Source organism: Oncorhynchus mykiss, chromosome 21 (genome assembly GCF_013265735.2).
Source record: "Oncorhynchus mykiss isolate Arlee chromosome 21, USDA_OmykA_1.1, whole genome shotgun sequence".
In the NCBI taxonomy this organism is placed as follows: Eukaryota; Metazoa; Chordata; class Actinopteri; order Salmoniformes; family Salmonidae; genus Oncorhynchus; species Oncorhynchus mykiss.
This window is the reverse complement of record NC_048585.1, coordinates 19723446-19790586: the sequence shown is the minus strand read 5'-3', so window position 1 is coordinate 19790586 and position 67141 is coordinate 19723446. Positions and strand designations below refer to the sequence as shown.

The 67141-nt window shown below is 42.9% G+C and overlaps 2 protein-coding genes, 1 long non-coding RNA gene and 1 gene segment (V, D, J or C); 1 reads left to right on the top strand and 3 right to left on the bottom strand.

Moving 5' to 3' along the window:
• Nucleotides 1-6401: 6401 nt before the first annotated feature.
• On the bottom strand, nt 6402-26925 carry LOC110499918 (globoside alpha-1,3-N-acetylgalactosaminyltransferase 1-like). Its single transcript, XM_021576981.2, has 7 exons — nt 26696-26925; nt 21694-21729; nt 21322-21363; nt 21103-21180; nt 20937-20969; nt 20638-20772; nt 6402-7377 (listed from the first exon to the last, which is right to left on the bottom strand). Exons 1-7 carry the CDS (start codon nt 26758-26760, stop codon nt 6675-6677), a joined length of 1092 nt encoding a protein of 363 aa, XP_021432656.1. The 5' UTR covers nt 26761-26925; the 3' UTR covers nt 6402-6674.
• A 2368-nt stretch (nt 26926-29293) lies between these two features.
• LOC110499934 lies at nt 29294-34678 on the bottom strand. 3 transcript variants are annotated; one of them, XR_002470045.2, is made up of 7 exons: nt 34230-34678; nt 33957-34026; nt 33271-33831; nt 32977-33085; nt 32109-32230; nt 31728-31980; nt 29294-31041 (listed from the first exon to the last, which is right to left on the bottom strand). It is a non-coding gene; the product is annotated as an uncharacterized LOC110499934 (long non-coding RNA). The 3 variants fall into 3 exon arrangements; XR_005038550.1 differs by having other exon boundaries at nt 32977-33831; XR_005038551.1 differs by having other exon boundaries at nt 32977-33831; nt 34444-34678.
• Nucleotides 34679-38282: 3604 nt separating this feature from the next.
• On the bottom strand, nt 38283-48463 carry LOC110499917 (zinc finger protein 239). 2 transcript variants are annotated; one of them, XM_021576977.2, is made up of 8 exons: nt 48279-48463; nt 46368-46570; nt 44753-44854; nt 44541-44636; nt 44139-44270; nt 43871-43991; nt 43422-43679; nt 38283-41117 (listed from the first exon to the last, which is right to left on the bottom strand). In XM_021576977.2, the coding sequence occupies exons 1-8, from the start codon at nt 48295-48297 to the stop codon at nt 40225-40227; spliced, it is 1824 nt and encodes a 607-aa protein (XP_021432652.2). In that variant the 5' UTR covers nt 48298-48463; the 3' UTR covers nt 38283-40224. The 2 variants fall into 2 exon arrangements, with proteins under 2 accessions (XP_021432652.2, XP_021432654.2); XM_021576979.2 differs by having other exon boundaries at nt 44139-44249; nt 48279-48462.
• A 10100-nt stretch (nt 48464-58563) lies between these two features.
• On the top strand, nt 58564-60584 carry LOC118936386. The segment is given in 2 exon segments: nt 58564-58760; nt 60109-60584. Coding segments are annotated over 2 exon segments (333 nt in total).
• The last annotated feature ends 6557 nt before the right edge of the window (nt 60585-67141 follow it).

Below are 67141 nucleotides of genomic sequence, written 5' to 3'. Positions count from 1 at the left end.
TAGAAAGTTTCAGAATTTTTGTGAAACATCACAGCACAGTTTAAAAATAGATGGCAAATAGATATAAAAAAAATATGGTGTTAAGAGATAAATGGGAGGGGTTGAGTGGAGCTGAAGGGTGGGATTAAACACAACAAGATAACTAGTGTAAAATATTCTGCGTCCGTAAAATGTATATAGGTTCAGAACTTTTGTGAAACAGCACAGTTAAAAATATAGGGCAAAATATTAAAAAATGAGCTTCAGAGATAGATGGGAGGGGTTGATGGTAGCTGAAGCATGGGATTAAAAACAAACTATTGTAAAATACATTGTGTCTGTAAAATGTATGCAGTATGTAAAAACTGGAAGTAGAAGCCTAAATGTTGTTGTCCATTAGTTTACTCCAATAAGGAGAGCGGGTTAGGGGAAAAAAGGAAAATATATTCAAACATTTTTTTTTTTTTAATATATGAAATATATTTTGCATAATCAAAAATGTTGTATTTTGATTATGGAAAATACATTTCACAGCGATTTACATGGTACAATTATTCTCTACACTATACTTGCTTGTTTTGTCACATAATGTAACGGTTGTCGTATGACGGAGAAGGTGAGGACCAAGGAGCAGCGTGGTATGTGTCCATATTTATTAAAATGAACACGGAAATAACAAAAAATACCAAAGAGAAACGACCGAAAAACAGTTTTGGCTGGTGCAGACACGCAACAGAAAACAATCACCCACGAAACACAATAGAAAACAGGCTACCTAAATATGGTTCTCAATCAGGGACAACGACTGACAGCTGCCTCTGATTGAGAACCATACCAGGCCAAACACTGAAATAGCAAATCATAGAAAAACTAACATAGGCAACTCACCCAACTCACGCCCTGACCATACTAAAACAAAGACATAACAAAATAACTAAGGTCAGAACATGACACATAAACTGAAATTAGGCAAACTATTATCATTTTTGCAACATGGAAATGGCAAAGCGATTTCGGCATTGTGCATCTTTAACATCAATAACGGATCATAGCTTTCACCTGGATTCACAAGGTCAGTCTATGTCATTGAAAGAGCAGGTGTTCATAATGTTTTGTACACTCAGTGAATATTAACCCTGGATTGCTGCTGCTATGTATTGGCCAATGAGGCTTTGAAGCTTCTGCATTCCTCCATAGGAATTAATGGAATTCTACAATATTTAAATTAAACGTTTCAAGGACAAAATTACATTTTGTATTTTGTTGTTGTAGTGGGGACGTTAACATTTGAATAAATAAAAATATATATACACTACCGGTGGTTGAGAGAATGCCAAGTGTACAAAGCTGTCATCAAGGCAAAGGGTGGCTATTTGAAGAATCTCAAATATTTGTTTAACACTTTTTGCTAGCTACATGATTCCATATGTGTTATTTCATAGTTTTGATGTCTTCACTATTACTCTATAATGTCGAAAATAGTAAAAATAAAGAAAATCCCTTGAATGAGTAGGTGTTCTAAAACTTTTGACCAGTAGTGTAGTTTAAGGAAGATGTTTGAATTAGTTGGCCCATCAGCCAGATAGGACAAGTTCGACCCGGACGGAACGATGGGGTACATTTGTTCGGCTGCCCAGATAGGATAAGTTCGGCCGGGCCAGATAGCATAAGTTCGATAGGACAAGTCAGTCAGATAGGACAAGTTCGGACGGCCGGACAGACAGGACAAATTGGTCAGTTAAGACAAGTTTGGCCAGATAGGATAAGTTTGGATGGCCAGTCAGATAGGACAAATTCAGCCTGGATGGCCAGATAGGACATGTTGGCCAGATAGGTCAAGTTCGTCGGAAGGACAGATAGGATTAGTCCGTCTGGCCGGAAAGATAGGACAAGTTCGGCCGGCTGGACAGACAGGTCAAGTTGGCCGCATTGGATAAGTTCGGCCGGCTGCCAAGATAGTATAAGGTCAAGTCGACCAGATAGGGCAAGTTGACCGGACGGCCAGATAGGATCAGTTCAGCCGCCTCGCCAGATAGTATAAGTTTGGCCGGCTGCCCAGATATTATAAGTTTGGCCGGCTGCCCAGATAGTATAAGTTTGGCCGGCTGCCCAGATAGTATAAGTTTGGCCGGCTGCCCAGATAGTATAAGTTTGGCCGGCTGCCCAGATAGTATAAGTTTGGCCGGCTGCCCAGATAGTATAAGTTTGGCCGGCTGCCCAGATAGTATAAGTTTGGCCGGCTGCCCAGATAGTATAAGTTTGGCCGGCTGCCCAGATAGTATAAGTTTGGCCGGCTGCCCAGATAGTATAAGTTTGGCCGGCTGCCCAGATAGTATAAGTTTGGCCGGCTGCCCAGATAGGATAAGTTTAGCCAGGAGGCCAGATAAGATACGTTTGGCCGAGCGGCCAGATAGTACAAGTTGGACAGATAAGATAAGATTGTAAGGCCTTACAGATTCAGTCCAGATTTTGTATTTAGACTCATTACATCCAATTTTTATGGTATCAATAAAAAAATTGTTGTTGCTCATTTCAAATATGGCCACACTGTACTTATAGATGCACGTTAGCACATATGCTAATGCTAAAAATATTTGTAAAAATCTTCTTCTCATGAACCATAAATCAGATTGACTCCAGATTTGGTATACATACACAATGAATTAACCTCTATTGAATTATTAGTAGAGAATTATTAGTTGCTGTATTCAATGGCGCCACGCTACACCACTAGATGGCACCATACCACACCAGGTCCATAAACACTGACCTGATGGACATGGGGCCATGAAATATGTTATGTAAACCTTATGCACAGTGCCCTTCCATAATTATTGGGACAGTAAATATTTTTTCTTCTTTTGGCTCTATACTCCAAAAGGTTGGATTTAAAATAAAAAATAATACCGTGCAGACTGTCAGCTTTAATTTGGTATTTTCATTCATATCGGGTGAATCGTTTACAAATTACAGCACTTTTTCTGCATAGTCCCCCCATTTTAGGGGAGTATTGGGACAAATTCACTTACATGTATATTCAATTATTAAAATGTTAAGTATTTGCGTTCCCATATTCATAGCACACAATGACTACATCAAGCTTGTGACTCTGTTGGACACATTTGCTCTTTGTTTTGGTTGTGTTTGAGATAGTTTTGTGCCCAATAGAAATTAATGGTAAATAATGTATTGTGTCATTTCGGAATCACTTTATTGTAAATAAGAATAAGAATAGAATATGTTTCTAAACACTTCTACATTAATGGGGATGGCACCATGTTTACGGATGATCCTGAGTGAATCGTGAATAATGATAAGTGAGAAAGTTACAGATGCACAAATATCATACTCCAAGTCATACTAACCTCTCACCATTACAATAACAAGGGAGGTTAGTGTCTTTTTGGGGGGGTATGTTATTTGTGCGTATGTAAGTTATCCACAACTGTATGCAACTGTATGTACCTGCGTGCACCTGTGTTGGTCATAATGATATTCATATTAAAACAAGTCTGACGTAGATTTCTCCATGTCTTTCATTTCCAATCACTTTGTGCCAATATAGAGCACTGCAGTCACACTAATTTAAATGAATGAATTACCCTTTTCATTCACTGTAAGTAAATTCAGATTTTTAACAACAATTCTATGAAACTGGAAGAGGGTGAATGTTTTCATAAACTCCTGTCTTAAGAGCAGCCAATAACCCAGAAAAAGAGAACATACATACATACATACATATGACCACTCCCAGACGGACAACCTGTTCTGTCTCAATGTGAGACAATGAAGACTGGCAGGAGCTTATGGCAACTCACCAGAAGCTGGTTGAAATGAACATTGAGTCACCATTAGTTACTTTTCACAGTGGTGGAGACACTGTGAAAAGACCAGTTATGGACCAGTTATACTGGTCCAGATAAATGTGTCAACGACCATAAGCTCCTGCCAATCTCCATTGTTACGGCTGTGAGAAGAAACAAATGGTGAATGGACCCAAGGGAGATGCCACAGCAAGTGTTTGTGCAGGTCACAAGTAATACAGAGGGAAAAGGATAATATAAATCAATACATGCTCTCAAATTCATACATTGACCATCGATGAGATCAAAATGATAGTTTTAACCATGTTTTGAGACAATACAGTGCTGTTGTTTTTACGATTACATTGTTTACAAAAGATGGAGAACAACAAGCTTATATTTTGGATTATGTTGCGGTACAGACGTTGAATTAAGGCAGGTCTCTGCAACCCTATTTCCGGAGAGCTACCCTCCTGTAGGTTTTCGCTCCAACCCCAGTTGTAACTAACCTGATTCAGCTTATCAACCAGCTAATTATTAGAATCAGGTGTGCTAGATTAGGGTTGGAGTGAAAACATACAGGACGATAGCTCTCCAGGAACAGGGTTAGAGACCACTAAACTAAGGTCATGAGGCATTTATACTGTAAGTTTTATTCTGCAAGAAGCAATGGCTATATATCATTAATTAAAAAGTAAAAAAATGTGTGCACCAATCACATATTCCCCCTTTAATAATAATAATAAATATATATATATATATATATATATATATATATATTTATTATTATTATTAAAGGGGGAATATGTGATTGGTGCATACATTTTTTGACTTTTTAATTAATGATATATAGCCATTGCTTCTTGCAGAATAAAACTTACAGTATAAATGCCTCATGACCTTAGTTTAGTGGTCTCTAACCCTGTTCCTGGAGAGCTATCGTCCTGTATGTTATATATATATATATATATTTATACACACACACACAAACACACACACACAGTGGGGAGAACAAGTATTTGATACACTGCCGATTTTGCAGGTTTTCCTACTTACAAAGCATGTAGAGGTCTGTAATTTTTATCATAGGTACACATCTACTGTGAGAGACGGAATCTAAAACAAAAATCCAGAAAATCAGATTGTATGATTTTTAAGTAATTCATGAGCATTTTATATTTGATACAGAAACCTTTGTTTGCATTTACAGAGATCATACGTTTCCTGTAGTTCTTGACCAGGTTTGCAAACACTGCAGCAGGAATTTTGGCCCACTCCTCCCTACAGACCTTCTCCAGATCCTTCAGGTTTCGGGGCTGTTGCTGGGCAATACGGACTTTCAGCTCCCTTCAAAGATTTTCTATTGGGTTCAGGTCTGGAGACTAGCTAGGCCACTCCAGGACCTTGAGATGCTTCTTACGGAGCCACTCCTTAGTTGCCCTGGCTGTGTGTTTCGGGTTGTTGTCATGTTGGAAGACCCAGCCACGACCCATCTTCAATGCTCTTACTGAGGGAAGGAGGTTGTTGGCCAAGATCTCGCAATACATGGCCCCATCCATCCTCCCCTCAATATGGTGCAGTCGTCATGTCCCCTTTGCAGAAAATCATCCCCAAAGAATGATGTTTCCACCTCCATGCTTCACAGTTGGGATGGTGTTCTTGGGGTTGTACTCATCGTTCTTCTTCCTCCAAACACAGCGAGTGGAGTTTAGACCAAAAAGCTCTATTTTTGTCTCATCAGACCACATGACCTTCTCCCATTCCTCCTCTGGATCATCCATATGGTCATTGGAAAACTTCAGACGGGCCTGGACATGCGCTGGCTTGAGCAGGGGGACCTTGCGTGCGCTGCAGGATTTTAATCCATGACGGCGTAGTGTGTTACTAATGGTTTTCTTTGAGACTGTGGTCCCAGCTCTCTTCAGGTCATTGACCAGGTCCTGCCGTGTAGTTCTGGGCCGATCCCTCACCTTCCTCATGATCATTGATGCCCCACGAGGTAAGATCTTGCATGGAGCCCCAGACCGAGGGTGATTGACCGTCATCTTGAACTTCTTCCATTTTCTAATAATTGCGCCAACAGTTGTTGCCTTCTCACCAAGCTGCTTGCCTATTGTCCTGTAGCCCATCCCAGCCTTATGCAGGTCTACAATTTATCCCTGATGCCCTTACACATCTCTCTGGTCTTGGCCATTGTGGAGAGGTTGGAGTCTGTTTGATTGAGTGTGTGGACAGGTGTCTTTTGTACAGGTAACAAGTTCAAACAGGTGCAGTTAATACAGGTAATGAGTGGAGAACAGGAAGGCTTCTTAAAGAAAAACTAACAGGTCTGTGAGAGCCGGAATTCTTACTGGTTGGTAGGTGATCAAATACTTATGTCATGCAACAAAATGCAAATTAATTACTTAAAAATCATACAATGTGATTTTCCTGATTTTTGTTTTAGATTCCGTCTCTCACAGTTGAAGTGTACCTATGATAAAAATTACAGACCTCTACATGTTTTGTAAGTGGGAAACCTGCAAAATCGTTAGTGTATCAAATACTTGTTCTCCCCACTGTATATATATATATATATATATATATATAAAACGAATAATGACACAAATAACACAAATATCACAAATATTATGTATTATCAGTATTAATTGCACATTCATTTCACAAACTCACCCTCTATCCACACTTCTGCTCCTTTGACAAACATTTCTACATGGAAACAGCCCTTCATGTCTATAATACATCTTTAGCGGTAAAGGATATAAACTAATTGAGAGAAAAGCGGAACAACATAAGCTTGTTTACTGATCCAGCCACCTTCAATGTATACAAATAGCAGTATCCTCCTCCCTGGCCTAGATCCTGAATCTTGGTGCGACAGTGGCCACAGCATTACTTTCTTTTCTTCACGTTGGGCCGAACCTCTGCATAGTTCTTGTTGACCTGAGAGAAGCGGATTATTTGCACCTCGTTGTTCTTGGCCTTGAAGTCCTGCCACAGGTATTCCGGAGACAGAATCTTAGTGGGCTTGTTGTAAAGGAGATATCTGTTCAGGTGGCTTTCCTCCTGCCATGCCGCCTCGATGGAGTTGGCGGCATCGGCCTCCAGCTGCTCGCGGCAGTACTTTGTCAGCTTGTGCACGTCCCTCACATAGCCAGCGATGGTGGCGCCTCCATAGTAGTAGTCTCCTTCCCCCGCGGGGATGTAGGCCCGTGAGGCAGGACGGCGTTCGTAAGGGTAGTGCTCGTGGGTCTGCTCATAGTAACCTGGGTGAATAGTGGCCACCAGCCTGCTCAATGTTTCTGCCCCCCACCGTCCGTGGAACTTCGTGTCCACATCCAAGCAAAAGATGTAGTCCGCCTCCTTGCCTATCTGGTTCTCGATGGCGGTCTGGATCATCTCCATCCTCCTGGAGGAGATCTCCTGCCAGCGGTTGGAGCCAGGGACTGGGATGATGGTTACATTTCTACCGGGAGCGAGGACCACCGCTGGCACATCTTCCCTCCGGTCAGTGAAGATGTAGTAGTGCACTTTGAAATCCACCATGAAATGCTTCTCGGCAGTCTCTAGGAAGTCACGCAGGAAGCGCACATACCTAAAATACAAGGAGAACCAAGTAAGTTTTAGTTGCCCGTCTCATATGGCAAGAGGATAACTAAATTTTCTGTAATTATGACATAATGTACAGTCGTGGCCAAAAGTTTTGAGAATGACACAAATATTTATTTTCACATAGTCTGCTGCCTCAGTTTGTATGATGGCAATGTGCATATACTCCAGAATGTTATGAAGAGTCCCTCTTTGCCATGCAAATGAACTGAATCCCCCAAAAAACATTTCCACTGCATTTCAGCCCTGCCACAAAAGGACCAGCTGACATCATGTCAGTGATTCTCCCGTTAAAACAGGTGTGAGTGTTGACAAGGACAAGGCTGGAGATCACTCTGTCATGCTGATTGAGTTTGAATAACAGGCTGGAAGCTTCAAAAGGAGGGTGGTGCTTGGAATAATTGTTCTTCCTCTGTCAATCATGGCTACCTGAAAAGAAACACGTGCCATCATCATTGCTTTGCACAGAAAGGGCTTCACAGGCAAGGATATTGCTGCCAGCAAGATTGCACCTAAATCAACCATTTATCGGATCATCAAGAACTTCAAGGAGAGCAGTTCAATTGTTGTGAAGAAGGCTTCAGGGCGCCTAAGAAAGTCCAGCAAGCGCCAGGACCGTCTCCTAAAGTTGATTCAGCTGCGGGATCGGGGCACCACCAGTACAGAGCTTGCTCAGGAATGGCAGCAGGCAGGTGTGAGTGCATCTGCACGCACAGTGAGGCAAAGGCTTTTGGAGGATGGCCTGGTGTCAAGAAGGGCAGCAAAGAAGACTTCTCTCCAGGAAAAACATCAGGGACAGACTGATATTCTGCAAAAGGTACAGGGATTGGACTGCTGAGGTCTGGGGTAAAGTCATTTTCTCTGATGAAAATTATTCTTTGGGCCATCCGGAAAAAAGCTTGTCCGGAGAAGACAAGGTGAGCGCTACTATCAGTCCTGTGTCATGCCAACAGTAAAGCATCCTGAGACCATTCATGTGTGGGGTTGCTTCTCAGCCAAGGGAGTGGGCTCACTCACAATTTTGCCTAAGAACACAGCCATGAATAAAGAATGGTACCAACACATCCTCCGAGAGCAACTTCTCCCAACTATCCAGGAACAGTTTGGTGACGGACAATGCCTTTTCCAGCATGATGGAGCACCCTGCCATAAGGCAAAAGTGATAACTAAGTGGCTTGAGGAACAAAACATCAATATTTTGGGTCCATTGTTACGGTGCGTGAATGAGGACCCAAAAGCTAATTAACTTAAACAGAGCTTCTTTAATTACCAAACATAGGTAGGCTCAGACGGACCGGCAGATTCCGACAGGACAAGACAAGGTTACAGCAAACATGACGACAGTCTGGTTCAGGCATGAAACACAACAAACAAGAATCCGACAAGGACAGGAACAAAAACAGAGAGAGATATAGGGACCTAATCAGAGGGAAAAAGGGAACAGGTGGGAAACGGGGTGACGAGGTGGTTAGGAGGAGACAAGGCACAGCTGGTGGAAATTGGGGGAGAAAAGGTAACCTAACAACGACCAGCAGAGGGAGACAGGGTGAAGGGAAAGGACAGAGACAAGACACAACATGACAGTACATGACAGTACCCCCCCACTCACCGAGCGCCTCCTGGCGCACTCGAGGAGGAAACCTGGCGGCAACGGAGGAAATCCTCGATCAGCGCACGGTCCAGCACGTCCCGAGAGGGAACCCAACTCCTCTCCTCAGGACCGTACCCCTCCCAATCTACGAGGTACTGGTGACCACGGCCCCGAGGACACATGTCCAAAATTCTACGGACCCTGTAGATGGGTGCGCCCTCGACAAGGATGGGGGGGGGGGGGGGAAGACGAGCGGGGGCGCGAAGGACGGGCTTGATGCAGGAGACATGGAAGACCGGGTGGACGCGACGAAGGTATCGCGGAAGAAGAAGTCGAACTGCGACAGGATTAATGACCCGAGAAATACGGAACGGACCAATGAACCGCGGGGTCAACTTGCGAGAAGCCGTCTTAAGGGGAAGGTTCTGAGTGGAGAGCCAAACTCTCTGACCGCGACAATATCTAGGACTCTTAGTTCTACGCTTATTAGCAGCCCTCACAGTCTGCGTCCTATAACGGCAAAGTGCAGACCTGACCCTCTTCCAGGTGCGCTCGCAACGTTGGACAAAAGCCTGAGCGGAGGGGACGCTGGACTCGGCGAACTGAGATGAGAACAGCGGAGGCTGGTACCCGAGGCTACTCTGAAAAGGAGATAGCCCGGTCGCAGACGAAGGAAGCGAGTTGTGGGCGTATTCTGCCCAGGGGAGCTGTTCTGACCAAGACGCAGGGTTGCGAAAAGAAAGACTGCGTAAGATGCGACCAATAGTCTGATTGGCCCATTCTGCTTGACCGTTAGACTGGGGGTGAAAGCCGGAAGAGAGACTGACGGAAGCCCCAATCAAACGGCAAAACTCCCTCCAAAATTGAGACGTGAATTGCGGACCTCTGTCCGAAACGACGTCTGACGGAAGGCCATGAATTCTGAAAACATTCTCGATGATGATTTGTGCCGTCTCTTTAGCAGAAGGAAGCTTAGCAAGGGGAATGAAATGAGCCGCCTTAGAGAACCTATCGACAACCGTAAGAATAACAGTCTTCCCCGCTGACGAAGGCAGTCCGGTGACAAAATCTAAGGCGATGTGAGACCACGGTCGAGAGGGAATAGGAAGCGGCCTGAGACGGCCGGCAGGAGGAGAGTTACCGGACTTAGTCTGCGCGCAGACCGAACAAGCAGCCACGAAACGACGCGTGTCATGCTCCCGGGTGGGCCACCAAAAACGCTGGCGAATGGAAGCAAGCGTACCCCGAACGCCAGGGTGGCCGGCTAACTTGGCAGAGTGAGCCCACTGAAGAACGGCCAGACGAGTAGGAACGGGAACGAAAAGAAGGTTCCTAGGACAAGCGCGCGGCGACGGAGTGTGAGTGAGCGCTTGTTTTACCTGCCTCTCAATTCCCCAGACAGTCAACCCGACAACACGCCCCTCAGGGAGAATCCCCTCGGGGTCAGTGGAGGCTACTGAAGAACTGAAGAGACGAGACAAAGCATCAGGCTTGGTGTTCTTAGAGCCCGGACGATAAGAAATCACGAACTCGAAACGAGCGAAAAACAGCGCCCAACGCGCCTGACGCGCATTAAGTCGTTTGGCAGAACGGATGTACTCAAGGTTCCTATGGTCAGTCCAAACGACAAAAGGAACGGTCGCCCCCTCCAACCACTGTCGCCATTCGCCTAGGGCTAACCGGATGGCGAGCAGTTCGCGGTTACCCACATCATAGTTACGTTCCGACGGCGACAGGCGATGAGAAAAATACGCGCATGGGTGGACCTTGTCGTCAGAGAGGGAGCGCTGAGAAAGAATGGCTCCCACGCCCACCTCTGACGCGTCAACCTCGACAACGAACTGTCTAGAGACGTCAGGTGTAACAAGGATAGGAGCGGATGTAAAACGATTCCTGAGGAGATCAAAAGCTCCCTGGGCGGAAACGGACCACTCAAAGCACGTCTTGACAGAAGTAAGGGCTGTGAGAGGAGCTGCCACCTGACCGAAATTACGGATGAAACGACGATAGAAGTTCGCGAAGCCGAGAAAGCGCTGCAGCTCGACGCGTGACTTAGGGACGGGCCAATCAATGACAGCTTGGACTTTAGCGGGATCCATCTTAATGCCTTCAGCGGAAATAACAGAACCGAGAAATGTGACGGAGGAGGCATGAAAAGTGCACTTCTCAGCCTTCACAAAAAGACAATTCTCTAAAAGGCGCTGGAGGACACGTCGAACGTGCTGAACATGAATCTGGAGTGACGGTGAAAAAATCAGGATATCGTCAAGGTAAACGAAAACAAAGATGTTCAGCATGTCTCTCAGGACATCATTGACTAATGCCTGAAAGACAGCTGGAGCGTTAGCGAGGCCGAAAGGAAGAACCCGGTATTCAAAGTGCCCTAACGGAGTGTTAAACGCCGTCTTCCACTCGTCCCCCTCCCTGATGCGCACGAGATGGTAAGCGTTACGAAGGTCCAACTTAGTGAAAAACCTGGCTCCCTGCAGGATCTCGAAGGCTGAAGACATAAGAGGAAGCGGATAACGATTCTTCACTGTTATGTCATTCAGCCCTCGATAATCTATGCAGGGACGCAGAGACCCGTCCTTCTTCTTGACAAAAAAAAACCCCGCTCCGGCGGGAGAGGAGGAGGGGACTATGGTACCGGCGTCAAGAGCTACAGACAAATAATCTTCGAGAGCCTTACGTTCGGGAGCCGACAGAGAGTATAGTCTACCCCGGGGGGGGGTGGTTCCCGGAAGGAGATCAATACTACAATCATACGACCGGTGTGGAGGAAGAGAGGTGGCCCTGGACCGACTGAACACCGTGCGCAGATCGTGATATTCCTCCGGCACCCCTGTCAAATCACCAGGCTCCTCCTGTGAAGAAGAGACAGAGGAAACAGGAGGGATAGCAGACATTAAACATTTCACATGACAAGAGACGTTCCAGGAGAGGATAGAATTACTAGACCAATTAATGGAAGGATTATGACAAACTAGCCAGGGATGGCCCAAAACAACAGGTGTAAAAGGTGAACGAAAAATTAAAAAAGAAATGGTTTCACTATGATTACCAGAAACAGTGAGGGTTAAAGGTAGCGTCTCACGCTGAATCCTGGGGAGAGGACTACCATCCAGGGCGAACAAGGCCGTGGGCTCCTTTAACTGTCTAAGAGGAATGTCATGTTCCCGAGCCCAGGTCTCGTCCATAAAACAGCCCTCCGCCCCAGAGTCTATTAAGGCACTGCAGGAAGCTGACGAACCGGTCCAGCGTAGATGGACCGACAAGGTAGTGCAGGATCTTGAAGGAGAGACAGGAGTAGTAGCGCTCACCAGTAGCCCTCCGCTTACTGACGAGCTCTGGCCTTTTACTGGACATGAAGTGACAAAATGACCAGCGGAACCGCAATAGAGACAGAGGCGGTTGGTGATTCTCCGTTCCCTCTCCTTAGTCGAGATGCGGATACCTCCCAGCTGCATGGGCTCAGCACCCGAGCCGGCAGAGGAAGATGGTAGTGATGCGGAGAGGGGGGCGACGGAGAGCGCGAGCTCCTTTCCACGAGCTCGGTGACGAAGATCAACCCGTCGCTCAATGCGAATAGCGAGTTCAATCAAGGAATCCACGCTGGAAGGAACCTCCCGGGAGAGAATCTCATCCTTTACCTCTGCGCGGAGACCCTCCAGAAGACGAGCGAGCAAGGCCGGCTCGTTCCAGCCACTGGAGACAGCAAGAGTGCGAAACTCAATAGAGTAGTCTGTTATGGATCGATTGCCTTGACATAGGGAAGACAGGGCCCTGGAAGCCTCCTCCCCAAAAACAGATCGATCAAAAACCCGTATCATCTCCTCCTTAAAGTCCTGATACTGGTTAGTACACTCAGCCCTTGCCTCCCAGATTGCCGTGCCCCACTCACGAGCCCGTCCAATAAGGAGAGATATGACGTAGGCGACACGAGCAGTGTTCCTGGAGTAAGTGTTGGGCTGGAGAGAAAACACAATATCACACTGGGTGAGGAACGAGCGGCATTCAGTGGGCTCCCCAGAGTAACACGGCGGGTTATTGATTCTGGGCTCCGGAGATTCGAAAGCCCTGGAAGTGGCCGGTGGATCGAGGCGGAGATGGTGAACCTGTTCTGTGAGGTTGGAGACTTGGGTGGCCAGGGTCTCAACGGCATGTCGAGCAGCAGACACTTCCTGCTCGTGTCTGCCTAGCATCGCTCCCTGGATCCCGACGGCTGAGTGGAGAGGATCCGAAGTCGCTGGGTCCATTCTTGGTCGGATTCTTCTGTTACGGTGCGTGAATGAGGACCCAAAAGCGAATTAACTTAAACAGAGCTTCTTTAATTACCAAACATAGGTAGGCTCAGACGGACCGGCAGATTCCGACAGGACAAGACAAGGTTACAGCAAACATGACGACAGTCTGGTTCAGGCATGAAACACAACAAACAAGAATCCGACAAGGACAGGAACAAAAACAGAGAGAGATATAGGGACCTAATCAGAGGGAAAAAGGGAACAGGTGGGAAACGGGGTGACGAGGTGGTTAGGAGGAGACAAGGCACAGCTGGTGGAAATTGGGGGAGAAAAGGTAACCTAACAACGACCAGCAGAGGGAGACAGGGTGAAGGGAAAGGACAGAGACAAGACACAACATGACAGTACATGACATCCATGGCCAGGAAACTCCCCAGACCTTAATACCATTGAGAATTTGTGGTCAATCCTCAAGAGGCGGGTGGACAAACAAAACCCCACAAATTCTGACAAACTCCAAGCATTGATTATGCAAGAATGGGCTGCCATCAGTCAGGATGTGGCCCAGAAGTTAATTGACAGCATGCCAGGGCGGATCACAGAGGTCTTGAAAAAGAAGGGTCAACACTGCAAATATTGACTCTTTGCATCAACTTCATGCAATTGTCAATAAAAGCCTTTAACACTTATGAAATGCTTGTAATTATACTTCAGCATTCCATAGTAACATCTGACAAAAATATCTAAAGAAACTGAAGCAGCAAACTTTGTGGAAATAAATATTTGTGTCATTCTTTTGGCCACGACTGTCACGAGTCCGACCGAGGGTGTTTCCCTTTCCCGGGCAGGTGGCGCTCGGCGGTCGTCGTCACCGGCCTATTAGTTGCCACTGATTGTTTTTCCTTCCCCTCCTTGTATGTTGAGTGGTAGCACCTGTGAATGTGTAATTAGTTTGTCTTTATTAGACAGCCGGCCCGCCTGGTTGTTGTGCGGGATTATTTCATTGTAAACCTTCGGCTCTGTGGTATAGGCACGTTGTGTCCCATTTGTACATTTTGATTCCCTGTGTTTTGGGAACGTAACGTTTTTGTGAGCACCCTGTGGTGCATTGGTGCGATTAAAGGACGCGCAGCATTGAACTCTCTGTCTCCTGCATTTGACTCCACACCCACGACACCCGGAGCATTACAGAATCCCGCACCTATCAAATTGATGGAGTCAGCAGGAGCAGCAGCCAACCCTCTCCCATCGATGGAGGAACGGGTTCTCCACCACACCACCGTCCTTCATCGGATCGGATCCGCGATGGATCAAGTGATGGAGAGAATGGACAGATGGGAGAGGAGTGGGCTCCTCTCTCCACCTTCGGCACCCACGGTTCCGGACTCCCCATCTCCCGACTCCAGCACCCTCCGTCTGACGCTACCGAGGGCTTATGATGGAGCGGCGGCGGGTTGCCAGGGGTTTCTGCTCCAGCTGGAGCTATACCTGGCCACCGTCAGACCCACTCCCTCAGGAGAAGAGAGGGTGAGTGTCCTCATCTCCTGCCTCACGGGTCGTGCCCTGGAATGGGCGAACGCGGTCTGGAATGGTCCAGACTCAGCGCGGGAGCACTACCCAGAGTTTTCCCGTCGCTTCCGCGCCGTGTTTGATCACCCTCTAGACGGCCGAGCGGCGGGAGAACGACTATTTCACCTCAGGCAGGAGAGGAGGAGCGCCCAGGATTACGCGCTGGAGTTCCGGACCTTGGCAGCCGGATCTGGGTGGAACGACAGGGCTCTCATGGACCACTACAGGTGTAGTCTCCGAGAGGATGTCCGCCGGGAGTTAGCGTGTCGGGACACCACTCTGTCACTGGATCAGCTGATTGACATGTCCATTCGACTGGATAATCTGCTGGCTGCCCGCGGGCGTTCAGAGAGGGTCCTGTGCGTTCCACCACCCAGCCCCTCCGCTCCCATTCCGATGGAGTTGGGAGGGGCTGCGCCGAGGGGTACCGGAGGAGGAGGCCTTCCCTGCACCAACTGTGGTCGGAGAGGACACACGTCTGATCGGTGCTGGGGGGGTCCGTCTGGGAGTAGAGATGGCAGGCGGAACGCTTCTCGGTCACCCCAGGTGAGTCAGCATCAAACTCACCCAGAACCCCCTGTTGGCCACATGTTTGTCTTAACTTTTTTCCTTCGCTTTTTTCCCTCTTCCCAGCATAGGGCGCTCGTCGATTCAGGCGCAGCTGGGAACTTTATGGATCGCGGACTCGCCCTTAAGTTAGGGGTTCCGCTGGTGCCGATAGATTCTCCTTTCCCCGTGCACTCCCTAGATAGCCGGCCATTAGGGTCAGGGATGGTCAGGGAGACCACGGTCCCACTGGACATGGTGACGCAGGGGAATCATAGGGAGCGTATCAGTTTCTTTATTATTGACTCGCCTGCGTTTCCAGTGGTGCTGGGGACTCCCTGGCTGGCCCGGCACAATCCTAAAATTTCGTGGAAACAGGGGGTTCTCCAGGGGTGGTCAGAGGAGTGTTCTGGAAGGTGTTTGGGAGTTTCCATCGGTGCCACGTCGGTGGAGAGTCCAGACCAGGGTTCCACGGTGTGCATTCCCCCCGAGTATGCCGATTTGGCAATCGCTTTCAGTAAAGTGAAAGCGACTAAATTACCACCTTATCGACCGGGAAGGGATTGTACGATAGATCTCCAGGTAGACGCTGCGCTTCCCAAGAGTCACGTGTACCCGCTGTCCCAGGAGGAGACGTTGGCAATGGAGACATATGTCACGGAGGCGCTGGGACAGGGGTACATTCGGTCCTCCATTTCACCCGTCTCCTCAAGTTTCTTTTTTGTGAGGAAAAAGGAGGGAGGCTTGCGTCCGTGTATCGATTATAGAGGTCTAAACGCCATCACAGTGGGGTATAGTTACCCTCTACCTCTCATCGCTACGGCGGTGGAATCGTTCCACGGAGCGCAGTTCTTCACAAAACTGGATCTCAGGAGCGCGTATAGTTTGGTGCGTATTCGGAAGGGAGACGAGTGGAAAACCGCATTTAGTACTACATCAGGCCACTATGAGTACCTCGTCATGCCGTATGGGTTAAAGAATGCTCCAGCCGTTTTCCAATCCTTTGTAGACGAGATTCTCAGGGACCTGTGCGGGCAGGGAGTGGTGGCTTATATCGATGACATTCTGATCTACTCGGCCACTCACACCGTGCATGTGTCTCTGGTGCGCAAGGTGCTTGGTAGACTGCTGGAGCATGACCTATACGTCAAGGCTGAGAAATGCGTGTTCTCTAAACGAGCCGTCTCTTTTCTGGGATATCGCATTTCCACCTCGGGGGTAGTGATGGAGGGTGACCGCATTAGGGCCGTGCGTAATTGGCCGACTCCGACCACGGTAAAGGAGGTGCAGCGTTTTCTGGGTTTTGCCAACTACTACCGGAGGTTTATCCGGGGTTTTGGCCAGGTAGCGGCTCCCATCACCTCACTGCTGAAGGGGGGCCCGGTGCGTTTGCAGTGGTCAGCAGAGGCGGACGGAGCATTCAACAAGTTGAAGGCGCTGTTTACTGATGCGCCCGTGTTGGCGCATCCGGACCCCTCTCTAGCATTCATAGTGGAGGTGGACGCGTCCGAGGCTGGGGTGGGTGCCGTGCTATCACAGCGCTCGGGTACGCCACCAAAACTCCGACCCTGCGCTTTCTTCTCAAGGAAGCTCAGCCCAGCGGAGCGTAACTATGATGTGGGGGACCGGGAGTTGCTAGCGGTGGTTAGAGCTCTGAAGGTGTGGAGACACTGGCTTGAGGGGGCTAAACACCCCTTTCTCATCTGGACCGACCACCAGAATCTGGAGTATATTCGGGCAGCTAGGAGACTTAACCCACGTCAGGCAAGGTGGGCCATGTTCTTCACCCGGTTCCGATTTACTTTGTCTTATAGACCGGGCTCCCAGAACGTGAAGGCTGACGCACTGTCCCGCCTTTATGACACGGAGGATGGGTCCACCGAACCTACTCCCATCCTTCCCGCATCGAAGCTGGTAGCCCCAGTGGTATGGGAGGTGGACTCGGACATCGAGCGGGCGTTACGGGCTGAACCCGCGCCTTCTCAGTGTCCAGCGGGGCGAAGGTACGTGCCGCTTGGTGTTCGGGACAAACTGATTCGGTGGGCTCACGTTCTACCCTCCTCGGGTCACCCTGGGGTGACGAGGACAGTGGGGAGCCTTCAGGGGAGGTATTGGTGGCCTACGTTGGCTAAGGACGTTAAGGGTTATGTCTCCTCCTGTTCAGTGTGCGCTCAGAGTAAGGCTCCTAGGCACCTTCCTAGAGGGAAGCTACAACCCCTCCCTGTTCCACAGCGGCCATGGTCACATCTGTCCATAGATTTCCTAACCGATCTCCCGCCGTCTCAGGGGAACACCACGGTTCTGGTGATTGTGGATCGGTTCTCTAAGTCCTGCCGTCTCCTCCCGTTGCCCGGTATCCCTACAGTCCTACAGACTGCGGAGGCGTTATTCACCCATGTCTTCCGGCACTACGGGGTGCCGGAGGACATCGTTTCTGATCGGGGCCCCCAATTCACGTCCCGGGTATGGAGAGCGTTCATGGAACGTTTGGGGGTCTCTGTCAGCCTGACCTCCGGTTATCACCCCGAGAGTAATGGGCAGGTGGAGAGAGTGAACCAGGAGGTGGGTAGGTTTCTGCGGTCGTATTGTCAGGATCGGCCAGGGGAGTGGGCACGATACATTCCCTGGGCTGAAATGGCTCAGAACTCACTACGCCACTCCTCTACTAACGTGTCCCCTTTTCAGTGTGTGTTGGGGTACCAGCCGGTCCTGGCACCATGGCATCCGAGCCAGACCGAGGCTCCTGCGGTGGAGGAATGGGTACAGCGCTCCAAGGAGACCTGGAGGGCCGTCCAGGAATCTCTACGACAAGCGAGTGGACGGCAGAAGAGGAGTGCTGACCGCCACCGCAGTGAGGCCCCCGTGTTTGTACCGGGGGACAGGGTCTGGCTCTCGACCCGAAACCTACCTCTCCGCTTGCCCTGCCGGAAGCTGGGTCCGCAGTGTGTAGGGCCCTTTAAAGTCCTGAGGAGGATAAACGAGGTGTGTTATCGATTACAACTCCCTTCCTATTATCGTATTAACCCCTCGTTTCATGTGTCTCTCCTCAGGCCGGTGGTAGCTGGTCCCCTGCAGGACAGTGAGGTACCGGAGGTCCCTCCCCCCCCGCTGGACATCGAGGGGTCCCCGGCGTACACGATCCGGGCCATTCTGGACTCAAGACGCCGGGTGAGGGGCCTGCAGTACCTCGTGGACTGGGAGGGGTACGGTCCGGAGGAGAGGTGCTGGGTACCGGTGGGGGACATCTTGGATCCCTCCATGTTGAGGGATTTCCATCGCCTCCATCCGGATCGCCCTGCGCCTCGTCCTCCGGGGCGACCTCGAGGCCGGTGTCGGCGCGCTGCGGGAGCCACGCGTCAGGGGGGGGGTACTGTCACGAGTCCGACCGAGGGTGTTTCCCTTTCCCGGGCAGGTGGCGCTCGGCGGTCGTCGTCACCGGCCTATTAGCTGCCACTGATTGTTTTTCCTTCCCCTCCTTGTATGTTGAGTGGTAGCACCTGTGAATGTGTAATTAGTTTGTCTTTATTAGACAGCCGGCCCGCCTGGTTGTTGTGCGGGATTATTTCATTGTAAACCTTCGGCTCTGTGGTATAGGCACGTTGTGTCCCATTTGTACATTTTGATTCCCTGTGTTTTGGGAACGTAACGTTTTTGTGAGCACCCTGTGGTGCATTGGTGCGATTAAAGGACGCGCAGCATTGAACTCTCTGTCTCCTGCATTTGACTCCACACCCACGACACCCGGAGCATTACAACGACTGTATAATCTAAATCAAGATATTTTCCAACTTTGAGGTAGGCCTGCTGAGACTGAGACTCACTAGTTTGGGAAAAGGGTGTAGTGGAGACTAAGGCACTCAAAGGTTGGCAGTCAAAGTGTGGAACTTAACAGCGAGGAACATTTAAGAACAAAATGTGTGGGTTGTACATTTTTTAAACATTTCTTCTCAGGTAACCAGAGCAAGTGCAAACTAAGTTTAAACCTATTTTTACCGGTCACTCTTGTACATGTCCAGGTGACATGTATTTTTATGTACCCAGGAGGTAGAGAAAGGTAAAGAGAAGTGATGGTCTAGCAGGGGCCATGCTCTATGTGTAGGCTACTGTGAGTGTGAGTGAGTGACACAGGGAACAGGGAGGAGGGAGGGAGAGACGAGAGACAGCAACCAACCAAGCCGACAGGCGCTATAGTAGACTAATAGCTGCCATAGCTAGGATATTTATCATCCAATATGATTACGTAGTACCCGTTTTGACAGCATCAGGCCAAGCTCTACCACTCAGATAACTTAAAAAATATGGCTGCAGGAAGATGTTTTTCAATTTATCAGGGGGTGTTGCAGCACCCTCAGCACCCCTTCTGCCCGTGACTATACCTAAACAACATTAACATAGAAAAACAGTTCTGTAGCAATGTGGTTTGTGCAATAGGCTATAGGCCCAATACATTATCATCACTGCATATGGGCTATGCTTGAATTGCCATTCCAATGCTGTTCTTCTCAGACCATTTTGAAATTATATTTCAAAATTGTAGGTACATGATCACACTGGTAATATATAATTTGTTATATTACTTGAGGCACAGCTGAGAGAGCATAATCATTTGTTTTTTATTTTATTTTACTGGATTGATAGTCTGCATCTGATGGGGCCATTCTGAGGGGAGGGAGGGAGAGAGCAGCAGTGAAGCTGTCTCTCATCCGACTCATCATCCCTCCGCTCTCCCTCGCTCTGCTGACAAAAAGGGGACATTCTTCCAGCTGATGGCGAAACTCAAGTTGCACTGCATTATTTCTGCCTCATGCACCAATTCATGTTGTTACTCATGGTAGCCTAGTGGTTAAGTAGTTGAAAGGTTGCATGTTCAAATCCCTGAGCAGACTGGGTGGAAAATATGTCGATGTGCCCTTGAGTCTCTCTCTAGTCATGACTTTACAGGTTTCGAAATTTCACAGTATCAACTTTGCTGTGTGCTTGAGGCTTCTTTATACAGCCTAAGGCTCGAGGAAACCATAAAGACACGGTGATATGAGGTATCTGATTGGCCAGCGGTAGACCTATACGTGCACTTGATCTTCTCTCTGGGCCTGCCGGATATGCGGAGTTCTACCTTCAGACACATGAAATGGTTCAACATGGGAACACAACGAGAAAAAAATAGGAATGCAAGGCTTTATCATTGTTTTTCTTTACAGAAATGTTTGATGACTGACTACGAATGTTATTCTACATTTGAGGCTCAGTGCTACCAGACATGCTGGTAGGGACGGCTGACGTGTGTGAGACTACTTACTTGCCAACCGCAAAGACAGTTGTGGCAATGCTGAGGTGCATAGGCTTGTAAATGCTGTCAACAATCAAGGGATTAAAGGTGCCTTCCCAGACAATTGGTGCCAACCAAGGGGTAACAGTTACCACATTGGTGCGCCTGAAAAAACAAAAGACATGTTAAAAGCTTGTGAACGCCCAGAGATATTCAATGCATCTTAAAGCAACTCTTTCATAGTGACTACATTTCCTGTACTTCCAAATGCACCTTCTCCTACTGATACTATGTCTACTACTAACAATAATACATTCATAATAACTTACCCCTTTAACACACTGGGCTGCTTATACAGGAGTCTGAAAAGACCATGCAAACAATGACATTGTAAAATAGCGTACTGCATTCAAAATGGCTGCAGTTGGTGAGTTTTGCAAAGAGGTGGTATCGGGTGAGATTATTATATTAGAGTAGACCAAAGAAGAGTCTCACCCCTGTGGGGACAGCATGTCCCGGGTCCTACAACTACAGTTTTCCCGCCTGAAATTGACAGGGTCCTGCTGACACAACCTTCAGAGGGGGTTCAATGTTAATACTGTGTTAATACTGAATGATAGCATCGGGAGAGGTTGTGGAGGGTTAGGGGTTCACAAAAAAAGTATACAAAAATAAGTTGTTTGTTTATTTGTTCAGTAACACAAATGGTCTTACCCCAAAACTTCTAGAATTCTGACATCCTTATTTTTCACCTCACTGTTGAAGAAAAAAATTAACATTTTAGGTGACTTATGTCAAATCAAACAGAAAAGAAGTACAAAATGTAATTATTTCCATATTTACAATGGTACTGTAATCAGAAAATGTGATCTCAAATGAGATCTTAATCTGTGGTCCTGACTCTCATTGTCATGAGCCCCCTGGGCTTTTTTTAAGAAAGCTACATTTCAGCAACCACCTATAAAATAGATGATGGCATAGTGTCTTTCTGATGGGATTATATACAGGATGGGATTTCTATCAAGATTGGATTATATCATCGACAAAGATACAAACAAATGAACACTAAACAAGTTCCGAACTTACCCAAATGATGAGTAACAATATGTTAAAACCAGGACTCTAAAAAGGAGATAGAAAGAGGATTGATTAACACCATGTACATCAGCTATGATATCGACAATGCCCAAAAACACTTATGTAAAAAGAAGTGATATGCAGAGAAGCGTACATTTTGGTTAAATGCCATTATCAGCTCTGTGCAAACACAAGTGTTAACACACACAGAAGAACAATGGTGCGTAATCAGAGTACATACACAACAAGTGGACGTAATTCAACAATGTGAGCAGCGCTAATAACAGAAGTATATTATAATTAAATAGCATGATTATCAAAAGTGGACATCACAAAATTCATAGATTTACAAAATGAATGATATCTTAATCGTGGAAACCATCAGTATGACAACACTCATACATTGTATTCTGATGTTATTCTAAGACTATGATGAAGTTTCTCCAAAGATCAGATATCACTAATTTGACTTAATAAAAAAAGTACGATTCCAAGAACTGGCAGAGCCAAGGACGGACATTCGTGCAAAAACGCATCGTTTCTCCCAAAGTTTGTAATTCTATTAAATCAAACTTTGAGTGTTTGAAGTAATGCAGGACTGTATCCCAAAGCCAGTAGAATATGTGCCTTTTACTGTTTCACCAGCAAGGATGTAGGCCTATCCAGTGCCAGTGGACCATGTAAATATGGGTGTGACCAAAGCTCATGTGTAAGGTAAGAAAAGCACCATATATCTATAGAACAACAAACACACTATGGAACAGGTTAAGCACCCTTTTTATGTTGGAGGGCGTTGAATGGCAGAGATAACATAAGCTGTTCCCCTTTTTTTTGTTAAAGTGGCACTCCAGTCACCTTTTCACCTGATCTGTCACCTGATTTACTTTTTTTTTTTAAACATATTTTGTTCTTTGTTGCTTCTATATTGTTCCTCAAGCAAGGTTCGAGGCCAATGACGTAGCTGGGGGAAGTCTTTGAACAACTTTGACTTAAAGGAATGAACTGGAGGGTAATACCACCCATATTTCAACAAACAGTGCCTTCAGAAACTATTAATACCCCTTGATTATTCCACATTGTGTTGTGTTACAGCCTGAATTCAAATTGTTTTAAATAAATAAAACATCTCACATCTACACACAACACCACAATGACGAAGTGAAAATATGTTTTTTTGACATTTTTGTACATTTATTGAAAATTAAATACATAAATATCAATTTACACAAGTATTCACACCCCTGAGTCAAAACTTTGTAGAAGCACATTTGGCAGCGATTACAGCTTTGAGTCTTTCTGGGTAAGTCTCTAAGATAATTTTTTTTCAAAATTCTTCAAGCTCTGTCAAGTTTGTTTCTGATCATTGCTAGACAACCATTTTCGATTCTTGTCATAGATTTTCAAATAGATTTCAGTCAAAACTGTAACTCAGCCACTCAGGAATATTCATGGTTTCTTGTTAAGCAAGTCCAGTGTTGTTTTGGCCTTGTGTTTTAGGCTATTGTCCTGCTGAAAGGTATATTCATCTCCTACTGTCTGGTGGAAAGCAGACAAAAAGGTTTTTCTGTAGGATTTTGACTGTGCTTAGCTCCATTCTGTTTCTTTATCCTGAAAAACTCGTCAGTCCTTAACGATTACAAGCATACACATAACATGATGCAGCCACCAGTATGCTTGAAAATAAGGAGAGGGGTACTGAGTAATGTGTTATATTGGACTTGCCCCAAATATAACACTTTGTATTTTTGCAGTATTACTTCAGTGCCTTGGTGCAAACAGTATGCACGTTTTGGAATATTCGTATTCTGTACAGGCTTCCTTATCTTGACTCTGTCCATTAGATAAGTTTTGTGGCGTAATTACAATGTTGTTTTCTCTTATCATAGTCATTAAACTCTGTTTTGAAGTAACCATTGGCCTCATGGCGAAATCCCTGAGCGGTTTCCTTCCTCTCCGGCTACTGAGTGGGATGCCTGTATCTTTGCAGTGACTGGGTGTATTGATACACCATCCAAAGTGTAATTAAAAACTTCCCCATGCTCAAAGGGCTATTCACTGTCTGTTTTCTATTTCATTTTACCCATCAACCAATAGGTGCCCTTCTTTGCAAGGCATTAGAAAACCTCCCTGGTCTGTGGTTGAATCTGTTGTTGAAATTCACTGCTCGACTGAGGGACCTTACAGATAATTTCATGCGTATGGTATAAGGTAGTCTTTCAAAAACCATGTTAAACACTATTATTGCACACAGAGTCCATGCAATTTATGTCATTTGTAAAGCACATTTTTACTACTGAACTTATTTAGGCTTCCATAATAATTTTGGGGCAGCAGGTAGCCTAGTGGTTAGAGTGTTGAAAGGTTGCTAGGTCAAATCCCCAAGCTGACAATCTGTCGTTCTGCCCCTGAACAAGGCACTGTTACTAGGCCGTCATTGTAAATAAGAATTTGTTCTTAACTGACTTGCCGAGTTAAATATATATTTTTAAATAACAGGGTTGAATACTTATTGACTCAAGACATTTCAGCTTTTCATGGTTAATTATACTGAAAAAAAAAATAAATGCAGGAAGAAACAATTTCTAAGATTTTACTGAGTTACAGTTCATGTAAGGAAATCAGTCAATTTAAATAAATAACTTATGCACTAATCTAGGGATTTCACATGACTGGGAATACAGATATGCACCTGTTGGTCACAGATACCTTAAAATAATGTAGGGGCTTGGATTCGAAATCCAGTCAGTATCTGGTGTGACCATCATTTGCCTGATGCAGCGTGAAATCTCCTTCGCATAGAGTTGATCAGGCTGTTGATTGTGACCTGTGGAATGATGTCCCACTCCCTTTCAATGGCTGTGTGAAGTTGCTGGATATCGTCGGGAACTGGAACACACTTTAGTGTGTACTCACTAACAGGGATGTAAACAAATGTGTGCACAAAATTTGAGAGAAATAAAACATTTTGTGCATATGGAACATTTCTGGGATATTTTATTTCAGCTCATGAAACATGGGCCCAACAGTTTACATGTTGAGTTTATATTTTAGTTGAGTGTAATTAACAAAAAAATGTTTTAAACATAATTCCATTTTGACATTACGGGGTATTGTATGTCGGCCAGTGATAGAAAATCTAAATGTTATACATTTTCAACTCAGGCTGTAACACAACAAAATGTGGAAAAGGTCAAGGGGTGTGAATACTTTCTGAAAGCACTGTAATTCCTGTTCTAGAGCAGAAAAACTTGTATAGGTTCCACCCCCGAAGAATGATGTAGGCTACCCCCTCCGTGACCTAGTGAAGGTTATCTTGCTTAAATTCTATGAAATTATGTTGTATTTTTGTTATATGAAATTGTGCCAATTTTGTATTGTTACTAAGGGCTCTATTTTAACAAACATAACCCAATGGTAAATCTTAGCACTGGCGGTAACACTAAAGGTTCAGGGGTGTGTCTGGGTTTTGATGAATAAACTAGTTGTGACAAAATTATCTCCAAGGCTAGATGTGTAGAATAGCATTATAAAACTGGACATTTTTCTCTCTGCCACATGGTAAAATGCGTTGGAAAGCAGGAAGTTAGCTGGGGCTGTGATGATACCTGCATTTTAGTCAGTTTTCCATGGTAAACACGGATCAGATCGAACGCTTTGGTCCTTTAAAAACCTGCTGTCGGCTATCTAAAATAGTGTGTGCTATGGCTTGGAAAATAAATAAACGTGACTCTGGATGACACAATAATGATGTTCGTTTCCAACATTAAGGATGTTAAACATTAGGAAGTGACTCGAATGTTAGTCCGTTTTAACCTAGATTGTTAAATAGCCTGCCCCATATTTGCTAAATATGTTGAACATGTTTGCAGTCCACATTTTTCAAACTGCATTGCTACAATACGGAAATGCATGGCTCCATTGGCCATGGAATTCGCACTGAATGGAGCACTGGAGCAATTTGCATTTCGAAAATGCACTGCATGTTCGACCCAAACCTTATAATAAAATGTGCCCACCATCGCCGTTGATATGGCCAGTCTATGGTAATAACTTGACGTCCCTTACTGACACCTTATATTCAATGTGCATTGCACATAGACCTAATGAGTCCAAAATATTCACAGAGGTCACATGGACGAAACTAATTTAAACAAATGTGAAAGTCTGTTGACTGCTCGTGTTATTTTACTAAAACATTGGTTATAGGCTACTCATTAAGCTACTTTGCCCCTCCGCTTGCTAAATCAATGCCATAACCAATTACGTTACCACTAAAACCATCTTTATGAGTCTTAAATATCACCAATATCGCTGCTTGAAACTCGCACGTTGGCGAACCTTGTTAAGCCCACACCTCAAATATTTCAAAGCAAACCAGTTGATCTAAAACTGGTAAACTACTAACCTAGGCGCCAGCGATGGAAAATAGCAGAGCGCTAGTTTAAACGCCATTTGACACTAGCGCCGCCTTAATGCCAGACGAAAATAAAACACTAAGTATGATTATATGTATTTTACAGGTATAAGAAAGGTTTAATATTATAGTAAGTCATTTAAATCTGATTGTTACTATATTTAGAAAGCATTTCAATAATTTCAAGCCCAATTCCCACACTTTTGTTGAATAGAAAAGAAATCATATGATTTTTCATATCTTCATATCTTTTTCATACTGTGTACTTGAGCTCGTGTCCTCAAAATTGACTTCACCTCAACAAATTCTAAAACAATTTTTACTAGAAAGATGAGATGTAAATCTTTCTGGCAGTGTAAGCATTACGAGGTACTCGCAAAATTCATAGATTGACATAATGAATGATAATATCATCATCGTGGAAACCATCAATATGACAACACTCATACAGCCTGTTTCATTACAAGTGTATTCTGATGTTGTTCTGATATATTCAGAATGAGAATACTTGTATTCTGATGTTATTCTATGATGAAGTTTCTCCAAAGATCCGATATCACTAATTTGACTTAATAAAACACAGAAAACGCAACATACCCCAAAAGTACGATTCCAAAAAGTGGCAGAGTGATGGAAGGACGGATTTTTGTGAAAAAACGCATTGTTCCTCCCAAAGTTTGCAATTCTATTAAATCAAACTTTGAGTGTTTGAAGTAATGCAGGACTGTATCCCAAAGCCAGTAGAATCTGTGCCTTTTACTGTTTCACCAGCAAGGATGTAGGCCTATCCAGTGCCAGTGGACCATGTAAATATGGGTGTGACCGATGCTCATGTGTAAGGTAAGAAAAGCACCATATATCTATAGAACAACAAACACACTATGGAACAGGTTAAGCACCTTTTTTTATGTTGGAGGGCGTTGAATGGCAGGGATAACATAAGCTGTTCCCCTTTTTTTGTTAAAGTGGCACTCCAGTCACCTTTTCACCTGATCTGTCACCTGATTTACTTAACAAAACGTATTTTGTTCTATATTGTTCCTCAAGCAAGGTTCGAGGCCGATGACGTAGCTGGGGGAAGTCTTTAAACAACTTTGACTAAAAGGAATGAACTGGAGGGTAATACCACCCATATTTCAACAAACAGTGCCTTCAGAAACTATTAATACCCCTTGATTATTCCACATTGTGTTGTGTTACAGCCTGAATTCAAATTGTTTTTAGACATTTTTGCAAATGTATTGACAATGAAATACAGAAATATCTCATTTACATAAGTATTTACACCCCTGGCTCAATACTTTGTAGAATCACCTCAGTATAGATTTGGCCTTGTGTTTTAGGCCATTGTCCTGTTGAAAGGTGAATTAATTTCCCAGTGTGGTGGAAAGCAGACTGAAACAGGCTTCCCCCTAGGATTTTTACTGTGCTTCGCTACATTCTGTTTCTTTTTTATCCTGAAAAACTCCCCAGTCCTTAACAATTACAAGCATACACATAACATGATATAGCCACCAGTATGCTTGAAAATAAGGAGATGGGTACTGAGTAATGTGTTGTATTGGACTTGTCCTAAACATAACACTTTGTATTTTTGCAGTATTACTTCAGTGCCTTGTTGCAAACAGGATGCATGTTTTGGAATATTTGTATTCTGCACAGGCTTCCTTCTTTTGACTCTGTCCAGTAGATTAGTTTTGTGGAGTAACTACAATGTTGTTTTCTCTTATCACAGCCATTAAACTCTGTTTTGAAGTCACCACTGGACTCGTTGGGCGAAATCCTTAGAAGGTTTTCTTCCTCTCCGGCAACTGAGTGGGACGCCTGTATCTTTTTAGTGATTGATACACCATCCAAAGTGTAATTAATAACTTCACCATGCTCAAAGAGCTGAATTTATTTAGGCCTGCCATAAAAAAGGGGTCGAATACTTATTGACTCAAGACATCTCAGCTTTTCATTGTTAAGTATTCTGAACAAAAATATGAACGCAACATGCAACAATTTCAAAGATTTTGCTGAGTTAAGGAAATCAGTTAATTGAAATGAATAAATTAGGCCCTAATCTAGGGATTTCATGACTGGGAATACAGATATGCATCTGTTGGTCACAGATACCTTAAAAAGAAGTAGGGGCGTAGATCAGAAAACCAGTCAGTATCTGGTGTGACCACCATTTGCCTCATTTGACACATCTCCTTTGCACAAAGTTGTGCAAGGAGCTGATTGTGACCTGTGGAATGTTGTCCCACTCCTCTTCAATGGCGGTGTGATGTTTCTGTATATTGGAACACGGTATCGTATTTAATCCAGAGTATTCCAAACATGCTCAATGGATGACATTTCTGGTGAGCATGCAGGCCATGGAAAAACAGGGACATTTGTGTACAGATCCTTGTGTTGTGTGACAAAACATTTTAGAGTGGCCATTTTGTGTCTCCAGCACAAGGTGCACCTGTATAATGATCACGCTGTTTAATCAGCTTTTTGATATGTCACACCTATCACTTGATTTAGTGTATCATGCAGCCCTCAGGTTCATTATAAATCCAAATCATCTAACACATCATTGTGATCTCTACAGCACTGTTGGCTGGAACATTGGTATACACTGACTTATAAGGCCATATTGGGTAAAATGACATTTAATCTGTTTTTTTTAGTCAGGTCGGTAAATAAATATCAATTACGGTCCCATTCTCATTTGCTTCTAACAGTACCAAAAATTAGAACAGGTCATGGTAGAAATAGTTTGAGTTACTTAGCACCGTGGTCCTGGAATTCTCTCCTGAACATTTTAAAACTTGATGATCTAGTTTCATTGGTGGAGTTTAAACACTTGATCAATGATTATATCATAGAAGAGTGTCATTGTTTTTAGGCCAGCTGTTTTTAGTCACGAATAGTTTTTAATGTAAAATGTTTTTGTTGTATTGTATGTGTGTTTATAGTTGTGTTTAATGATGTGTTAGTTTATGTAAGTTGTTTTGTCTGAAACGTTGTTCCCCCTGCTGCTATTGGACCAGGTCTCTCTTAGAAAAGAGATGTTATCTCACTGAGAAAAAACGGTATAAATAAATGGATTTTTTTTTATTAAAGGTGGATGGATTATCTTTTTAAAAGAGAAATGCTCACTAACAGAGATGTAACCACATTTGTGCACCAAATTTCAGAGAAATAAGCTTTTGTGGATATTGAAGATTTCTGGGATCTTTTATTTCAGCTCATGAAACCAACACTTGTTGCATTTATATTTTTGTTCATTGTACATTACCTATAATACAATGAGCTCAAGGAGAAATACAAACACCTAACACGAGTGTAAAAGAAAATCACTTCAGTCTGACAAATGAGTTTATGTCTTACGAGTTTTCAAACATATTCTCATGTTGCTCATCCGAGTAAATCCTTTCCTACACATAAAGTTTTTATTAAGTGTATGACAGATAATAAATGTAGCATCATGTACATAATATACATACACATGCTGTAGTATTAGTTAATTTACTAATTAGAGTCACCACAGACAATTAATGAGTGATTTTTATTACAATCAGACCTGGGTTCAAATATGCATTTCAATATCTGGTATTTCAAATACATTTTTCAGTGTATTTGAGCATTTTCAAAAACAAAACAAGTACTTCTATTTGAATGGCTATTTGTAAAAAAAAACAGTAAGAGTATTTTTAAACACTTATTTTAAATACTATTTTCAAATACCTGGGTAAAATGCATGGGAGTGTATTTGAGTCAGTGTATTTTAGTATTTTCAAATACATTAAAATATTCAACTACTTGTCTTCTGAAATAAAATATATCTGAATACTTACTTGGACAATGTAGGGGAAAGTTGAGGTATTTGAAATAGTATTTGAACCCAGGTCTGAACCTCAGTGTCATTGTGAAGTCTGTGCCCAAAGTTCCTGAACAACCGATCACCTTTCCAAGGGGAAAATAACAGAATGGCTACTTAGTCAGTGTGAAAACCTTCTCAGGGCGATGTACACTACCTATAATGCAATTTCATATTTTTCTTGCTTTTGGCTTTGAGCTCAAGGAGAAACACTACAATAGCGTACAAATTCCATTAGTCTTACAAAGATCCAATTACATTTTTTTATGAGTTTTCAAATGTATTCTCATGTTGCTCAACTGACTAAATCCTTTCCCACACGTGGCAGCAATGGTGCTTCTCCTCGGTATGAATAAACATGTGTCTTTTAAGGCCACCAGTTTCCGCAAAGCCCTTTGAACACAGGGAGCAGGTGAACGGGCGCTCATTTGAGTGCCATCGCTTATGCGACGTGAGAGCGCATGACCTGCTGAAAGCCTTTCCACACGGTTTACAGCGGTAAGGTCGTTCCCCTGTGTGAAAACGCATGTGCACTAAGAGTTCCCCGGAAACAAAGAAAGCCTTCCCGCATACGCTACACAGGTATGGTCTCTCTCCTTTGTGCATCCGGAGGTGTCTAACTAATGTGTGCTTTTGATTAAACTTCTTCCCACAGACTGAGCAGGAGTAAGGCCGCTCTCCGGTGTGGGTGCGTATGTGTATTTTGAGGACAGCTGCACTAGTGTAACTCTTACCACAGTGCTGGCAAATAGGCCTGTGCATCGGTTCTACTTCGTGACTTTTCTTGTGCAGTTGTAGATATCTCTCCGATTTGAATCTCTTCTCACACTGGTTGCAACAGAACGGGTGCACCCTGGTGTGAACACTTTGGTGTCGTTTCAGGTCAGATGTTCAGGTGTTCTTATTCATTCTCTTGGCTGAGGAGCTCTTGGCTGAGGAGCTCTTGGCAGTTTGACTGGATGGCAGTGAGTTCTCAGGCTCCTGCTGTCCTCTGTTAGATGTTCCTTCCTGATGTGCTGCTGAAGGTTCACCAAGGTTCACCACTGGGGGCAGGAGAAGACCTCGGAGGGCATGCCACTAGCCAGTTCTGTAGGCAGAAAGTAGACATACAATAATTCAGACACTTATACATATCCTTCTATGACCCAGTTCCTGGAGTTCTTGGTACCATGATCCGCGTTACAAAACATATGCGAAGGGCAAACAAAGCCTGACCCAAATGAATCTGGGACCTGCCCGAGTGGCGGGTCCAAGATCTTGGACCAGAACAGCATGTACAGCATGTACAGCATTGTGATGCAGCAAATGCGAATCACTTGGACATTTCTGCCAGTTGTAAATGAGCTAGCACGCTGCAGTCATGCTGAATGTGCCCGATTTAGGGAGAGCTATATTGTTCACCCAGCCAGACATTTTTTTAAAGTACATTAGCTTATTATTTAGCTATTATCCGCTATCGGTGGCAGCCATTGTTGGACACAGCCTTCAGTGTGGTGCTCTCAAAAGCACAAAAATGTCCTTCTCCAAAACAATAGACATAGCCACTCTATATTTGAAGGTTTAATAAGTAGGAACTGATACTCTAATTCATTATCATAAGTGTAAAATCGGACAGTGGTGTGAAGCAATTCCTGATTTTTCACCTGAATGTCAAGGAGCGTTAAAACCGCAAATAATATCTTTAATGTAATGTAACAAGTCAGGCTTTCAGAAAACCACTTAAAAATACATGGTGGAAATGGACTATCATTATGAATCTCTGAATCTCCTTACCATCCAAGTCCTCTGGTTCACTCAGATGGGAAGTCCAGTTTGCATCATCCTCATCCTTCAATCCTCTCTCAGGGTCTTCATTTCTTTCACTTCCATCATCCTACAAGTTCTTTTCAAAATGCAACTCTCCTCCTTCCTCACTGTTGATCTTCCACCCCTCTGTGCTCCCTTTCATGCCTTCATGTCCATCGAGACTTGACTTCAGGCCATGAATTTGAGGAATTGACAATGTGGACAAGATGTTGTCTGCGACCTGGTTGGAGAATTCATTGGGAGGAAGGGAGAGAGAATATTCATCTTAGGAAATGGAAAAATGCAACTCAACTTATTTACAGAAGAGCACACAGATAACATGGTTGATATCCTCTTCATAAGACTCACTTTTTGCTCAAGTGACCCAGATGTCTATGATGCTGCAGCAGTGTCTTCAGGTGCTCGGGGTCAGAGACAGAATGCCAGAACTCCTCCAGGTCAGAGGGGGCAAGGCTGAGACAAGATGCTGTCTGAAAGGAGAAAAGGAACATTAGAAAGGTTTCTGCAGCACTCTCTCACAGAACATTCATCATATTAGGTGGGTGTTTTTTTTATTCTTGCCATGCGTAAGCTGTAAAACAAAGGCTTATACATGCTTCCACTACATGTGTGCCTTGCTTACTTCTGAAAGTTTGTTTTCACAAAGGCTTTTACAGCATTACTTACTATCCAGCATCAACTTAATTTTGTTCTATAATATTTCATCCCATAATCATAGAGCACCTCATGGATTGTATATTTGAGTCATTTAGCAGACGCTCTTATCCAGAGTGACATACAGTTAGTGGAGGGGGTGTAGTTGGGATGCCAGGACAGAGAAGAGCTTTGACTGGGCAGAGCGGGAGCTGCCCACCCATAGGGGTGCGAGGGCCAAGAAACCAGAGGTGGCAGAACAGAGTGCTTGGGTTAGGGTGTAGGGTTTCAGCATAGCCTGAAGGTAAGGAGGTTTAGCTCCCTTTGCTGCTTCGTAGGCAAGCACCATGGTCTTCAATCAAAGAAGCACTCCTCTCCTGTGTCTTTACATTAATCACAAAGGATTCAACTTTACTTGACAAAAAGGACAGTCATGAACAAGAAACTCTGTTCCCAAAGACTGGATCTTATACAGTGCCATTACTAAAACAATGACACACCTAAGCGTATGATACTGAAGAAATAACATGACAAGCCTGACCATCTCTAAAGATTTCATGCTATTAAGATATTGAGCCTGTACCTCTGAGGTCTGGTACAGGCAGCAGCTCCTCCAATCAGGAGAGAAACTCCCAACACCAGTATCTGCAGTGCTGTGTCATACCGAGGGTGTAACATATTGGGAACCCCACCTGAGAGTGAAAAATAAAAACATGCGTAGTTGAAACCAACACATTGCTGGATTTTTCATTTTGTATGGCCTTTCATCAGTTACAGTAAAACAAGCAACATTTCACTACTGAGTTTTACATTGCTGGAACATGCTGTCCTATTGACTCTGAAAGCGACAACTATGATTCATTAGGGTATTTCCAACCTGGAAGAAGTGCTTCTTCTGAGAAGGGTCTTTGAGCAGGGTTTTGACCGGCTCCACGAAGTTAGACTCTGAAGACTCCAACTAATTTCTACTCTGTGACTGGGCATGTAAAATGAATGATACAGCATCCAGACTACTTTAGACACCGAAAGTTACATACATCCTCATGCACAGCATGTACTGAAGACATTGGATGTTGGAAGTTGGAAGTTGGATGGTCTGGGGGTCCGGTGGGTTTTCATTACGAAACAACTCTAAAACCATCTGAAAGTAGATTTTATGAGAATAATAGTTATTGGACTAAGATCATTTCTGAACACCCATGCCTCCATTCCTTCTCCACCCTCCCACTTCTCACTCTTGCTCTCAGTCCCAGGATGAGTTGGGTCCTCTGCCTGGAGCTCAGCAGCTCTGGAATCATCTCTGTCACCAAAGTCACAAACTCCTCCAGCTTCCCATACTGCATCACATTACGCTCTTGAGCCACTTGCCACATGAAAGCTGACATCAGTCGTAGAGGTGGAACCAGGAGACGGAAAGATGATAAAGGGAACAGTGGACCTACAGTAAAATAAAAAAGGAGCCAGTATGGAAACATAAGGATTGTGTCTGTAGCCAACTACACAATACCTGTAGCCAACTACACAATACCTGTAGCCAACTACAAACCACTAATATTGGTTTACCTGTCTGGTCTGAAAACAAGGGAGTCTGATCCAGGTTGTCATCAGGACTCTCAACTCTGTCTGCTGAAATCTATGGAAACCAACAAAACAAGAGGCAGTAATTGCACATCTTTAAAAGATTAACAGTAAGGCTAGCCTGTTGCAAACAAAACAGTACGTTCTCATTTTATGACTAAATTAATCATTGTCATTGTCATATGTTCTGAATAAAGCCGATTGCGATAAACAGTTGACTTAATTTTTCAAAAAGAAAATGTTACATTAATCTCGTACTGATGTATGTTGGTACTGATGATGCTGGCGTTGATATTGCACTCATTTGAACCGCGAACCCAGTGCCAAGAATAGTGGTTTCTTCAGTCGAACTATTAGATAATCTTCTTTGATAATACCGATAATTACCGGCCTATAAGTCTATGGTATTACACACATAACTAGTCATGATAGCAGTAGCTAGCTGGCTGGCAACTAGGTAACGTAAACTCACCCCATTCCGTATAAATGTGCACAACCGCGACATTCAAACGAAGCTACAAAGAAAACGAATGGGAATGTATGTAGCGACTTTAAAATCGGGGGTGTGAACTAGGTTTCTATTCAAGCGTTGATCGACATGGTAATGGCTCTATAGTATTGGAGAAAAGATGAAAAAACGGACCCTCCGTTACATCTAGACGTAAAGCTACTATTTATGTCTTACAATCTCTCTCCACTAGATGTAGCACTTCTATCATCCTTTAAAAATAAGAAATGGACAGTGACGGGGATACCTAGTCATTTTTTGCGTCATCATTCTCAAAGCCGCTGTTTACTTCTTAGATCACTTTAGCACCGCCCTAAAAACCCGATTCAAATTCGACACAAACCTTCAAATAGGTATGTAATGACACATTATCTAAACTATTTATAGAGTTTTATTTACATTATAGAGGCGATAAGGTGGACAGATCGAGTGAAAAAAGCAATTTTCCCACACTACATCTGTCCTTATCACTATCACGCATTTAGTTTCGCTTCCCCACCCGCCATTTTTAAAAAGACCCGATGGGGCTCATTGCCTGCTTGAATTATGCAATAACGGGCAGCGTTTAGGTCATGTGATAGATTATGTTGGAAAGGGGAGAAATTGTTCTTTACAATGGTATTGACATTACAGTTGATCTGGAATTATTACGTTTTTGGGGGCTAAAATAAGGGCAATTGTACGGACCAAGGCGATGTACGAGTTTACGTTAAGTTACTGTAAAGACACATGTTCTGTATCTTCGCTAGCTCGCTACCTAGGGAAAGTTTGGGTTGGTTTGCCGATGTTTTATAAAAATGTTGAGCCAACTCAGGCTTCCAGGCCTCGGTACACCCTCTGGCATATCCTTAGACTTTATCAGTGCTAAGTGCTATCAGTGCTCTCACATGACGGTCCATCGCAAGTCTCCATTTCTTCCTGCAAGTATCTGGATCGGAGTTGAAATATGTAGTAATTTCGCGCGAACTGTGTTCCGAGAGTCTCTTTGTCGAAATGTACAAGTGTGTATGCTCTTTGACAGCGATTACGAGACGTTCTTCGAACGATTCAGCAATTTTCCCAAAATTCACAAGCTGGTTAGCTATCTAGCTAGATAAGAAGCAAAATAACCGAACATTCACGGTCATCGTCTATATATGACATTTTAGGCCAAAAACGTTCATTTCCGGTTTAACAGCGGTTGGCATGCAATATGTTACATTAACGGCCAGAACTGGACTATAATATAAATTAATTATACTTTACTACAAAATTGAAAAAAATAAATATATATATACAGTCCCAGTCAAAAGTTTGGACAAACCTACTCATTCAAGGGTTTTTCTTAATTTTTTACAATTTTCTACATTGTCGAAATAATAGTGAAGACATCAAAACTATGAAATAACACATATGGAATCACATAGTAACCAAACAAGTGTTAAACAAATATCAAAATATGTTATTTTTTATTCTTGATTCTTCTTTGCCTTGATGACAGCTTTACACACTTTTGGCATTCTCTCAACCAGCATTACCTGGAATGCTTTTCCAATGGTCTTGAAGGAGTTCCCACATATGCTGAGCACTTGTTGGCTGCTTTTCATTCAATCTGCGGTCCAACTCATCCCAAACCATCTCAATTGGGTTGTTTGGGTGATTGTGGAGGCCAGGTCATCTGATGCAACACTATCACTCTCCTTCGTGTTTTAACAGCCTTTACAAAGCCTGGATGTGTGTTTTGTGTCTTTGTCCCGTTGAAAAACAAATGATAGTCCCACTAAGCGCAAACCAGGTGGGATGGCGTATCGCTGCAGAATGTGGTGGTAGTCATGCTGGTTAAGTGCGCCTTGAATTTGAAATAAATCACAGACTGTGTCACCAGCAAAGCACCCCCACAACATCACACTTCCTCCATGCTTCACAGTGGGAACCACACATCCAGAGATCATCCGTTCACCTACTCTGCATCTCACAAAGACATGGCGGTTGGAAGCAAAAATCTCAAAGTTGCACTCATCAGACCAAAAGACAGATTTCCACCAGTCTAATGTCCATTGCCTGTGTTTCTTGGCCGAAGCAAGTCTCTTCTTATTATTATTGGTGTCCTTTAGTAGTGGTTTCTTTGCAGCAAACTGACCACGAAGACCTGATTCACACAGTCTCCTCTGAACAGTTGATGTTGAGATGCGTCTGTTGCTCGAACTCTGTGAAGCATTTATTTGGGCTGCAATCTGAGGTGCAGTGAATAATGAACCTATCCTCTGCAGCAGGGGTAACTCTGGGTCTTCCTTTCCTGTGGTGGTCCTCATGAGAGCCAGTTTCATCATAGCGCTTGATGGTTTTTGCGACTGCACTTGAAGAAACTTTCAAAGTTCTTGAAATTTTACAGATTGACTGAACTTCATGTCTTAAAGTAATGATGGACTGTCATTTCTCTTTGCTTATTTGAGCTGTTCTTGCCATAATATGGACTTGATCTTTCACCAAAAAGGTCTATATTCTGTATACCAGCACTTACCTTGTCACAACAACTGATTGGCTCAAATGCATTAAGAAAGAAATTGCACAAATTAACTTTTAACAAGGCACACCTGTTAATTGAAATGCATTCCAAGTGACTACCTCATGAAGCTGGTTGACAGAATGCCAAGAGTGTGCAAAGAAACTAAAATATAACATATTTTCAGTTGTTTAACACTTTTTTGGTTACTACATGATTCCATATATGTTACTTCATTGTTTTGATGTCTTCACTATTATTCTACAATGTAGAACATTTAGAAGAAAAAAAGAAAAACCCTGGAATGAGCAGGTGTGGCCAAACTTTTGACTGGTACTATATATATATATATATATATATACATACTACCATTCAAAAGTTTGGGGCCACTTAGAAATATCCTAGTTTCTGAAAGAAAAGCAAATTTTTTGTCCATTAAAATAACACCAAATTGATCAGAAATACAGTGTTGACATTGTTAATGTTGTAAATGACTACTGTAGCTGGAAACGGCAGATTCTTTTAACGAAATATCTACATAGGCCCATTATCAGCAACTATCACTCCTGTGTTCCAATGGCACGTTGTGTTGACTTATCCAAGTTTATCATTTTAAAAAGCTAATTGATCATTAGAAAACCCTTTTGCAATTATGTTAACACAGCTGAAAACTGTTGTTCTGATTAAAGAAGCAATAAAACTGGTCTCCTTTAGACTAGTTGAGTATCTGGCGTATCAGCATTTGTGGATTCAATTACAGGCTGAAAATGGCCAAAAACAAAGAACTTTCTTCTGAAACTCGTCAGTCTATTCTTGTTCTGAGAAATGAAGGCTATTCCATGCGAGAAATTGCCAAGAAACTGAAGATCTCATACAAAGCTGTGTACTACTCCCTTCACAGAACAGCGCAAACTGTCTCTAACCAGAATAGAAAGAGGGATGCCCCTATTTCACATGTGTATGCACACCTTTAGGAAGAGCATGTGAGTATCCCTGGAAGTTGACACAAGCATATTGTTACAACTATCCAGTGGCACTAAGCTATCTAGAATGTTCAAATGTCTAACAATGAAGGTTAAAATAAAGACTCCACACATATTTGCCTTCACATTCACATTTTTCCAGGGTAAGTGCTATCTGGGATACTTGGGATATCCCTACCCTAAACCGTAACCCCTCCATAACCCTTACCTTAACCATTTTAAATGTAAATTTCAATGGGGTAACGTCAGATTTGGGACGTCTCAAGGATCCTGGATTGTATGGACCATTTCTCCAGGCCAGGGTTTTCAACAATGGACACATCAATTTACAAAAAATACAAGATTGTGGTTGAGTCTATATTTAAATGAAAAACAACCAAGAACTTAACAAAGGCTTTGAGAGAGTCAAACAGAGTTTGAAAATGAACATCTATGAAGAAATGTTGTGTTCGAACAAGACAACTACCTGAACTATGGCCTATGAGTTTTATTTATGGTTGAGGTTTCTCTCCAGTATGAATAAGCATGTCATCTAAGGGCGCTTTTGAGATAAAGCGTTTTTCACAATGAGAGCAGGGGAATGGGAGCTCGTCTGTGAGTCCTTCGCTGCAACATGAGTATCCAATACATTCTAAACATTCCCACAAAGTTGACATCTGTGGGGGCATTTACCCATGTGTGTTCATGAGTGTACCAACAAGGCCCCTGAGAAATAAAATGTATTTCCACAAACGCTACATACAGTAAGTATGATTTCTCCCCTGTATGCATCCTGAGGTGGTGTGTTAGTAATTGCTGTTGGATAAATCTCCTCCCACATATAGAACAGGTGAATGGTCTCTCCCCAGTATGAGTAAGTATAAGGGAAGTTAAAGGTCCCAGATGTCATAAACCCCCTGCCAAAACGTGAGCAAAGAATATATGGTCTTTCTCCTGTGTGGACACTTTGGTGCAGTATTAGAGTACCATTAGATTTTTGAATTTCTCACACTGGTCGCAATGAAACAGCTTTTCCTCTGTGTGAACACGTTTATGGCCTTTCATGTTCCCTTTGGTGGAACACAGATGTACTTCTTCGTTGTCTTGGCTGAGGAGTTCTTTACTGTTTCATTGGATGGCAGTGAGTTCTCAGCTCCTCCAGAGTTCAGAGCAACTCAATATTAGGAACAGGTCCTTCATGTTTTATACACTCAGTGTAAGTGAATTTGTCCCAATACTTTTGGTCCCCTAAATGGGGGTATTATGTACAAAACATGCTGCAATGTCTAAAAAGTTCACCTGATATGGATGTAAATACCCTCAAATTAAAGCTGACAGTCTGCACTTTAACCTCAGTCATTGTATCACTTCAAATTGAAAGTGCTGGAGTACAGAGCTAAAACAACACAACATGTGTAACTGTCCCAATGCTTTTGGAACTCACCGTAAATTCCATGGAGGCATTAAATGCCACTGGGAGAAAGGCAAAGCTGATAGATGTCCACAAATCACTGGACCCTACACACCACTAGCCAGCTTTGTTAGTACAATAATGGTGCTTTTATTGAATCTGTGTTTACCACCAAATCACCTACAGTGCATTCAGACCCCTCTACTTTCCCCACATTGTTACATTACAGTCTTATTCTAAAATGGATACACTTTTTTTTTTTACTCAGCAATCTACACACAATACCCCATAATGACAAAGCAAAACAGATAAGGAAAAACAATTTAATCCATTTTAGAATAAGGCTGTAACCTAACAAAATGTGGGAAAGGTTAAGGGGTCTGAATACTTTCCAAGGCACTGTATATAGTGAAGTTAACAAGTGGAAAAAGGCTAAATAGAATTAAGCAATTGTTCAATTAATCTAAATATATTTTGGGTCTATAGGAAACACAACAGAGGTGGTGCCAGGTGTGTAAACTATAAATATGAGGCAAAAGTACAATGTCACTTTTTATTTGAGGGTATTGTTTAAGATGCCCTGCTATATTAGAAATGTGGTTTATAATAGTGTTTTTGCCCATTGTTAGTTTTCCAACTGGGTAGCATTGAACTCGGGAAATTATTTCAGGGTAAAATCTGATCTGTTCGCATATAACCAGACGTAACTAACATTTTACAGAACGGTTACAATATTTAGAACACAAATTTTGCCAATCATCTCTGAAGTTACACCGCCTGGTATTGTGACAAATTAGAAGATCTACAAACATGTCATAATCACCTGAAAATGTAGCAGAGAACTATATAGAGCAGAATCTACAAAGAACATTTCAACAGCTTATGGTTTATCAATACATTTGTCGCCCTTTTCTCTCTTTTTCATGCATTCGTTGATGTATTCTCATGTTTCCCCTTTCAGAGAATCTTTTGCCACACTTTACACATGGGTAAGGTTTCTCCCCAGTATGAATTCGCATGTGTTTCACTAGTCTGGTGGAGGTGGAGAAGCCTTTGGGGCACTGTGTACAGGGGTATGGGCGTTCGCCTGTATGACTTCGCTGATGCACTTTCAGTTTACTTGCTAGACTAAAAGTATTCCCACATTGTTCACAATGATATGGTCGTTCCCCTGTGTGGATCCTTGAGTGTACCATCAGTTCCCCTGAGCAAGCAAAGGTCTTTCCACAAATGCTACACAAGTATGGTTTCTCTCCACTGTGCATCCTGATGTGTCTTGTTAGTACTTGCCGTTGAATAAATCTCTTCCCACACATTGTACACCCATAAGGTCGCTCCCCAGTATGAATGCGTATATGAGATTTTAAGATATCCGATGTCCTAAACCCCCTGCCGCAATGTGAGCAATCATAAGGCCTTTCTCCTGAGTGAACCCGTTGGTGCTGTTTTAGACTACCCTTCGCTTTGAATCTTTTATCACACTGGTTGCAATGGAACGGCTGCATGTCTGTGTGAACACCCTTATGTCGTTTCAGGTCCGATGGGCTTCTGAAACCCTTTCCACATTTAAAGCAGATGTACTTCTTGGTTGTCTTGATTGACGGTCTCTGTATTGTTTGACTGGATGGCAGTGAGTTCTCAGCTCCTCCAGAGTCCAGGTTCCTGCTGTCCTCCTCTGTTAGATGTTCCTTCCTGATGTGCTGCTGAAGGTTCACCTCTCTCCTGTGGGAGAATGGGCACTGGGGGCAGGAGAAGACCTGGGAGGGCATGTCACTATCCAGTTCTGCAAGTAAAAAGCACATGGAAGTACACTGAACAAAAATATAAACGCAATATGTAAAGTGTTGGTACCATCTTTCATGAGATGGTACCAAGATTCTCCATACACACAAAATGTTTATTTCTCTCAAATGTTGTAAACAAATTTGTGCACATCCCTGTTAGTGAGCAATTATTCTCCAAGATAATCCATCCACATGACAGGGGTGCATATCAAGAAGCTGATTAAATATCATGATCATTACACAGGTGCACCTGGTGCTGGGGACAATAAAAGGTCACTCTAAAATGTGCAGTTGTGTCACACAACACAATGCCTCAGATGTCTCAAGTTGAGGGAGCGTGCAATTCGCATGCTGACTGCAGGAATGTCCACCAGAGCTGTGGCCAGAGAATTGAATGTTCACGTCGCTACCATTAGCCGCCTCCAATGTCATTTTAGAGAATTTGGCAATACGTCCAACCAGCCTCACAACCACAGACCACGTGTATGGCATCGTGTGGGCGAGTGGTTTGATGTCAACGTTGTGAACAGAGGTTCTGCGGTGGGGCTAAGGTATGGGCAGGCATATGCTATGGACAATGAACACAATTGCATTTTATCAATGGCAATTTTTATATCTGTGACCAACAGATGCATATCTGTATTCACAGTCATGTGAAATCCATAGATTTAGGACTCAATGAATTTATTTCAATTGACTGATTTCCTGTAACTCAGTACAATCAATGAAATTATTGCATGTTGCCTTTATATTTTTGTTCAGTATATAAAATCAGTGCTGCTATTTTAAGCATTTTTTTCCCAGATTGTTGTTGATATGTATATAATAGTTGACAAGGCAATGACCTCCAAAAAAAGGTAATCCTTGTAAAAAATCTAATCAAAAATTTAATTGAAAAAAAAGTAACCTTTGTTTAACGAATTTTGAGACTTTATTGAAGACATTCCAGAGGCAAAATGGGTTTGACAGACATCCCTCTAACCAATACCTTGATAACTCCTAGAAGAACAAACCCTAATTCACACATTGAACTATTCACCAATGTATTCAGAATGCTTTAGTATATTTCCGGCAATCAAAATCCCAAAGAAATCACTATTGTTTTCAGAAGTCCTGTGCTGTTTAGCTTTCTTTTTGTTAATTTGTATGTTTACTATGCTTTTCCTTGAAGACACACTCCAAGTAGGATTGTGTCAATCACACAATATGAATGTGTAAATGTGATTTTAAGATCTGTGATGTTCTAACCCCCTGACACAAGGTGAGCAAATATAAGGCCCTTCTCCTTTTTGAACTTGCTGGTGGGGGCAGGAGAACACCAGGAAGGGCATGTTGATTTCACAGCGAGGTAAAATGAGTACGGCTACTGTCACGGGCGGGATCTGAACCCGGGTCTCCCACAGGAGAAACCAACACCTTGACAGTGAGACCAAGAGGATACTCTCTGTAAGGCCGAGGCAGGGCTACCTCATCACGAGACCTTGAGCCCGACTTATGTCTGCTACATGTACAGTATGTACAGTATAGTGCTTCAGCTGAACAAGCAATATAAGATATACTGAATATTGGTCATCCATGTTGGAGTGTTTTCCTTATTTTTTTAAGTCAGGGGCCCTACACGTAGTGTAGTGTGTGGTCTGCATATAGGGCAAGCCGGCCCTGGACCATGGTCAACTGTTACAGTATATTGTCGAACTGCCATAACCCTGGCTAGCTAGCAAACGATTATTGTAAATGTACTCAAAAACTATTGTGGTGACTGATTACACAGCATCTTCCCAGATGGTTCTCCATTTCAGCTGGTGACTGACAATTATAATAGGTATTTTCAGCATGCAATGGCCAGACCACGGTCAACTCATCCATCATAAATACACCCCCATAGAAGAACTCGACAAAGAGCAGCTCAAGCAGATGGGTTTTTCTAGGAGGTCAACTCATTGTTAAATCACAACTTCCCAACAATGTGGTCGTAACATTTTGAAACATGTCGGCTTCTAGAAATTCTAATAAGAGCAAACAGTGAAAATTATGTTTCATGCCACGAGAGGTACCGGATCCGGGACAACATGTTCCTGTTCCGGCAGGATCCGGCTCAAATAAAGCTCTGTTGGTGGAGTAGCTATAGCCACAATGGAAACAGCAGATAAAAGTAGCCTGACTAGTCTAATGGAAAAAGCACTGTCGCTTAACTTAATATTGTTCCAACTAGTAATAACAACCAGTTATCAATAACACAGTTTGGCAATCGCCATGAACAGTGCACAGATGTATGTAATGTGCTCTGCTCCAAATGTCCTTACCGTCTATGGCCACTGGACGAGCGTGTAGTGATGATCCTGGTTTCTGCTGTCCAGAACTGGATTCACCAGCCTCTTCAAGTCGTTCAACGTCCTGATCAGTTCCATTGTAACTGATTTCTGGTCGCCACTCTTCTCTACCCTCCTGTTCTTTCTTCCTAGTGTCATGACCTCGAGCCTCCACTGAAGTTTGTTTCGAGTTTACCAAGGAAGTGAGGGACAGAGCGGACAGGATGGTGTCAGAGTCGTAGAACAAATTATCTGGAAAAGAGGGAGAATCCAAACCAATTTTATTTACTAATACCTTGGAGGTGAATACAGTTTGTGCAACATTGAAGGTGAAGACATCTTTAACAAAACAAAGCACATTTCATTGGTGGAAAATGCAATCAAATCTAATGAGGGTCAAAGAATTTACCCCAGTGGAAATAGATAACCTGAAGGCTACCTACCTCTGTTAAGGTGTCCCAGGTGTCTTTGATGCTGTAGCAGTGTCTTCAGGTGCTCAGGGTCAGAGACAGACTGAACACACTCCTCCAGGTCAGAGAATGCAAGGCTGAGACAAGATGCTGTCTGAGGGTGAGAGGGGAAAACTTCTACCCACTGGAAACTTGATGTTCAGTCCATTTATTAAAAGGGGTTTCATTCATTCACAACTGTAAACACAACATTTTTTTAAACATTTGAATTGATAGGATGAAGATGCAGTCATATCAGTACCTGTGTAAAGCTGGGTACCGGCAGCAGCTCCTCCAATCTGGAGAAGAACTCCCACACCAGAATCTGCAGTGCTGTGTCATACTTAGTACCGTACTGCACTGGGAACACCTCCTTTAATGAAAATGTAGAGAGCTATTACACAGTTAGGTGAATGGTCTTGCCTACAACATGTTACCGTCAAAATGCATTCGTTTAATAAAATATTTGTTTTGTCCATTTGCGCTAATATTCTTGATATTTGTCATAGTACCCAACTTGACACACAACACACGCTTGGGAGCATTACATTTAATTTCAGATGCATGCCTGCCTGCTTGCTCTTCAGGCATTTCCAACACTTTTGCTTGATTATGACACAGAACTACCCAACTGTGAGAAGTTAGATGTTCGATATTATCTCACCTGAAAAAAGTGTTCCCTCTTCGCTGGGTCTTCCAGCAATGTTTGAACCAGCTCCACAAAGTTAGACTTTGATGCCTCCACTTTCTTGTTTTCTCTCTGAACATGTAATTACACCCCAAAAAAGTGAGTTAAGAACTATAATTACAAAAAATAAATGTTGTGATAGAGATTTAACATAATCCACATACTCTGGTGTGTTGCACACAACTTACCGCTTTGTGCTTTACTGTGCATGACTGGATTCTATCCAAGTGGCGTTGGATGGTTTGATGGTCCACCATGTCCTCTTTACCACAGCACAACTCAAGAACCAGCTGAAATAGCAGGCACACTTTAATATGCAGGAATGGAAACATTACACATTCAGAGTCAGAGTGTTTAATGTACAGGGTTGCAGGTGTGATTGCAGGGTTCAGTGAAAATCTTAGGCTCCGAGCTCCAACATGCAGGACTAAGTGAAATAAATGAATGAAAAGGATCATAAAAAAAACAATAGAAATAGAACTATATACATAATAACAACCGTAGCAGTGATGAATAAATAAAATGTCCATTGGGGTGGAGGCAGAGTAAAGACTGTAGAGGGGAAAAGGGGAATGACCATAGGGGAGCAGCAGGCAGACTAAATTACCATTGAGCGGGTGTGGGGACCAAGCAAAATAAAAACTATAACAATTATAATAAAAAAGGAAAATTATATATATTAACAACTAACAGTGATGAATGTATACTGAACAAAAACACAATATGTATTGTTGGTCCCATGTTTCATGAGCGGAGATAAAAGAACCCAGAAATGTTCCATACGTACAAAAAACGTATTTCGCTCATATTTTGTGCACAAATTTGTTTACGTCGCATTAGTGAGCAGTTCTCCTTTACCATGATAATTCATCCACCTGACTGGTGTGGCATATCAAGAAGCTGATTAAACAGCATGATCATTACATGCCATTTAATCTTGCGATGAAAGGCCACTCTAAAATGGGCAGTTTTGTTACACAACAAAATGCCACAGATGTCTCAACTTGAGGGAACACGCAATTGGCATGCTGACTGCAGAAATTGCCAACAAAGCTGTTTCCAGAGAATTGAATGTTAATTTCTCTACCATAAGCCACATCCAACATTGATTTAGAGAATTTGGCCTCACAACCATAGATCATGTGTAACCACGCCAGTATAGGACCTCCACATCTGGCTTCTTCACCTGTGGGATTGTCTGAGACCAGCTACCCGGACAACTGATGAAACTGAGGAGTATTTCTGTCTCCAATAAAGACTGTGGGGAGAAACTAATTCTGATTGGCTAGGCCTGGCTCCCCAGTGGGTGGGCCTGGCACCCAAGTGGGATGGCATTTGCCCTCCCAGGCTCACCCATGCCTGCGGCCCTGCCCATTCATGTGAAATCCATAGATTATGGAGTCATGAATTTATTTAAATTGAAATATATGAAATCGTTGCATGTTGCGCATATATTTTTGTTCAGTATAATTGGGGTGGGGGCAGAGTAAAAGTAATTTGGGGGGGTGAAATATCCATAGGGGGAACAGCAGGTAAGTTAAGTGACCATTAAGGGGGTGGGGAGAAATGTTCATAGGGGGAGTAGTGAGGGGAGCAGATCGCTGACCATTTAAAGACAGAGTGGACACAAACTAAGAAGTCTTAAGACAATAACAGAAGATGATCATGAAAATGTGACAAGAACAATCTTTTGTCCACATTCCTGGCCTTCAAGATCCAGGCGCTTATGAGGAATTAAGGTCTGAATCTCATCCCACGTGTCACTTTTACATCCTCCCCTCCCAACATTTCCACCTCTCTCACCCTTGCTCTCAGTCCCAGGATGAGTTGGGTCCTCTGCCTGGAGCTCAGCAGCTCTGGGACCATCTCTGTCACCAAAGTCACAAATTCCTCCAGCTTCCCATACTGCATCACATTACGCTGCTCAGCCACTTGCCACATAGATGCTGACATCAAGCGTATTGGTGGAACCAGGAGACACAAGGAGGATAGAGGGAGATTGAGACCTGTCATGAAAACAAAAGGGAGGAATTTGTTAACATAACTTAAGCCATCAAATTAATAAAGACCCTTGCAACTAGACAGACATTTTATGAGACTCCTGGTTTCCACAAATCCAGGACGAAGACCATATAGCCAAGCTAAGGTTGGTCGAAAATTCTCTGTGCTACCCCACAACAGTAACTCCGAGTAATGGATACCAAAACATCTTTGGTTAAATTACATTATCTGGTGTAACAATCTGTAGCTAAGTTGAACTAAGTTCATGAGGCATGTGTAAGTTATATTCTTCAAGAATAAATGGGTATACGTAGACAACTAATTTAAAATGACTGAAAATGGATGAAGGGGCGATTCCGCTGTAAACCTTCACAAGTTTGGACATCAGAGCACAGTACAATACAGCACAGTAGAATAGAGTTTAGTACAGTGAAGTATAGTATATTTCAGTACAGTACACTGTACTCTACTTTTCCTTACTATATTGTACTGAAGTCATCTCACTGTACAGTACACTATTGTACTGTGCTCTACTCACTGTACTGTACTCAGCATTGTACTCTGCACTGTACTACCCATTTGTTCCAATCCAGTCCGCCAGTGTACATTAACATCAAGGTCAGGGTGGACTGACCAAATATCAACTACTTTTCAACGTCCATGGACGTCCAGTGTTGGTCGGTGCTCAGTGGGATAGGATGCTTGTTACAGTAACTGGAAAGAGGGGGCTCAAGGGTAGGTGTCAGTAAGAGCTGGGAGAGGTGGCATTAACTGGAGAGTGAGGAAAGGAGAGGTGTTGTCCAGAGTCATGACTGTTCTAAGACGACAAAAAATAAAATAAAAAACTGTTATCTGAACATAACAGTACGCCAGTGGAGGTCAGTAGCAGGGGACCCAACTGTGCTTTGTGACTATTACAATTTCCCATTGTAGCCAATTCAGTTGCAGTAATTCTGTTACTAATTTTGGTGTAATTTCGTACCAATTTGGTAATAGAATTACAAGTTTTAAATCACTTAATAATTAACTAACACATAAATCTGTAAAATCCCTATAACTAAATTGGTAAGTCTACCATTTTCTTGTTACTTCAGTGAACTTTTATTACATTTTGTTAACAGAATTACAAGGCAATATTTCTTACACTTACAGAAGGTAAACAATTAATTAAAAACGAAAATGTTGTCATTAGTTGGTAGGGGTCTTTACGTCAACATTATTGTGTTTTGATGTATTTCTAATAGTTTCCTGGTAGGCTAGATGTTTTCTAAGACACATTTTCTAAGACACATTTTCTAAGACCCCTTCAGTTTATCCAGAAATCAAAGTATTTACTTAGGACCCATATTCAAGATAGAAAATGGTTGAAAACTGTATCTATCATGCCTTCATTTCCCCAAAATATACTCTTAGCTTTCATTTGACACTGAAATTGATATGCTCCTAATAACGTAACATGTTGGTGCGCATGGGTCCATTTCGATGGAAATGCCCTGTAGCAATCGCAGACCTTTTATGTCGCAACACTTTCAGGTGTTGACTCCACTATGGCTTTTACCCAGTTAGTGCATGCCTAACGTTAGCTAGTGCATGCCTAACGTTAGCTATGTGAATTTAACCAAATATTATTTCACATACTGCCCCACATATTCCTGATCTAAGCTTGAACAGAAATACATTTTGGGTGAAGCCTTTCAGGAAAAGATGACAAACCTTGAGTTTTTGAATCCATTTCACCAGCAAACCAAGCTGCTGCTACGACCGTATGTTAACGTTGGGTGGGTAGCTAGCTAACTTGGAGGCTGGTAACGTTAAACATTTTATTGTGTGACGACTATTCATGAGTCTTCAAAATAAAAGTCTCCCGTGTTGTTTATAACTAGGACAGACCACATCCTGTCGTTTCCAATGGGGAAAAATGGCATTAGTGGGCAGAACAAGCAAAGAGGAGGGCAGAGCCAAGCACGAGCTAGCGAGATCCAATTGGCGCGTTCTGGTTAATTTGCATATTTCCGTTAGGCGAGGTGAGTGTGTGCAAAACTCAATACGACTTGTCACTTCTTCTAAACAAAACGTTTTTTATTTTGGCAAAGGGTAAAGTCTACAAAACGTAGTCCACTCTAAAAAAGTATAGTTTTGGGAACAGAAAAGTGTATTGAGGTCAAATGTTTCATCGATGAGAAAATGTACAGAATTTCGGCCAAAATCGATCTCGTTCCATGTTCTCCCACTACCGGCCACTGGGCTTGTTCTCACTACAATATTTGGTAGTGAGTGGAAACGCCAAGCGGATGCTTCACATTTATACATTGGTGAAATATCTGTCTCGTTGTGGCTTGATCGAGTACAGCTATGGATGGATCATACCAACTTCCCGAAGCAAACATGACTGCTCAAGAAAACCAAGGCCACTTTCCCTTCAATTAAAATGTTTGAAATGAACGTGAAAAAGGTTTGAGGACCAAATTCGTAGTTTCAACGAAAGATACAACTTTTGGTCAATATGTAGCGGAATACCCTTGACAAAAACAGAACTTTAGCTCTGTGGTTAGATCTAAATCTGACCAGAGATACAGTATCTTAGGTCTGACTATGCGAGTTTGAAGCTGGTTCACTGGCTGGCCATGTAGGCAGGCAGGATGGTATGTTATGATAAAGGACACCGATCATGTGGGAGGTTATACATGACCTTGGATGGGATACGCATTATGGTGGTAGGAAGGAAGGTCTAATCCTGCCACAAGGGTAAAGACAGGCACCAAAGGGGAAGCAGAAGAGCAAAAATAAATAAATATAGAACTGGATGTGTATTGATGTGTATACAGGGCTAATCTGTAAAATAGACCTTGGTCTTTTTTTTTAACCAGGCAAGTCAGGTAAGAACTAATTCTTATTTTCAATGACGGCCTAGGGACAGTGGGTTAACTGCCTGTTCAGGGGCAGAATGACAGATTTGTACCTTGTCAGCTTGGCGATTTGAACTTGCAACCTTCCGGTTACTAGTCCAACACTCTAACCACTAGGCTACCCTGCCACCCCAAGCATGACTCCCTGTCAAATAAAGGTAAAAAATAAACAGTTACATGCACTTTGGCTAAATTGTTTAACATGACTACACAATGCAATACGGTTCCATATACTGGTGTAATGTAAATTAAAACTGCCCTTGTCTATATTTTTTTTATTTGATTTATTTCACCTTTATTTAACCAGGTAGGCCAGTTGAGAACAAGTTCTCATTTACAACTGCGACCTGGCCAAGATAAAGCAAAGCAGTGCGGCAAAAACAACAACACAGAGTTACACATAAACAATCGTACAGTCAATAACACAATAGAAAAATCTATGTACAGTGTGTGCAAATGTAGTAGAGTAGGGAGGTAAGGCAATAAATAGGCCATGGAGGCAAAATAATTACAATTTAGCATTAACACTGGAGTGATAGATGTGCAGATGGGGATGAGGTAGTTGGGTGTGCTATTTACAGATTGGCTGTGTACAGGTACAGTGATCTGTAAACTGCTCTGACAGCTGATGCTTAAAGTTAGAGAGAGAGATATAAGACTATATATATGGTAAAATATGGAATTGTCTCTAGAAAACGCTAGTTCTAGTACTTGTCAGGGTGCAGGGTGTATTTTTCAATAGTCTATCTTCTCTCCATGTTTGTCTTAGCTTGAAGACTACTCGAATCACTCTTCTAAAAAGCTGCTGTCTGTCACATACCAAAGCTAATGGATGAAGGGTTATAACATGAGATGCACCAGCTATTTTCTGCTCCCCTCTAGTGGTCAGATACAGTAACGACGCTTGGTCAGTTTTGAGGAACGAGACTGGTTTGGCTATTGTGTGGAGTGTTTGAGCAAAATAAATATATGCAGTGGTGAGAACTTAAAGAACTTAAGTTAAAATACTTTCAAGTACTACTTATGCAGTTTTTTGGGGGTATCTGTACTGCACTATTCATATTTTTGACTACTTTTACTTTTACTTCACTACATTCCTAAAGAAAATTATGTACTTTTTACACCATACATTTGAATTTTGAATGATTAGCAGGACAGGACAATGGTCTAATTGACATACTTATCAAGAGAACATCCCTGGTCATCCCTACTCCCTCTGATCTGGTGGACTCACTAAACACATGCTTCTATTAAGGTATCTTTACTTTTACTCAAGTATGACAATTAGGTAATTTTCCCATAACTGAGTATATGCAAATAATTAAATACTTTTGGGGAAAAGTTATATCTACAGTATTTGATAGGAGTTAAGGTTGACATTTTTTGGTCATCATGACAATATTGTCACAGCTGACCTCCTCTACTGACCAGTGTTCCATGGCACTGTCTCTTCTCCCCTCAGCACCTGCAGTAGGTCCCAGCTGTATCAGTACAGTCACTGTGCAGTCTGACTGAGGGAGGATTTTGTATGGCTCTGTATCACTGTGTGAACACACAGAGCAGGTATTGTGTTAGAAAACATCAAATAACTTTAATAATTGACACTTTCAGGCTATGACGACAAATATAATTAGTCATAACCATGATGATGATGATGATGATGATGATGGTCATGTGAACTGAATAATTGCTTTCTAACCATATTGTCATATATTTAGTAGCAACCCGTCATTCAGGGCAGGTGCACTTATTTTCAGTTCCACTTGTTTTTTTGTTTATATATATTTACCTCTTTTTTCTTCCCAATTTTGTGGTATCCAATTGGTAGTAGTTACTGTCTTGTCTCATCGCTGCAACTCCCGTACGGACTCGGGAGAGGCGAAGGTCAAGAGCCATGCGTCCCCCGAAACACAACCCAATCAAGCCCCACTGCTTCTTGACACAATGCACATCCAACCTGGAAGGCAGCCGCACCAATGTGTCGGAGGAATCTGGCGACCTGGTCTGCGTGCACTGTGCCCGGCCCGCCACAGGAGTCACTAGTGCGCGATGAGACAAGGATATCCCTGCCGGCGAACCCTCCCTAAATAGGACAACGCTGGGCCAATTGTGCGACGCTCCATGGGCCTCCCAGTCGCGGCCGGCTGCGACAGAGCCTCAAACCCAGAATCTCTAGTGGTACAGCTAGCACTGTGATGCAGTGTCTTAGACCACTGAGCAGCCCCACTTGTTTAGCTAAAACAAAATATGTATATATATATTTAACAGTGGGTTAACTGAACAGGCAGTTAACCCACTGTTCCTAGGCCGTCATTGAAAATAAGAATTTGTTCTTAACTGACTTGCCTGGTTAAATAAAGGTAAAATAAAACAAATATATATATACACAGTGGGGCAAAAAAGTATTTAGTCAGCCACCAATTGTGCAAATTCTCCTACTTAAAAAGATGAGAGGGCTGTAATTTTCATCATAGGTACACTTCAACTATGACAGACAAAATGAGAAAAAAAATCCAGAAAATCACATTGTAGGATTTTTAATGAATTTATTTGCAAATTATGGTGGAAAATAGGTATTTGGTCACCTACAAACAAGTAAGATATCTGGCTCTCACAGACCTGTAACTTCTTCTTTATGAGGCTCCTCTGTCCTTCACTCGTTATCAGTATAAAAGACACCTGTCCACAACATCAAACAGTCACACTCCAAATCCACTATAGCCAAGACCAAAGAGCTGTCAAAGGACACCAGAAACAACATTGTAGACCTGCACCAGGCTGGGAAGACTGAATCTGCAATAGGTAAACAGCTTGGTTTGAAGAAATCAACTGTGGGAGCAATTATTAGGAAATGGAAGACATACAAGACCACTGATAATCTCCCTCGATCTGGGGTTCCACGCAAGATCTCACCCCGTGGGGTCAAAATGATCACAAGAATGGTGAGCAAAAATCCCAGAAACACACGGGGGGGACTTAGTGAATGACCTGCAGAGAGCTGGGACCAAAGTAACAAAGCCTACCATCAGTAACACACTACGCCACCAGGGACTCAAATCCTGCAGTGCCAGGCGTGTCCCCCTGCTTAAGCCAGTACATGTCCAGGCCCGTCTGAAGTTTGCTAGAGAGCATTTGGATGACCCAGAAGATTGGGAGAATGTCATATAGTCAGATGAAACCAAAATATAACTTTTTGGTAAAAACTCAACTCGTTGTGTTTGGAGGACAAAGAAGGCTGCGTTGCATCCAAAGAACACGATACCTACTGTGAAGCATGGGGGTGGAAACATCATGCTTTGGGTCTGTTTTTCTGCAAAGGGACCAGGACGACTGATCCGTGTAAAGGAAAGAATGAATGGGGCCATGTATCGTGAGATTTTGAGTGAAAACCTCCTTCCATCAGCAAGGGCATTGAAGATGAAATGTGGCTGGGTCTTTCAGCATGACAATGATCCCAAACACACCGCCCGGGCAACGAAGGAGTGGCTTAGTAAGAAGCATTTCAAGGTCCTGGAGTGGCCTAGCCAGTCTCCAGATCTCAACCCCATAGAAAATCTTTGGAGGGAGTTGAAAGTCCGTGTTGCCCAGCAACAGCCCCAAAACATCAAATCAAATTTATTTATATAGCCCTTCGTACATCAGCTGATATCTCAAAGTGCTGTACAGAAACCCAGCCTAAAACCCCAAACAGCAAGCAATGCAGGTGTATAAGCACGGTGGCTAGGAAAAACTCCCTAGAAAGGCCAAAACCTAGGAAGAAACCTAGAGAGGAACCAGGCTATGTGAGGTGGCCAGTCCTCTTCTGGCTGTGCCGGGTGGAGATTATAACAGAACATGGCCAAGATGTTCAAGTGTTCATAAATGACCAGCATGGTCAAATAATAATAAGGCAGAACAGTTGAAACTGGAGCAGCAGCACGGTCAGGTGGACTGGGGACAGCAAGGAGTCATCATGTCAGGTAGTCCTGGGGCATGGTCCTAGGGCTCAGGTCCTCCGAGAGAGAGAAAGAAAGAGAGAAGGAGAGAATTAGAGAACGCACACTTAGATTCACACAGGACACCGAATAGGACAGGAGAAGTACTCCAGATATAACAAACTGACCCTAGCCCCCCGACACAAACTACTGCAGCATAAATACTGGAGGCTGAGACAGGAGGGGTCAGGAGACACTGTGGCCCCATCCGAGGACACCCCCGGGCAGGGCCAAACAGGAAGGATATAACCCCACCCACTTTGCCAAAGCACAGCCCCCACACCACTAGAGGGATATCTTCAACCACCAACTTACCATCCTGAGACAAGGCTGAGTATAGCCCACAAAGACCTCCGCCACGGCACAACCAAAACATCACTGCTCTAGAGGAGATCTGCATGGAGGAATGGGCCAAAATACCAGCAACAGTGCGTGAAAACCTTGTGAAGACTTACAGAAAACATTTGACCTCTGTCATTGCCAACAAAGGGTATATAACAAAGTATTGAGATAAACTTTTGTTATTGACTAAATACTTATTTTCCACCATAATTTGCAAATCAATTTATAATAAATCCTACAATGTGATTTTCTGGATTTGTTTTCTCATTTTGTCTGTCATAGTTGAAGTGGACCTATGATGAACATTACGGGCCTCTCTCATCTTTTTAAGTGGGAAAACGTGCACAATTGGTGGCTAACAAAACTTTTTTGCCCCACTGTATGTGGTCTTGAGTTCTTTTTCCTCTTGTTGCACATTTAACAGGAGAGGTCTACATACTACAAAGTTAACAGATTAACAGAAGAGGTCTAGAAACTACAATGTTAACAGATTAACAGGAGAGGTCTAGAAGTCACTTCCAGATCCACTGCCACTGAATCTAGATGGAGTCCCAGACTGAAGTGTTGTAGCACGGTAAATAAGGAGTTGAGGAGCTCCTCCAGGTTTCTGTTGGTACCACGCTAGGTAGTTATTAGAATACACATTACTGCTGGTTATACAGTTCATAGAGACTATCTGTTCTGGGACAACAACTTTTACTACCGGAGTCTGTGTCACAACGTACTGTCCTCTGGATTCTGAAATATAGTAAAAACATTTATTTGGATTAAATATTACATATAGTAATGAATAGTTCTGAATAGAAATATTAACATTGATATAATGTACATGTAAACACTGTAGATTTAATTCATTTTCAACAATAAATTCCAAAAACTGTAACCTTGAAAGCAGAAAACAAGTGTCCAGATTAATATGGTGATAAAAGTCATGGTTGTTGTGGGTTCTGTTGTCATGAAGAACAGCTCTCAGTCATGAAGTGTTAAACTCACAGGGCTATAAACACTCCCAGAGCACTGAAGCAAAGTGTTCTCTCTATGCAAACAGACCATTGGTCCCTCAGGGAAACTGTAGTTGAAGAGCTCTTCTTCTTTGGGATTGGGTTAGAGGATCACATCTAATTTAAAGGTGTACACACCGCCCCCTACTGTACTAAATTGTAAGGCCAGTCACTGCCTACAATATCAACATTAAATTATCTTTATTATTCCTGTTCCTGAAAGGACAAACTTGCACCACCAACTAACCCTACATACCACTATTTCATACAAACAAAAATCACCCCATTAACTGTTCTAGTGTAAAACCTCATACACCAGGTACTTCTCTTCAGCTACCACCTACCCATTAAAACCCACTACCCCATTTCTACTACTTTGACCCCATCTACTCCTGCACCATGCCAACGACCTGGCAGGACGGGACACCACCACTCAACACACCCTGCAACTTTTCTTAGGTGAAATCTCATATACCCAAATACTTCTCTGCAGCTGCCACCACAACAGCTATTTTCTAAAAATGTACGTTCCATTTCTATGGTACAGTTGATAATGAATGCTATGAACGCTAAGACAACCTTACTGAAGCATAATTCACTCGCTGCCCTATCCCCCTGTGCTGGCACAAATCTACTACTCACTGGGATCCCTCACCCTTCAACCATCCTCTTCCTTCATTGCCTCAGCATACGACACCCTCTGCACTACTCTGACTCTGGTCATGTCAACCTGCCTCTCTCGCACCTGACACTTACGATCTCCAACAACATCAGCACCCCTAGACACAACTTTATCCAGCAAAACTACACAATCCTCTGTCCCATGCCCTTCTGCACACATCTTGGAATCTCCCTCCTACACACTGCTGCAACATGACCATGAACGTTGCACCTGAAACAGTACAGTGGATTCTGCACAAAAGCTCTAACATGATAACTAATATAGACTCAAAACTCAAAAGGACTGACAATGACTCTTTCACCACTCCCCCACCGGATCAACGTCCCACCAAACGGCGGGCGTCACAAACACCAGGAATTTTAAACTTCAATTGCTCCACCTGCACACTTATCGCTAGCCCAGAATTCACCCCTTTCAATGGTGCCCTGTGTCATGTAAAAATCTTCCCAGTGTGAAATAGTCCAACCGTTCTGATTGTTTTCCGATTTTACAGCATGATGTACAATCTCTCCCAGTGTGAAAATGTTCCCAATACAATAATTGCATGCGCATCTCTTTATGTAACCTGTGTCCCCTGACCTCCACAAACAGTTCTGTGCGCACGCACATTTGCTTCACACATCTGCCAATCAATGGTGGCCAGGGGTATTGACTCTGACCAATCAGAAGCTTGTTGAGGCGTGAGGTCAGCATATAAACAACCGGACTTGAATGTCAAAGTGCTGAGGGTTGATGTGAGGAGAGAATTAACAGCGATGGCAAAGACTTGGATGCTACATTTTCGATTGACAGTGCATATATTTGTTAGTAAGTTAGCTATACAAACATGTTAAAACCGTACACCTCTGAGAACAAGTTCTCTTGACCAGTTTACAGCTCATTATGCTACTTAGATAGTTAAATCAAGGGCGAGGTGGTGTGAGAGAAATATCTGTAGGAGCTCAGCCATCCACAGACACGCGTGCAACTGACTAGAAACATTTTCACACTGAAAAGTTTTACATGACTTCACAATCACAACAATTAAGAGCTACTTCACACTGGGAATATTTTTACATTACATCCTGTTGCTAAAAGCAAAGCAAGAAACAGATCATGACCCAAGTTGAGTGACACAGAGCACCTGCTCCCTCTAATAAGAAGAAACACAAACATCACAAGTCCACTACAGGTTACCTTCACTGATTCAACTGCACCCAACTCCTTTCTGCCCCAACCTGAAATCAGAAATGGATCTGCCAAAAGGCAAGGGTCCACATCATCAGAAATGTCACTCCTATTGGTCCAGATTTCTCTTTATCATGTCTGACACCATTCTTCCTCAACACACATCTTCCCACATCTTCTCCTTCTTCCTCGCTGTCCACAATCATATCTATCTGTTCACCAAGCTCCTGCCTCTCCATCAGCTACATTGCTTACAGAGCACTGATGGTGTTTCTCCAAGAGCCAACTTCTGTTCCTGACCTCTCCCTGCTTCCTTCACCTTCCCACAACCTCCATTCACTGGAGAGATCTGTGTGAGCAGCAGCATTTTAAAGGTTGAGGCTGATTGTTCAGCCAATCAGGGTCTTAAGTGGTTAACAAGCCTGAGATCGGCTCAATTAAAGGCCTGGGAACGTGCTGAAAGGATCTAGCCAGGTGTGGCAGGAGAGCCGTTTTGCCTTGACATAACCACAGGACGTTTTAAAGGGTTATAATAACGTTAGATAATCTCAATAAATATTGTTGAATCTTTGCTAGAAATTCAATACCTGACTGAGGTACTTCAGGGAGGGAGACACAACAGATATGCCTCCATGTAATTAATGATAGATAATACTGTATGTCTGTTTGAGCCCAGCAGCTTGTTTCATTCACAGATCCAGCATCATTTCTCAATCACAGATGTAACAGCCAGTAACCTGCTCATTAAAATAGTTAATATAATGCTAGATGATCACATCACATGTTTGGTTGTGAGGTTCATATGGGGATTTGATTTAGGAGGCTGATGCTGATGAAACACCACCTTCTTTTTATTTACGTCTCTACATCTTGTTTTGCATATTGGACTGGTATTGTGAGTATTTCAGAACTTCAAATAACTTTTGAAGGTGCACTACATTGATGATGATGATGATGATGATGGGGAACATGTGATTAGAATGATGCTTTCTAAACATATTCAAAGTTGACTTCACTAACCAGTGTTCCATGTCACTGTCTCTTGTATGACAGAACCTCAGGTTGTTATTATGGGTCATAATCATGTTATATGATCTCAGTAAATATAGTTCAATCTTAACTTGTAATGCACTACCCAATACAGGGGCCTAACAGAGACTGGGATACTTATTCTGAAATTATGTGAGACATTATTACTTCACATAGATGGAGTCTATTCAATATATTGTCTGAAATGTTAATAAAAGGTTTGTTAGCCACAGCAAAAGGGAAGGCATATTTATGTAGTCTGGACAAATGGGTGTTGTCAGTTCAGGAATGATTTAACATGAAGGTGGATAAGTTGACATTATAGTCAGCATCACTGATATATTTATCTCAGTGTATTTTAGTTCAGTCAGAGTTCCATGTCACTGTCTCTTCCCCCTCAGCACCTGCAGTAGGTCCCAGCTGTATCAGTACAGTCACTGTGCAGTCTGACTGAGGGAGGTTTTTGTATGACTCTGTATCACTGTGTGAACACTCCACCACTGTGTGCACTCTGACAGTACTAATCTCCTGCATCTTCAGCCTGGACTCCACTGATGGTCAGAGTGAAGTCACTCCCAGATCCACTGCCACTGAATCTAGATGGAGTCCCAGACTGAAGTGTTGTAGCATAGTAAATAAGGAGTTGAGGAGCTCCTCCAGGTTTCTGTTGGTACCAGGCTACACAAGGGGGACTACAAGCAGGAGGATTGTTAAATCTACATCTTAAAATGACTGCGTCTCCAGTCTGGAATGCTTTCATTTCAGGAGTCTGAGTCACAGTGATCTGTCCTCACAGCCCAGATCTGCCATTATCAACTGCGACCCTGGAGCAATTAGGGTTAAGTGCCTTGCTAAAGGGAACATCGACAGATGTTTCACCTTGTCGACCCAGATATTTGAACTAGTGACCTTTCAGTTACTGGCCCAACACTCTAACCGCTAGCTACCTGCTGCCCCTTTTACAACATCAAACAGCAACTGTTTTATCTGATAACTAATGTATGGTAACTTTTATGTCACACCACCATTATATTATTATTCTGATGATGATCAGATATAATGAACTGTCTGTTCACTCATGCTCGGTCTCTCATGTAAGTTCCTCTAATCAGTTAGTGAACACTTCTCTAAACTAAAGCTAGTAGGATTTAAATTGTAGTGTTATACTAGCAACACTGATCTGATGCTGGACTGTACTTCCAGACTAGGAGAACCTGATACACAGAGGAAGGAAAAATACTGCTATCTGGATTTAAGATACAATTCATATTTGTATTATCTAGAAACAGCTAATATGAAGTGTTTGTTCTACCTGGAAGATGTTAAAGTGTATCTGTGTTGATATGATTCTGTATGAGTGATCTTCACTGTAACAGCTGCAGCATCACAAGTAAGTAAACACAAAATTAACTGTTTTATACAGTTAATATGTCGCGTTTCAATTTCTCTATACATTTAGCCTCGATATTGAGGATTTTGTAACTCACTTTATCTCCATGATTTTGGGGGAAATATTCAAGGCCATTTTTTTCAAGGCCATTTTATTAAATTTAATCAATTTTGACCTGAATTTAAACAATGAGTGATTACTCTACATTTTAGATTCTAGTGTATGAATAAACATACTACACCATAGTAGAGTTCTACCATAGTAGAGTTCTACCACAGTAGAGTTAGATATTTGAACCACAGTCTAAAGAAATTCAGCTTCCCCAATGGTCAGGAGGTTTTTGTACCAGCAGTGTTAGTGACTTGACCAGACTTGATGTTGGACGTAAGTAACAAGCTCTTTTGATAAGTCTTTCAGACTACATTTTGGGATATTTACTTTCCTAAACTCTGTCTCTATTGACATATTTACATTTGAGATATTTTAGATGCTTTTCAAATTACTTTTGACTGAGCCTTTCTTTCAAATAATATTCTATATCATCGACATGCTAAATTGTAGGTTTATTTGTCTTTCTGATTTGTAAGATTGTGGACTAGAACTCCTAATTCTGGTATTATAACTAATATATAGTATAGGATAAAGTAGGCATCACTGTTGCATTGTGTTCATGGTAGACTTCACTGTTAGTGTGAAGACAAAGGATCTCAGTTATGGTTGTAACTAACTTCATAATCCAACATGTTTGATATGTGATGTAAATACTATGAATATGAGTCAGATCCATTCCTAAACAATATCTGTATAACATGTATAACTGACACCATATGACTAGTAACTCTAGTTATTTAACCACTTTATACTTGTTTGGTTCATAAATCTGCTTTGTATCCTATTACTTCAGTGTTTTCTCCACATCTTTTAAACTATCTAACTTCTACATTCATATTTAGAGGGCATTTCCAATTCACTTTATTTGGTTGTGGACCTTAATGGAGATAATCTCTTAGTGTTGCTGTAGTTACTTAGTTGATGTGTTCTGTTTGTTCCAGGTAACAGTGCCCCCACCCTCACCGTCCTGCCCCCCTCTAGTGAGGAGCTGTCCAGTACAACAACAGCCACACTGACGTGTCTGGCCAACAAGGGCTTCCCCTCAGACTGGACCATAAGATGGAAAGTGGACGGGACCAGCCAGAAGCAGGAGACCAGTTCTAGGGTCCTGGAGAAGGATGGCCTGTACAGCTGGAGCAGCACCCTGACTCTCACTGGCCTGGAGTGGACCAAGGCAGGAGAGGTGACCTGTGAAGCCCAGCAGAAATCCCAGACTTCAGTCACCAAGACCCTGAGGAGGGCTGACTGTTCTGGGTAGGACCCCTCAGTCACACACCCCTGTGGAGGGAGGCTGCTGGTTCCTCTGCTTTGACTCTGTTCTGAGATCAGATATTCTATGTCTTGTTGATCACTGACATGCAGACTAACAGGGGGCTTTGCTTGAGTTCATGTGTCAATCCACTCTGTAGACTGAGGTTGTATCAGTGGTAGATGTGATGTGTTCTGTTTTATTACTATTAGATACTGTAGGAATATTTGCTTTGATAAATACATGAAAATAAAGATTTTCCTTTGGAACACATTTTTTATTTTCTCTTTCAATAATTAGACTTTGGTCTTAAATGTTGAATGGTATAGACATAGAAATAAAGCCTGATTCACAGTTTATTTTAAACCTACCAGTCCTCTATGTCATTACTTAGGTATTTATGTTCTCACTTGAAACCCCATTGTCATCAACCAGTAGTTAATATTAAAACAAGAATAACAACAGGAGAGGTCTAGATACAATGCTAACAGATTAACAGGAGAGGTCTAGATACTACAATGTTAACAGATTAACAGGATATGTCTGGATACTACACCGTTAACAGGAGAGGTGTAGATACTACAATGTTAACAGGAGAGGTGTAGATACTACAATGCTAACAGGAGAGGTGTAGATACTACAATGTTAACAGATTAACAGGAGAGGTCTAGATACTACAAAGTTGACAGATTAATAGGAGAGTTCTAGAAAATACAATGTTAACAGATTAACAGGAGAGTTCTAGATAATACAATGTTAACAGATTAACAGGAGAGGTCTAGATACTACAATGTTAACAGATTAACAGGAGAGGTCTAGATACTACAATGTTAACAGGTTAACAGATGAGGTCTAGATACTACAATGTTAACAGATTAACAGGAGAGGTCTAGATACTACAATGTTAACAGATTAACAGGAGAGTTCTAGATAATACAATGTTAACATATTAACAGGAGAGGTCTAGATAATACAATGTTAACAGATTAACAGGAGAGGTCTAGATACTACAATGTTAACAGGTTAACAGGAGAGGTCTAGATACTACAATGTTAACAGATTAACAGGAGAGGTCTAGATAATACAATGTTAACAGATTAACAGGAGAGGTCTAGATAATACAATGTTAACAGATTAACAGGAGAGGTCTAGATACTACAATGTTAACAGATTAACAGGAGAGGTCTAGACACACGTACTAGTTGGTACTCCTTATTCATCTTTCTTGGAAAGTTTTTTAACCTGCTTGATTTATAGACTTAGTCTCATGCTATTGAACATTTGTTCGATATGTCGGACTCTCACCAATGTGATCATTCCTGTATTTTGCTTAATTGCAATACATTTAATATTATGTGGACAAATGTATCACATCTTCAAGATATAGTCTTCTCTACCTCCAACCCCCTGGGAACAGAGTGAACATCTGGTGACAGCGCTGCTCTATTCTGGAACAAGCAGAACCACCCAACCCTGTCTATGTAAATCTCAGTTTCACTCCCACAGCGACCAGTCTAGCAGATGAACAGTTTCACTGTCTGAAATACCCTGGACTGGGCCAGATGTGAGGGAGTGACTGGTTGTAACCTCTATGGTGGATGCAGGAAGGGAGACATAACAGATATGCCAACATGTAATGAATGACAGATATAATGGGTATTATACTTCATGATGATAGTTTACCATGTGTCTCATGTTGAATCCAGCGTCAGGTCTCATTCACAGAGCTAACAGTCCGTAACCTACTCATGAAAAAAGTTAATATGCTGCTGTTGATGATCACATCCATTGGATTTCCACAGCTGCTTGTAAGGTGTATTTGTGGATTTTTTGAGGGCTTGGGAGCCTGAAGCGATTGTAACTTTCAAGTAATATTAAATTACGTGAATAAAAAGGGCATAAATACAATGGTATTATTGGTTATTGGTTGTTTTTTAGTAAGACAAAACTATAATGAAAAATTGAAATTTTTAAAAGTCATATATCATGTAACTTCTGAACATATAACACTTTATCTGTTTATTAGTGTTATGGTAATATGCTATGGTAACATATTGATATCCATGGAAACCAGTCAGTTTCCACCTTCCAGTGATCATTGGCACGGCCAGCCCGCTCATTAGGCAGGATTAGGTGGCCACCTATGGCGTTAGATTGACGAGGGCGGCATTTTCTGAGCTAAACTGACCAAGACACACATACAGCAACACATAAAAGCTCCCATAATTCTGCCTAAAAACAATGATAATTTCTCTCAGCCAGTGGCATATGGGCTTTTTAGGTGAGTGCTGATGCAGCCCTATGATAAGCAGTGCCCACTTTGACAAAGGCAGGGGCGCAAAACATTTTGTTTATGCATTCCCAGTGCGCCTCTCCAGGGTGCTGTTGGAGAGACACATCGCTGCGGCGTTCCACCAACGTTCCGTCGAAAATAATCATGTAACATAAATCATGTCGGGGATATAGGATATGGTAGAAAGAGTATGTGGATTTTCTGTCACCTACAGGACAGAGATAAAATGTAAAAAAGTGTAATGAGATTGTCACGAACCGGCTAAAAGCCCGTAACAAAGGGAGACAACGTGGAGATAAGGAGTAATAAAATATATATTTATTAACTAAAGCAACTAAGGAAAATATACAATGATGTGTGTAATCAGTAGTGTGAGTGAGTGTTTTGCATGCATGAATGTGATAATGCAGGGTGTTGAAAGGTGCCAAAGCAAACAACAAAAGGCCACCAAGAACCACAACACAATCTACAAATGTGTCTGCATGGAGAGAGTCTACCCCATGAATGGGGAAGTGGTGTATTTATCCTGGGAAACACCTGGTGCCCAGGTGTTTCCCATGTAGCTGACGACCCTCTCAACTCCGCCCACCGGCATCCTAATAAGGAAACAAAAACAAAGACAGAATACGGCAGACAGAGTGGGAGGGTCGTCACAAGATGGACACTTACATTATGCAGGTTTCTCTGATCAATTCCTCTATTTATTTCACCTTTATTTAACCAGGTAGGCCAGTTGAGAACAAGTTCTCATTTACAACTGCGACCTGGCCAAGATGAAGCAAAGCAGTGCGACAAAAACAACAACACAGACTTACACATAAACAATCGTACAGTAAATAACACAAAAGAAAAGGAAAATTGAAAAATCTATGTACAGTCTGTGCAAATGCAGAAGAGTAGGGAGGTAAGCAATAAATAGGCCCGAGAGGCAAAAATAATTACAATTTAGCATTAATACTGGAGAGATAGATGTGCAGATGATGATGTGCAAGAATAGATACTGGGGTGCAAAAGAGCAAGAGGGTAAGTAATAAAATGGGGATGAGGTAGTTGGATGGGCTATTTACAGATGGGCTATGTACAGGTGCAGTGATCTGTGAGCTGCTCTGACAGCTGGTGCTTAAAGTTAGAGAGGGAGATAAAAGACTCCATCTACAGATATTTTTTCAATTAGCTCCAGTCATTGGCAGCAGAGAACTGGAAGGAAAGGCGACTTTGGGGATGACCAGTGAGATATACCTGTTGGAGTGCGTGCTACGGGTGGGTGTTGTTATGGTGACCAGTGAGCTGAGATAAGGCAGAGCTTTACCTAGCTAAGACTTGTAGATGACCTGGAGCCAGTGGGTCTGGCGACAAATATGTAGCGAGGGCCAGCCGACGAGAGCATTCAGGTCGCGGTTATGGGTGGTATATGGGGCTTTGGTGACATAATGGATGACACTGTGAAAGACTGCATCCAGTTTTCTGAGTAGTGTTGGAAGCTATTTTGTAAATGACATTGCTGAAGCTGAGGATCGGTAGGATAGTCAGTTTGGCAGTGTGCGTGAAGGAGGCTTTGTTGTGAAATAGGAAGCCGATTCTGGATTTAATTTTGGATTGGAGATGTTTAATATGAGTCTGGAAGGAGAGTTTACAGTCCAGCCTTGCACCTAGGTATTTGTAGTTGTCCACATATTCTAATTCAGAACTGTCCAGAGTAGTGATGCTAGTCGCACGGGCGGGTGTGGGCAGCAATGGGTTGAAGAGCACACATTTAGTTTTATGAGCTTTTAAGAGCAGTTGGAGGCCACGGAAGGAGTGTTGTATGGAATTGAAGCTTGTTTGGAGGTTTGTTCACACAGTGTCCAAATAAGGGCCAGCTGTATACAGAATGGTGTCATCTGCGTAGAGGTGGATCAAGGAATCACCCGCAGCAAGAGCGACATCTTTGATATATACAGAGAAAAGAGTCGGCCCGAGAATTGAACCCTGTAGCTGACCCCATAGAGACTGCCAGAGGTCCGGACAACAGGCCTTCCGATTTGACACACTGAACTCTATCTGAGAAGTAGTTGGTGAACCAGGAGAGGCAGTCATTTGAGAAACCAAGGCTGTTGAGTCTGCCAATAAGAATATTTGAATGTATTGACAGAGTCGAAAGCCTTGGCCAGGTCGATGAAGACGGCTGCACAGTACTGTCTTTTATCGATGGCGGTTATGATATCGTTTAGTACCTTGAGCGTGGCTGAGGTGCACCCGTGACCAGCTCGGAAACCGGATTGCACAGTGGAGAAGGTACGGTGGGATTCGAAATGGTCAGTGATCTGTTTGTTAACTTGGCATTCAAAGACTTAAATGCTGCTGACTGACTTCATTTAAAAATATATAAATATATATATTTTTAAATGTACTATGTAGGCAAGTCAGTTAAGAACAAATCATTTTTTACTATGACTCCCAATCACTGCTGTTTGTGATTCAGCCCGGGATCGAACCAGCATCTGTAATGACGCCTCTAGCATTGAGATGCAGTGCCTTAGACTGCTGCGCCACTCAGTAGCCCAACTTATCTAAAAGGGAGATCTCCAGAGCTGGCTGCTCTCTGGAACTACCATAGTGGTGTCTGACTGAGGGAGGTTTTGTACGACTCTGTATCACTGTGTGAACACCCAGACACTGTTGGGGTAGTGTGCACTCTGACAGTAGTAATCTCCTGCATCTTCAGCCTGGACTCCACTGATGGTCAGAGTGAAGTCACTCCCAGATCCACTGCCACTGAATCTAGATGGAGTCCCAGACTGAAGTGTTGTAGCATGGTAAATAAGGAGTTTAGGAGCTCCTCCAGGTTTATGTTGGTACCAGGCTAGAAGGTTAGTGTTGTAAACATCACTGCTGGTTTTACAGTTCAGAGAGACTGTCTGTTCTGGGAGAACAACTTTCACTACCGGAGTCTGTGTCACAACGTACTGTCCTCTGGATTCTGAAAAATATTGTAAAACATTTATAGGAATGGAATGTTACATATAGTAATGAATAGTTCTGAATAGAAATATTAACATTGATATACTGTACATGTAAACACTGTAGATTTAATTCATTTTCAACAATACATTCTGAAAATTGTAACCTTGTATGTAGAAGACAAGTGTCCAGATGAAGATGGTGATAAAAGTCATGGTTGTTGTGGGTTCTGTTGTCATGAAGAACAGCTCTCAGTCATGAAGTGTTCAACTCACAGGGATATAAATGCTCTTAGAGCAGCAGGACAGATGCATTATGCAAATTAATGTTTCAAATCTATTTCAGGTTCCAAGTAGGTTCCCATCAGAATACATTTTGAGATTTATTTTATAATAATTAGGTGGGTAATTAAATTTGTCTTATTTCACACAGTTTTATGCCCAAGTGTGAATTGGAATTCCCCTGAGACATCCTCGGAGAGTGGGGTCAAGGCCAGGGTCTGCCGTTGCCAACACATTTAGTTTTATGAGCTTTTAAGAGCAGTTGGAGGCCACGGAAGGAGTGTTGTATGGAATTGAAGCTTGTTTGGAGGTTTGTTCACACAGTGTCCAAATAAGGGCCAGCTGTATACAGAATGGTGTCATCTGCGTAGAGGTGGATCAAGGAATCACCCGCAGCAAGAGCGACATCTTTGATATATACAGAGAAAAGAGTCGGCCCGAGAATTGAACCCTGTAGCTGACCCCATAGAGACTGCCAGAGGTCCGGACAACAGGCCTTCCGATTTGACACACTGAACTCTATCTGAGAAGTAGTTGGTGAACCAGGAGAGGCAGTCATTTGAGAAACCAAGGCTGTTGAGTCTGCCAATAAGAATATTTGAATGTATTGACAGAGTCGAAAGCCTTGGCCAGGTCGATGAAGACGGCTGCACAGTACTGTCTTTTATCGATGGCGGTTATGATATCGTTTAGTACCTTGAGCGTGGCTGAGGTGCACCCGTGACCAGCTCGGAAACCGGATTGCACAGTGGAGAAGGTACGGTGGGATTCGAAATGGTCAGTGATCTGTTTGTTAACTTGGCATTCAAAGACTTAAATGCTGCTGACTGACTTCATTTAAAAATATATAAATATATATATTTTTAAATGTACTATGTAGGCAAGTCAGTTAAGAACAAATCATTTTTTACTATGACTCCCAATCACTGCTGTTTGTGATTCAGCCCGGGATCGAACCAGCATCTGTAATGACGCCTCTAGCATTGAGATGCAGTGCCTTAGACTGCTGCGCCACTCAGTAGCCCAACTTATCTAAAAGGGAGATCTCCAGAGCTGGCTGCTCTCTGGAACTACCATAGTGGTGTCTGACTGAGGGAGGTTTTGTACGACTCTGTATCACTGTGTGAACACCCAGACACTGTTGGGGTAGTGTGCACTCTGACAGTAGTAATCTCCTGCATCTTCAGCCTGGACTCCACTGATGGTCAGAG

Bases quoted from the DNA above. Each gene is read 5' to 3' on its own strand.
- LOC110499917 (XM_021576977.2), bottom strand. The intron at 44,855-46,367 runs GTGAGAGAGGTG...CTGCTATTTCAG, and splicing joins TCCTGGGACTGAGAGCAAGG to CTGGTTCTTGAGTTGTGCTG. The intron at 44,271-44,540 runs GTGAGATAATAT...ACTGTGTAATAG, and splicing joins AGAGGGAACACTTTTTTCAG to CTCTCTACATTTTCATTAAA.
- LOC110499918 (XM_021576981.2), bottom strand. From the start codon at position 26,760: ATGCGTTTTTTCACAAAAATCCGTCCTTCCATCACTCTGCCACTTTTT. The intron at 21,730-26,695 runs GTATGTTGCGTT...TCTCCTTTTTAG, and splicing joins TTTGGAATCGTACTTTTGGG to AGTCCTGGTTTTAACATATT. The intron at 20,773-20,936 runs GTAAGTTATTAT...TTGTTTTTTCAG, and splicing joins CAGCCCAGTGTGTTAAAGGG to GCGCACCAATGTGGTAACTG.